This window comes from Prionailurus bengalensis, chromosome C2, assembly GCF_016509475.1.
Source record: "Prionailurus bengalensis isolate Pbe53 chromosome C2, Fcat_Pben_1.1_paternal_pri, whole genome shotgun sequence".
Taxonomy (NCBI): Eukaryota; Metazoa; Chordata; class Mammalia; order Carnivora; family Felidae; genus Prionailurus; species Prionailurus bengalensis.
This window is the reverse complement of record NC_057350.1, coordinates 114,625,557-114,697,645: the sequence shown is the minus strand read 5'-3', so window position 1 is coordinate 114,697,645 and position 72,089 is coordinate 114,625,557. Positions and strand designations below refer to the sequence as shown.

Genomic DNA, 72,089 nt, shown 5'->3' with positions numbered 1-72,089 from the left:
CTTCATCAAATTATCCTGGAGGGAAAAGCAAGTACAAAAAATGTGAACTACAGGCAGCTGGAAAGCACAATTCTGCACAATGAATGACACATCAAATCCTGCAGGGAAATATGCACCACAATACATTATTTCCTGTGGCTTCCTGCCTGAGGAACACTGAAGAACAGTAAAAATTCTTCTAGAAATTATTTCCTCAGCTGTCTTATTGATGTATTTAGCATAGATATTTGGTCAGAATATTAAGTCGTAGTCAAATCGAAACATGTATATTGACAAATGTTAACATAGCTAATCACAAGTGCCACTCGGTTTCTTAAAATGAAGGTCAAGAGAAATTTGAACTGGATTCCATTTTGTCACAAGCCTGGAATGCTAAAATGCTGTGGCAAAGCCATCAATTCATTCATCTAAGTCAAAAAGCCTATAAAATCACAGTCATCTTTGCCCACATCCTTAAATTTCACTATTCTACCAATTCCACAAAAGTTATATTGACATTATCGCTTGTGCTAGAAGCAAAGTTAATTGTCTTCTGCAGGGTACTTACAGAAAATGAAACGAGCGATCTAAGTTTATTTTATGATGTTTAAAGAGACTAAAATGAGCTTGTTCCACAAATAGCCTTCATAATAAATTCTGGGAAGTCACAAGGAGACTGTGATGGCAGCACATATCTATTATAGATGGCATTGCACATTAGACCGGTCACAGGAAATAGTTAAACTGGAGATGGGTTGTCACAACACATTCCAAGTCAGGACAGATAGTGATACCAATAATTAATATCTTTTTATGATTTTACATAGTACTTGACATTTTTCAATGACTTCTGATGACTTATCATTCCCTGCTTGACATACTTATTGCCATAGTTCTGGAACTCCATATCTCTCACCAGAATGACTCCTAACTAGTCTCTCACCCACTCCAGTTCAACCTCCCAGTCACCAGCGTTCTCTTGACAGTACATCTTAGCCTGTCACTCCTGTTACCTACTTTCTGTTTCTCACTTCCCAACTTCCCGTATTTATTCCTTACCCTAGCCACATGGAGCCTCATGCCATTCCCCAAATACATTCTTTGGTTCTAGATTCTATTCCTTGACTACACACCATTCCTTTCCTTTTTTTTTTCACAAACGTCCTCAATTTCCCTTTGCCTGACTGGCAAATTCTTGACTTGGCTTCTGACCAAGCCAAAACTTTACCTCATCTGTGGAAGCCTTTCTGGAAAACCCCAGGGCTGGTCTTATTGGCTTTTATGCCATCCTAACCTGTGTACACACTCTTATTGTCATCTTAGCGTCACCGTCTATTTCCAAATCTAGGTTCTTCTCCCTCCACCATCATCCCTAAATAGAAAATGAGCTCCTCCCTTGGGGCACCTGGGTAGCTCGGTCAGTTAAACATCTGACTTGATTTGGGCTCAGGTCATGATCTCACAGCTTGTGAGTTCGAGCCCCATGTTTGGGCTCTGCACTGACTGTGTAGAGCCCACTTGGGATTCTCTCTCTCCCCCTCTCTCTGTCCCTCCCCTGCTTGTTCTCTCTCTCTCTTTCTCTCAAATAAATAAATACTTTAAAAAAAGAAAAGAAAAGGAGCTCCTCCCAACCAGTCACTCTGTCACAGTCATTTAGTATCCCCAGAGTCCAGCAGCTGCTCAATTCAAGGAACTGTTTCAATTGCTGAATGATTGAAAGGATTTTTGTTCCTATTCCAGGTAGATAAAATGGAATAATACAAAGTAGGAACTCAGTGCTCTTTCATCTAGATCAACAGTGATAAATCTGCCTAATTGTGAGCGAATTCTGGAAAAAGAAAAATGGCTACTGGTTGTGTTTTTTAAAAATATACAAGATGAAGGGGCGCCTGGGTAGCGCAGTCGGTTAAGCGTCCAACTCCAGCCAGGTCACGATCTCGCGGTCCGTGAGTAGGGGCGCCTGGGTGGCGCAGTCGGTTAAGCGTCCGACTCCAGCCAGGTCACGATCTCGCGGTCCGTGAGTTGGAGCCCCGCGTCAGGCTCTGGGCTGATGGCTCAGAGCCTGGAGCCTGTTTCCGATTCTGTGTCTCCCTCTCTCTCTGCCCCTCCCCCGTTCATGCTCTGTCTCTCTCTGTCCCAAAAATAAATAAAAAAACGTTGAAAAAAAATTAAAAAAACAAAGGCACTTTTTTTTTTTTTTTTTTGGTCATCCTCTCCCTGCAAGGAGTCTCTTTGGCTCTTCTTAAATGGATTCTTCTCTACCTTCCCATCCTTTTGCCTTTGTGAGCCAGGCACTAGAGTTAATACTTAGCAAGCCCCCCCCCCCACCATGCCCCCCCAAAATTGCTCTTTAGCAGCCCCACATAAATAATACCCTAGGGGAAATACCTGGATCCATGAATAGTTGTTTATAAACTATGATTCACAGGGTCTCAAGGGGTTATGCAGCAATTTGGGAGACTGGTTGGATGGGCATGTTTTCACTATTTCATCATCTATAGGCCTTGAGCATTTTTGGAGTCCTCTCATGTAGTAGCATGAGAGCAAGACCACATGTAACACCTAAACACTCAAAGTGTATCTACAAGACATCAAAATAGCTATCTAATTTGAGCAAATCAATTATCTTTAAAGCATATCCATCCAGGATGAGAGAACTGGTTGTTTTGCCTCGTGTAAAAGGTAAAAACAAGCATATATTTAAATATATATTTAAATTTTTCTACCTGATTGTTTTAGGTTAAATAGACACCGTCATAATGGGATTCAAATGATTACTTCCCTGCACCCGTGAGATTACTATCTCAGAGGTAAGGAAATTGACATTTTTCGAGCACCTGCCAAGGGCTTTATAATTTCATCTTAATACTTCAACACGGCAATGAGGTAGGTTATCACATAGCCCCATTTTACAGGTGAGGAAATTATGGTGCAGAAAGGTTAGGTAACTTTTCTGAGGTCATAAGAATAGCATATGATTAAGCTGGAGTTTGACCTCAGGTCTGTGTATCTACAAAGCCAGCGCTCTGTCCCTCACACCCCACTGCCGCCAGAGGCCTACAGAGTTATAAGGAACCCAGAAGATCAGCCAGGGAAATGCACTCAGGCCTTACTCCATAACTGCATATAAACAAGACATGCCAGACTGTTGAGTGTGGACTGTTAGTGCCACACAAATCCGGGAAAGGAAATGCCTCATCGGTTTAGAAACTCCTATAGAACCTTCACCAGACATAGCATCAAGCAGTATCTTGACTTCACAAATACCGCAAGCAGTTAGCTATCACTCTGAGAAAAGATCAATTTCTGCATGTTCGGATATTATTAGGTGTCCTCTTATATATATTTTTAGGTAGCTAAATAATTTGATTTTTTATTGTTTTAATCAAAGCCATACATGCGCATAGTTTAAACGATGGAATTTATATGGTCTATCGTGAAAAATAACCGTCCTCATGCCTCACTTTTCTCCCCACTCCAAAGGCAAGTATAGCCAACATTTTTAGCTATTTTGTTTTGTTTGTCTCATTAATTGGTTGGTTGATGTTTTTGGTGTTAACTTCCACAATTGTATGTGTATTTGTTTACATTGTTAATTTAATTTTATTTTTTAATGTTTATGTACTTATTTTAAGAGAGAAACAGTGCAGGCTAGGAGTGGCAGAGGAGAGAGAGAGAGAGAGAGAGAGAGAGAGAGAGAGAATCCCAAGCAGGCTCTGTGCTGTCAGTGCAGAGTCTGACATGGGGCTTGATCTCACAAACTGCAAGATCGTGACCTGAGGGGAAACCAAGAGTCAGAAGCTTAACCGACGGAGCCACCCAAGTGCCCCTGATTTTTAAAGTATAGGCCTTCCCCACAACTCCTCACTATGGAAGATAAGGACATAGCCTTCCTTCATTGCCCTCTGCCTCCCCATCACACACATCTCCCCTTCTCACCTCTTCATGCACTCAATATCATTAGATCACAATTTTGGTTGTTAAAATTTTTCCTTTAATGTATATTCATTTTTGAGAGAGAGAGAGAGAGAGAGAGAGAGAGAAACAGAGTGTGAGCGGGGGAGGGGCAGAGATAGAGGGAGACACAGAATCCCAAGCAGGTTCCAAGCTCTGAGCTGTTAGCACAGAGCCCAACATGAGGCTCAAACCCATGAGCAGTGAGATCATGACCTGAGCCAAAGTCGGTCACTCAACCGACTGAGCCACCCAGGTGCCCCTTGGTTCTATTAATAGTTAGTGTTTAGGGGCGCCTGGGTGGCTTGGTCGGTTAATCGTCTGACTTGGGCTCGGGTCATATGATCTCACGGTCCGTGAGTTCGAGCCCCACGTCGGGCTCTGTGCTGACAGCTCAGAGCCTGGAGCCTGTTTCAGATTCTGTGTCTCCCTCTCTCTCTGCTCCTCCCCTGTTCATGCTCTGTCTCTCTCTGTCTCAAAAATAAATAAACGTTAAACAAAAAAAAATTTTTTTAATAGTTAGTGTTTATATTATAGTAGGCATATCAATGTTACTTATACCTAAGCTCTGTCATATAAATACTATATTTCTCCTATTCTTTTTGGCTCATACTTTTGTTTGCCTGGGGTTTTTTTGTTTGTTTTATCAAGTATTCTATGTATTACCACTAATTGAATTCTCCATCCATTATTTGACCTTTTTTAAAAAATGCTCAAACACATCAGGATTCTTTTAATTTCATCTTCTTAAAGAAGTCCCTCCTTGAGCCTTGTAATGAGCCTTGTATTGACCACCAGATGGATGGTCCTGGACACCAGAGGCACACTTGTCACCCAGGCTTTCCCCTCCCTATCTCCTGGAACCTCCTTGGCCTGTATCCTGTCTCCATTGTCTTCCTCTGTCTTGCCTCATTCCCTCATTTTGGTGGAGCACATCCTTAAGTAGCTTCTGAGAATGGGCATATGACACGTAAAAGTTTTTGAGGCCTTACACGACTGAAATTCAACTTATTTTCTATGGTTTCACGTTCCCAAATCTCCAACCCTCAATCGTTTTCTAGATCCTCTGAATGTCATACAGTTTGTTACAAATCTCTTAAACGGGTAGGCCCACAACTCGCCAGAGTATTCTAGTAACAGTCTGAAGAATGCAATACAAGAAGTACTTTGTGATAACTGAATTTGGTACTCTAAATTCAATTCTGCCACAGTCACATGTTGCAGTTATCGTACCTTTGCCTCTCCTGCCTACACATGTTCCTATTTAGGATTAACAACTCTCGGTTTTGCCAAGGTCATTTCAAATTCCATCCTTGTATTCGAAAGTGTTAATAACTCTGTATCTTAGCATCCACCATAAACTGGGCTTCATAAAATATCAAATTACTAATACAGCACACACGTTCTTCTAGACTCTGAAACTTGCTGCCATGTCTCTTAATGGCCAATGCGAAATTATTTCAAACCATTAAACAATCGGAAACCTTGAAACATATGCCATAATTGTTTAACTTTATTAGGAAAACAGTACTCTGACAGTCGAGTTTCAAGGTCCCAGTTCTGGGGGATTTATCCTGGTGCTTTGCAAAGGTGTTCAGCTTCTGCCTTTCAAAGGCCATCTCCTTCCTTATTTAAAAAATTAGGTAGTACATAATTCTTTTTCCAGACCTCAAGCTTCCATTCTGTTAATACTAAACAGATACATAATTAAAGAGGCAGCACGGCATAGTGAAAGAACACTTGCTTGAAGAGTGAGAAGATTAATGTTACTAATGCTAATATTTCAGCTACTATTACTCGGATGTACTACTAATCCAATATTTAGTAATCGATCAAATACGTATTGAACACCTACTGGGTTCCGGGTATCACACTAGGTACTGAGGCTACGGAGTGAAAAAGACAGACATGGTCCCAGGGCTTGTTAAATAGGACAACAGACACTGAGCAAGTAATAACAAGTTGACCATGACAATAACCTAACCCTTATGAGACTCAGTTTCCTTGTGAGTATACTAAAATAATAATATCACTCCATGTGTTGCAATGAGGTCATATAGCAGAGAAACTTTATAAACTCTCTCTGTCTCTCTCTCTCTCTTTTTCTTTTCCATACAAACTACAAGCACCTTCTACTAGCTTTGGTTGTTCCAGAAGCAGGGAGCATACCTTTCTCCCATGTGTAACTTCAGCAAGTAATCAGTGCTTGTCAAGTACATGGAAAGTCAACACGTGTATGCTAAACAAGCAACAACTCCAAAAGGAGTCTGTATTTTCATACATGTAAAAGTCTTCTCATTTTCCCACCAAGATTATCCACCCATTCATGAACAAATGAACCTTATGCAATTAAAAAGCACAAAGTCATACTTTACTAAGACACTTCCTTTTAGCAGGCATTCGTCATTAAGGTGTGTATGTTTGAATAAGTGAAATATAACATTTAAGCTTTCATCTATCCCGTTTTACATAACAAGCAATTGTCCCTAAAACAATTTCAGAGGACAGAGTGTAACTTTTGAAGTGTTTGACAAAATTATTTGAGATATGGAAAGCACCTAAATAGGACACCCAAAACAAGTCAATTGCTTTGAATTTCAAAATGAGATGTTAAAAAAAAATTGAATTAACTCTCAACAAAGTTTCAGCCTACAGAAAAGTTTTCTAACAATGCTAAAACACCGTCAAATAAGTGTATGAAAATGTCAACTGACCTGCTTCCCAGCAAGTCTATCGGATAAATGGACTTTAAATCTTCGGACACTAAAATTTGTACAGCAGACAGAGTTTTACCATGGAAGGTAATTGTTTTGGTTTTATTCCCCCCCAGAGGGCCTAAGGAATAGCTGTGATTTCTGTTCTCATAAAACCAGAGACCGGAAGGGCTGGAAGGGAGTCTAGGAATTGTCCATTTTAGCCTCCTTATTTTTCAGAGGGGGAAAAAACAGAGGCCTAGAGAGGTGAGACGATTTGCCAGTTGCAGAGCTGGGATGAGAACCAACGTCTCCTCTTCTCTGGGACAGGAAGCAGCAGCAGCCTGCTGAAAACATTGCCTGGTATCCCGGGAATTTGCTTGTCTGCTGTGTGGAGATAGTCTGACCTTGGAGAGTCTAATTCCAAGACAGTTACACATACATTCCAGCTAAAGACACAACTTCATTTTAATTGAAATAGAATGGCAGACCAACACCTCCAGTTGGTTTTTTGTTTTTAGGAATAGAAAAATGAAATGTTTTATCTCCTATTATAAAAGCTCTACTCCTTAACAGAAGTAAACAGAAAGCCCTCTAGAGAGCCTGACCCAACCACAGTAGTGGTTCCCAACACACCAGCCTGATTAGCTGCTATACCCCAAAGCCTGCGCTGGCCCATTGCTTCTTTCTCATGGCAAGTAACAACCTCCTGCCCACTTCCTTCCCCAATCAAGGACCTCATTATCAGCTCTATCCCTCAAATTCATCCAGAACAGGTTCAATCCCTTTCTTTTGGCCTTTCCTTCCAACATGATGAGTTCACAAAACAAAACAAAAAGTCAGAAAGTAGTTTCTCTTCACAAGTTTGGGAAAATCTAATCTGCTAGTTCATAAATTATAATTGTAAAATGCAGTAATGGAGAGAACATGGGACAAAGAGAGCAGGCAGACCAGTTCAAATATGGTTCTGATTCTAAACTCTTGAGGAAGTCCTCAATCTCTCTGAGGTTCAATCTCTTCATCTCTAAACTAGAGATGCTAATGTTTATCCCATAGAGTTGCTGTAAAGATTAAATAAAGGGGCACCTGGGTGACTCAGTTGGTTGAGCATCTGACTTCAATTCAGGTCATGATCTCATGGTTTGTGAGTTCAAGCCCCGCGTTGGGCTCGCTGCTGCCAGTGCAGAACCCGCATCAGATCCTCTGTCCCCCTCTCGCTCTGCCCCTCTCCTCCTCTCAAAAATAAGTAAACATTAAAAAAAAAAGATTAAATGAAGACACATTTTAAGTGTCTACCACACTGCCTGGCACACACTAAGCACTTATTCTTTTCTGTTCTCTCTCTGCTGCTCACTTTTTCTCCATTTTCTAGGAACCCTGTTGAATATGCAAGTATTGTCATTTGTTGTATGATTCTACTTTTCTATATATTTGGAATTTTTCATTATAAAAAATTTCAAGATAAAATAATTTATTTTTTTTTATTTAAAAAAATTTTTTTTTCAATGTTTATTTATTTTGGGACAGAGAGAGACAGAGCGTGAACGGGGGAGGGGCAGAGAGAGAGGGAGACACAGAATCGGAAACAGGCTCCAGGCTCTGAGCCGTCAGCCCAGAGCCCGACGCGGGGCTCGAACTCGAACTCACAGACCGCGAGATCGTGACCTGGCTGAAGTCGGACGCTTAACCAACTGCGCCACCCAGGCGCCCCAAGATAAAATAATTTAAAATGATCATTTTCAGATGCTAGCAATGTTTAATAAATACAAATAATCTTTCAATCATGCAGATTTGGATGATAATATATTTCTAAAAAACAATAATTTAGAAGCTAGAGATTGTCATTTTATGCACATTGAGACATCGTATATAATAGCCAGTGTTCTTAAGGAGGTTTTATTCTGATAAATAAGCTATACAACAATACTTGAACAGCAGCTGACCACCTTAACTGTTGCTTATGAAGTACCATTTTGACTGTATATCTATTTGGAAAACACTACTTTTATCAAAAATATTTCCTATTTCTGCTTTCAGTTCATGTAATTCATAGTCATTATGGGATTAACTACCAAACTGGGTATCTTTTACAAAAAATTTGTTTTATCGGTTTGTCATATGTAGCCTGAATGCTGATCAACAACTGATGAAATCGTATTCAGTTTGATGCATTTAAGTAAAATTAGTGAGCTCATAGTTCAGAATGAATATTTGTTTATATTTTTTAGAAAGTGCTATTTTCCACTTGAGACAATATTTTGCCCTTTATGATAAAAATCTCTTGCCATTTTTAATCTAGCTATAAAATATAAACATTTTAACCCATGGTTCTATATGTTTCTTTGAACTAACATGGTTAAATACTTAGGGCCAGCTCACTCGACCTCTCTAAATTTCAATTTCCCAAGTTAGATGGTTAAAAATACCTTATATTTACAACGCTACCTTTCTTTTACCTACACACTTTGTAATGTGTTCAACTACTTTGTTATTAATTCCGAAACGTTCCTTGGGCTTAGTAGAAGGTATCTATTAAATGCAGCTTACCTAGGGGCGCCTGGGTGGCGCAGTCGGTTAAGCGTCCGATTTCAGCCAGGTCACGATCTCGCGGTCCGTGAGTTCGAGCCCTGCGTCGGGCTCTGGGCTGATGGCTCAGAGCCTGGAGCCTGTTTCCGATTCTGTGTCTCCCTCTCTCTCTGCCCCTCCCCCATTCATGCTCTGTCTCTCTCTGTCCCAAAAATAAATAAACGTTGAAAAAAAAAAATTTAAAAAAAAATAAAAAAATAAATGCAGCTTACCTAAAGGGAACCACAGTCATGGCTGAATGACTTGCCCAAGGTCACAAACACATAGCATCATAACAATCAAATGACATGACACGTGACAACCATAAAGTACTACACAAATTCAAGGTATGACCAGAAATATGAATAGATCTGTGATGAATTCCCAGTTACTGACTACTGTTCTTAACGCTCTTTTCCCTTGACTTTCTGGCCAACACTAAAATAAAACTTACCACCAAAACATCTCATAGACCCTAGCAAAGAGTAAGAAGAAGCTGGGAAATATACAGAACTCCTTGAAAATATGGTGCCATGTTATTTTTATGGATGGTAATAGTGACCCTGCTGTGGAAATAGCCTCCAAGACTCATTTATTTATTTTTTAAAGAATAAAATAATTAAGTTTAGAATTCTGACCAAACTCTAACTTGGGGATTGACTTTCAATACTTCAGATCTCTTGCTACATCTACTCAATTTCCTACTTGGCTGGAGAATTATTGGGAAATCTCATAATGCATCCTAAGTACTTGCTACATGATGCCCTCTACACAGCTACGGAATATCAGCAAAATGTGTGTATTATTTTTCCTTATTCTCAGAACTATTTCAGAGTATAATGAGCTGCTTCAAAAGGGTCTGAAGGCCCCTAATGAAAGGTGTTTAGGACGTGCCAGATACCACGGTTGCTATGAAAATTATCAACCAACTAGAAACATTAGCTATTTTATGGCAAAAAACCAGTGTTTTAACAATGATTCATTTTTGGTCGTTAGCTGATTATTCTAAGTTCTCATTATCTTGAAACTATATTAGCACCAAAAAAATATATGTTTTCAAATTTGGCCTCTTTTGTGTGATGGTTCCATCTCTTATGTACCAACCATAAATTCTTTGCCTCTGGGACTGCAAATACTTCAGGATGTAATGGAAAGTTAGTATCACATGGCAAGACATTTGTTCCCATTGCAGAGTGAGGCCAGCTCTGAAATTCAAACCCTAATGAGAACAAGTATGTAAATGAGAGCAGCCAAACTAAACAGATGAAGAAAACAAAGCCCAAGGAGTCTATAAAAGACATTTTTTTAGCCTAGGTATTCATTAACCCATAGCATTTAGATTCTCTGAATTAAAAATAGAGCCTTCTTTCCAAGTTTGTTACTGTAGTGACATATCTATAGAACTACATTTAAAAAACTATATGGGAAGAACTTTTTACCCATAGAGTAGATCTATTTATTAAATCTTCCTATGAAAGGAAATGGGAGACTATTATACCAAATATTAAATGCATTTTAATATGCCTTAAATGAATATGATTAAAAATGGTGGTATCAAAGGAATGTGTATTCGTGATCAAAATTTCAATCTGTGCTTTCTACGGAATACTAAAGATGCTGTATTCTCGAGGGCTTCTGCATATGATCCAATGTATAGCTCGCATATTTTCTTAAGTTTCTGCAAAGATTAAAATTGATTCAATAACAAGTTTAAAAAAATGTCTAATAATTAAAATGATTTCTTTTTTAATTCCTCTCCTTTTAGGTTTATTTATTTTCAGAGAGACAGTTGGGGGGGGGGTGTTGCAGAGAGAAAAGGAGAGGGAGAGAATCCCAAGCAGGCTCAGCTCTCCCAGTGCAGAGCCTGACATAGGGCCCGAACTCACAAATTGTGAGATTATGACCTGAGCCAAAATCAAGCGTCGAATGATCAACCTACAGTACCACCCAGGCGCCCCTCTTTTTTATTTCCTCTTAAAGATACGAAGTACCTATTTTTTGCAGGGAATTTCCCGTGCCAATCTTCCATGATTTTAGACGTATTTATTGCTTTACTTTCATAATGGTGAATGAAAATGTTGTAGGGTACTATAAACATGGAAAGTTCATTTATACAGTATTTATTAAAAAATCTAATATGTGTCTGGCTCTACCACCTTCAGAATGCAAGAATTGGGGCTCCTGAGTGGCTCAGTGGGTTGAGCATTGTACTTTTGATTTTGACTCATGTCATGATCCCAGGGTGGTTGGATTGAGCCCTGTGTCAGGTTCCATGCTGAGTGTGGAGCCTGCTTAAGATTCCCTCTCTCTCTCTCCCTCTCTCTCCCTCTCCCACCCTCTGCCCCTCTCCCTGGATCTCTCTCTCTGTGTCTAGAATAAAAATATATACATACTAAAAACAAAAAAAAAATGCAAGAATGAACAAGACTGATGAAAGCCCTTGCTCTCCTAGGCAATCCATTTTAGCATGGGAAGATAGACAACAAACAAAATAAGGAAATGAAATAATGTATTAAAAGGTATTAAGTGCGGGGCCCCCTGTGGCTCAGTCAGTTTAGCATCCGACTTTGGCTCAGTTCATGATCTCATGGATGGTGGGTTTGAGCCCCACATCAGGCTCTGTGCTGACAGTTTAAGAGCCTGGAGCCTGCTTCAGATTCTGTGTCTCCCTCTATCTCTGCCCTTCCCGGGCTCTCTCTCTCTCTCTCTCTCTCTCTCCCCCCAAATAAATAAAACATTTTTTTTAAAAAAAGGTACCAAGTGCAACAGCAAAAAACTAAAGCAGGAAAGAGGATAGGAGCTGGGAGCAGAAGAGGCTTGCAGTTTTAAATAGTGTAGTCAGGGTAGGCCTCACTGAAAAGGTGACATTTGAGCAAAGACTTGAAGGAGGTGAAGGAATTAGACATGCAAATATTTCAGGCAATAAGCAGAAAGTACAGGAAATGCAAAGGTCCTGAGGCAGGCGGGTACCTTGGGGAATCAGGCAATAATTAGTATATTTGAGTATTACCAAAGCTAAAGCAAAAATGTTTTGTGGACCTATTTATATGTTGGCTGTCACATGCAAAACCAAGACTCCAAATTTGTCCTTTGGGACCCTAGATTCATAAAATATTAGAACCAAAAATAGTAATGCTCTCAGTCAACCTCCTTATTTTACAGATAAAGAATATGACACCCAGAGAGGTCAAAGACACACAGCTACATAGAATTCTGCAGAGCCTACAATAGAACAAAGGTTTCCTAACACCCCATTTTCATTCAACTTTATTTCTTATATTCCAATTACACTTCTGTCCTTTATGTCTTTTTAATTTCTTTTTAAATTCCTTTTTAATTTCATAAATTAACTCTTTAAAGCATTTTTGCATTAATTTGATTCAACTGAAAAAGCACTATTCATTCCTAATGTTACCTTTTGATGGAATTCAACAAAACTGAGGGGCAGTTTATCTTTTGATAGAAAGTACAAAGTGTTATTTATCACATGACTAAAATTGTCATTTCATCTGTTGTTACACCTTTACAAAGCTACTTTTAATTTAGGTGGTATGGAAACGTACATTTTTTAATATAAAAGTAACACACTCAGATAAAAATTGTGATTGTTGTAGAAAATTTGGAAAATATGTTTTAAAATGAAACAAAAAAGGCCAATAACCTCATCACCCAGAGATAACTACTATTTAAATTTTGATGTATTTTCCCCTCAGTTTTTTTCCTATGCATACATGTAACCTTCTTTCAAAGGTGAGATACAATTTTGTTTAATGTTTTTTAACTCAGTATTCTACCACATTCATCATTTTTTAAAAATCATCAGATGATAACAAATGTTCATCTTTAAAATGGTTTGATTTTTTTGAAAATAGAAGCCAACTACATGTAAAGTTCATTAATCAGGTGGACTATACAGTTTGTTTAAAGTAATATTTTCCTACCCACAACAAGATACAATTATAAAGCAATATGATCAATATGTGTAAGCTTCATAATTAAGCTGTAAAATAATTTAAGAGTTTTGGAATGGTAGTTAACAAAAATGCAACATGGGAACACGTGTACCCTTTTTAAAGAGGATAAAGTCTTAATGCTTTATAATCATACAAACACCAAATTTCATCAAATAATAAACAATCTATTTCAAAAGTATTAGATAAGGTAAGCAAGCCTTCTTTCTTTGTTTGGAACTTATAGCAGCCCATTTACATTTACACTGGGGTCTATAGCACAAAATATGTAGGTGCTTCTTCTTCCATGGTCCACTGGGAAAATAACTTTGTGTGCTTCAGAGAAAAGGATGGCTTACCCATCTATCTCTGCTGAAGCTCCCAGACATGTTGGCCCTGCTTTGGAGTTTACGATGGCAAGAATAAATTTAACATTCATACACATAAACCTAGAATTGGGAGAAGACAAAGGAAGGAGTGAGGAAAGTGGCGAGACCAGCTGTCGCCACCAGAACACGAATGTAGCTTCATTAAAAACAAGATGCTACTCTAGCATTCTCTTGCTAAGAGAGAGCCCATGAATCAGAGTAAAAATTATCCACTGTTCAATTGTACCTGGACAAGAAAGAAAAGGCAATCCACCGATACTGAACTGTATGGCCTTGCCTTCTACCTTTTCCATGATGGTCCCTTCTTTGTGGCTCTTTATGACTAACTGAATCTCTCCCATCCTCCCTAGATTTATCTATGTATATTTTTATCTCATGGGAAAGATGAGGCTCAGCACCGAGCCTCCCTAAAATTAGCTCTACTTGTTAGAAGTTCTCCTTGTCAGGTGGTTCTATCACACTTATCTAATAATTGCCTTTAAACAAAATGCCTTCTTTTTCTCTGTAGTTCAGAGTTGGGTTGTTTGTTTTTTGTTTTTTGGGTTTTTTTAGGTGGGGCATTTCAAGTTCTTGAGTAATCAAAATCACTGACATTAAATTAGTTAGGGTTTCACTGAGAAAAAGACTTGTCTCTCACAGGTATTTAATCAGTTGTGCTATAAAGTTATGAAATCTCTGTATAAAAAATGTCATAGAGATTGTTAAATATTTCTACCATTTTGGTATGATACAAATATTATAACCGTATGAAAAGAAATGTATCGTTGACTTTTAACAGATCTTTCTGAATATAATACACCACATACTCTAAACTATGAGAAGTTAGGAAAACAGAGAGGTTTCTTTTTAAATGTAAATCATAGCGTGTTAATCATGTGCCTGTAACCCTCCTGTGGCTTCTCATTACATTTAAAGTAAAATACAAATTCTTTCACTGGGCCAACGAGATCCCTAAGATCTAGGGCCTGCCTACTTCTCAGATGCCCCTGCGACACACTGATTTCCACCACAGTGCCATTGTGCCGTGTCTGCCTCTTTCTTAAATGCTGGCTTTTGACAAAAAGCCCACCAGCCAGACACCTAAGATGCCTTTGCCGCCACCTTCCACTGTTGTTTGTTTCTTCTTCACACTTATGAATCTTTGAAATTACCGCATTATTCATTGATTTCTTTGGCATCGGCTCCTGTTCTAAAATACAAGACCTATTAGAACAAAGACTTTCCTTTTCTTGTCTAGTTCACAGCTGTTCCCCAAGTCTAGCAAAGAGACCAGCACCTAGTAGTCTTCTAAATATATATTAGATGAGTAAAGAAGGAGATATTCAGAGCTCTTTGTTCAAAATATAAGCTTGATTTTTTTCCATCAACAAAATATTTCAAATAAAATATTAATAAGCAAAATTATTTTAAATGCAGTAGTTAAGCTTAAAGCAATTCAGTAGTTGCTTAAAGCAATACTTGGGGAGAATACATGGAAAATGAATGAACCATTATCACATAATTTATCTTTCTTTAAAATATGCATTTTTGTGAAAGGGTTGATCTTTTTTTCCTGAAAGGGTAGAACCATTGTATTGATGGAGAACCTATCAAACAAATATAAATGAAATAGTTATAAGCTGAAAATCTAGAAGTAAATCAGCTATTGAACAAACATATGCAATATGCAAAAAACGATTAGTACCACAATCCAGAAGAAATAGGGTGAAGATGGAGAAACTATTCTAAATCTTTGAACATTAAAATATATTTGTATCTAGTCAATTTAGTTAAAAAAAATAGGTGAATATCACAAAATGAGGGTCACAGTAATAGTCATAGTTATTCATTAGATATTTGATGGCCAAAACTGCAACAACCCTATGGTTAGCATTTCACCTTGATTTTGCATTTTCCTATTTCCTTATTTCTTGCTAGCCTCCTTCTTCTCCAAAGATATCAGGTGAAAGATGGGGGAGAGGAGTGAAAATTAATTTATAGAGGAGCAGCTCATTACGTAACCATTTTAAGTAACACCCAAATCCTTGTGCAAACATGGGTCATGGGTTGAGCTTTTAATGAGTATGAATGCTGTCAAAGTAGGATTTCAAGTATTCTAAAGTTAAATGTTAAAAGTGTTTTGTTTCCAATGACTAAAGAGATAGTTATTTTGGAATTAAAACACAACTGCTAATACAAAGTAGTCAAGATTCTATTTGTGCCTTTCAACTGCTGTTCACTATGAATTGAAAGTAGTCCAATCAGCCAAGTTAGAATGACCTTCAGATTATCAGTCAACACTTAGACCATCCCTCATGTCTCGATCCAATTTATACAAGTTTCTACACTAAAACATATTTTTTTGAACTTCATAAGCTGATAATAGTAACATACAGAAGAACTATAACCTAGAAGTCTAGAATTGGCAATGTCTTTCAGTGTTCTTTTGTGAGTATTAACGTTATAACTTAAAATTACAGGTATACTACCACTTGAAGTAATAACATAATTACACATGCATACACCAAATTCACATACACAAGAAAGACAGAATAGATGGTGATGATTCACCTTACCAAAAGATTTTCCATTAAATGTCTTTAAATAACTAGCTCATTTATGACAGAATATGGCTTCTTCATAAAATCATGTAATCTAGTAACCTTTTTTAAAGGTTTTTATTTATTTATTTCTAAGTAATATCTGCATTCGTTGTGGGGCTCGAACTCACAACTCTGAGATCAAGAGTTGTATGTTCTACCCACTGAGCCAGCCAGGTGGCCCAAGTAACTTTCTTTTTTAATTGACAAATTGCATTGAAAATGTGACTGTCAATAATATCACAGTGAGTTGCCATCTTTTCTTCCAAAGACACCAAAACACTGCCACGTGTGTTATCTTTTTCCATCTATTCTTTCAGTGGGAATGGTGGTTTTAATGCCTCTTCACCACAATGTTGCTTCTTTTTAGTAATGGGAGACTGAGGGATTAATAGATTTGTCAACAGTTGCAAGACAAGTTTAAAATAAACCTGAAGCTTACTCTTGATCTCAAGTTTTCTCAAATTAGGCAATGTAGATTTCTTTAATTGTATCCCAAGTGGTCATAAGTAGCGTGTGTATGTGTGTGTGTGTGTGTGTGTATTTAAAGGTAATATAGTCACTAATAGATTTTCTATTGAAGTTGCCCTACATTGCAGCATTAAGATAGATTTCAGAACTACATAATTAATATTTTAGATTCTAAATTAAGTGCCATAATAGAAGAAAACATGCTTTAATAGGACACTATTATTCAAAATGCAACATTTCCTCCCACCAAATTGCTATATTTTGCAATATATATTGCCTGAACTTCAAATATCACTGGGACTCAAGGGAATCTTCCCTATTAAAAAAGACACTACTGTTTCATAGTATATCAAACTTTAGAAGACTATCTAATAGAACTTTTCTTAAATTTGAAATTTTTACACACTTCATTTGCTGTCAAGTGATGAAAAGATTGTGTATCTCAATCAGATTATGTTTTCTTTTATAAAAGTATTTATGGAATTTCACTATGCTTAGACTTCTTTCATTGCAGCGTTGTTTTGTTGTTGTTGTTGTTGTTTGATTTTCAGACAATATTATACAATGGCCTCAGTCCAAGTGGTTATTAGTAAGATATCGTCCTAGAAATAGAACCCCAGGAAAACCATAGTAATAAATAAGGACTACTTGTTTAGACAACTGATATTTATTTCTAGCAAATGCTTTTTGAAACCTGAAAAGTAGTCCTCCATTTTGTATTTTCCAGCATGGTGGTAATAAAAATTTAGAAAGTAAACACAAGCTATTTCTAAATCCCAGAAAAAGTTGTTGGCGAGGACACAGGCTGTCCAATTCTTAATGCACACAGGGAGTGCTCAATAAATGTCACTGACTGATAGCATTAATTCCGAATGTTACTTCTCTTAGTCTAGGCAGTTGCTTAATTTCTCCTGAAAGTATGAGTCTTTTTCTCTATCCCAGAGTATTTAATATACTATTACTATTTTAAATGTAATATGTATTTGTTGAAAAAAATAAGGTTTTCTTGAGTATCTGTAGTGCACATTCCAGGATCTTGTGACTATGAAACAATTTACCATCTGGTACTGATATGGTTAGATAATAACCTAGCAGAATTTGGAGTATGATACTCTCAAACAAAGGAATCTTGCTATTGTGGTTGTAGTGTTTGGTTCAGTTTGGTTTTGTTTTTTCTGACCATCAGTGGAAACAGTCCTTAGTTTCTAAGTTGTTGGCAATTGTTTTGTTTTTTTTTTTCTTTCCCCCCTGCATTGTTCTTCCTAAACCTACCTCCCATACGTGGCTTTAAAGTAAGTCTTTGAGGGAAGTATAAGATGTAGGACACTTAAATTGGGTGCTCTGGAGCAGTCATCAAGGACTCCCACAGTTTCCACATGTAGTTTTTGGTGTAAGCATGGAGCCAGCATAGTTGTATGAAAACCCTTAGTCTTGAGGTTTGGGACTCTAGAGGTCTCCCCAGTTTCAGTGACTTAGGCTACCATTTTACTTATTATCAGCTCTCCTCACACAGAGTGTATAACCTGGCTGGTACATCTGGCTTCCTATCACTTTAATTAGTTATGTGGAGGATTTTAATCCTTTGTGGGTGAACCATGAATTACATAGTTGTGCATTGTTTGATGACAATTATGATTTTTTTTCCTCTGTAAAATGCTTTCAAATCTATTTTTAACAACCAGAATTTTTACCATTTCTTCATAGCAGTTTTATGCAATAAATTCTCTACATCTCTAAAGAGCGAATGTATAAAAGAAGCTAGGGCCTTTAAGACTTTTGGAAAACTTACTTTCAAGAGAACTATTTTATTGTCTTAAACACACAAAAATCTTTAAGCATATAAATAAAACATTTTAACTTTATACATCTTATTTTTTGCTAAGATGTCTTTTAACATCCTTAACCCCATTCTTATCAAAAATATAGCCCACTTGCAGATCTCTTCTAAATTATCTTTATCATCATTGTCATTTCATAATCCTTTACATGTTCTTTAAGGAGAAATGATCTTACAGATTACTTAAGACTTTTCCTTTAAGTGTGTGATTTAAGAGTATCATAACAAGTAATCAGGAAGTTTATGTAATAAGATAATGTAATGGGATAAGCAGGCATCTGGTACTTATTTTTCCAAAATTGATCACCATTTTTTTATTTAAATTTTTTTTTTTTTTACATTTATTCATTTGTGAGAGACAGAGCACAAGCAGGGGAGGGGCAGAGTGAGAGGGAGACACAGAATCTGAAGCAGGCTCCAGGCTCCCAGCTGTCAGCCCAGAGCCCAAGGCAGGGCTGGAACTCACAAACTGAGAGATCATGACCTGAGCCAAAGTCGGACGTTTAACCAACTGAGCCACCCAGGCGCCCCAATTGGTCACCATTTTTAACAATACGGCAAGTAAATACAAAATTAAATTAAGCTTTTGTAAGTTTATATTGCATTTAACCAGTTGATCTAACTTATTAATGGAAAAATCTCTAACAATTACTGAAATTAGAGATTTAGAAATGAAATATTCCATTAGCTATCTCTGCCACAATAGCAGCATAACGTTAACACTTTGTTCCTTTACTCTCTCCCATCTTCTTAACAAACAGGGATGTTATTATCTGGTCTTATTTCACATCCTGACCTCATGCACTTGGGTTTGGAGGACATGGTTTCTACTAAGGTTAAAAGACATATGTCTGTATATTATATTTACAACTAAGGACCTAAAAATTATTAGTAAATTGTCATTATTGAAACATCTTTGGGGATAAAAAGTATTTCTACTCTTCAAAGATTAGAGAACTGAACATAATGGTTAACTGATTTATGTAAGTCATCATGATATGACTGCTAAAACTGTGATATGAAATCTTGATTTCCAGATTTCTTGGATTTTACCTAAGTGATATATTAGTGTGTCAAAGTTCAAGAGCCACGTTCCCCATTTTGTTTAACTGTTTAAGAGAATGGCCTTACCATTTGCTTTTGCCAGGAAGTAGCTAAAAGATAATCAATTCTCCAGTACTTTGGTAACTGCTCTCTGTACTGGAGAGGAAAGGGTGCTTTCTGACTTGTTCTGGTTGTTCATGGCCCAATTCAAACCATGTTAACACTCTGGCTCCAACTAAGAGTTTCAGAATAAACAAAAGAAAGAACCATAACTATTTAACGCAGTAGGTTCTACATTTATGGAGCCCATAAGCTGATTTCGTGCTGAAAGTAAAAACAGTCTCAAGAGTTTAAATGAACTCTTCGACCCTGGAATTACAGCAAATTCAGGAAAATCAGGAATATGTTGGTAACCTCTAATCTTTTTTTAAACTGACCTCACCCTGGGCAAGTAACCATCTCCTGATGCCATTGTTGGAGACAGAATTTCTGGCCGAAAGATCAGTTTTCTGACTCAATCTGGCTTGCTATTCTTGGTTAATCATCCCCATTTCTCTCGACATTTCACTCTTCTGACTACAGTGGTGAACATTTATTTTCAGAAAAGACTTTTTCAAGTGATTCGGTTCCTCCAGCGGTTTCCCTCTTTATCCTGGCTAAATCTCCCTAACTCTCATTTCTATCGCCCTTGTTTCTGTAAGATTCTGCTAAACATTAGACACAGCACATGACCTCCATCCAGTCTTCCAGTGCCTCGGAACAAAACTGGCGCGGTTGTAAGCTCCTCCAGGCTTGGCATTCAAGAGTCTTTAGCTCTTCAACTCTTAAAGACCTACGGCCTAAATTTTAAATTTAAAAAATTTTAAATTAAAGAAAAAAACCGCTCCCTTTTTTTAACCTTTAGTCCCGCCCAGCGCCTCCCCCCCTCCAGCCTCCACGCGAAACTGCAGGAAACCGGAGGGGGCGGGGCGGTGACGTCACGACGCCGGTGCGTCACGGAACGGCGGCGGCTGCGGCGCTGGCGGTGGCTGCGGCAGCGGCGGCATTTTAGTCGACAGCGGCGGCGGCAGCCGGGCTGCTGCTCCTCCCAGCATCCCTGGCGCGGCCATTTCAGCCCCATCTTGGCGGAGGGGAGGGAGCTGCAGCCGCCGCTTCAGCAGTTTGAATTTCAGTTTCTCCGGGGTTTGCGAGCCGGGCGCATCGAGGAGGAGCCGAAGAAGCTACCACCGCTACCTCACACAGCCGGAGCGCCTCCGCTCGCCGGCCAGCGGGCCGCCGCCGCCACCACCACCACCACCAGCACCACCACCACCACCGCCGCCCCTCACTCTCTCAGGAGCCGCGAGGGGAGGCCGAGACCGCCGCCGCCCGCCCGCGGGGGTGGCTCCCCTGTAAGGGGAGGACCGAGCTTGCTTTCCCCTCCCCCGGAGCGGGTTTCCGCCAGAGACAGTCGACATGTCCCTGGGGCTGAGCTCCGGCTAAAGCCGGGGAGGGGGCCGCCCGCCCGCGCCGAAGCTCCGCCGCCCGCCCGCGGACCTTCAGCCAGCCCCGGCCCGCCGCTCCTGGCTGAATTAGGAATCCCCGGCTCCAGACTCGCCACTCCTTCCCCTTCCCTCAGCGTCCGAGAGAGCCCAGAGCTGACGCCGGCACTGGCCTGAGGAGCCCGAGCGGGGCAGCACCGCCCCTCACGCCGCCGCCTCCTCCTCCCCTTCGCCCTCCCACTCCCACCCCCAGCCCGGCCTGCTGACCGCGCCGAGCGTCGAGCTGGACTGACCACGGCGGCCGCGGAGACGGGAGGAGGAAGCAGCCGGCCCGCCCCTGGGATCGCGCTCGCGCCGCCGCTGAGGGGATTGAATCGAGGCGCCGCGACTGCGGGAGGCGAAAAGGAAGGAGGAGCTGCCGCGCGAGTGCGACGGGGGCAGAGCCGTAGAGACCGACACTGAAGGAAACGGGGAGGAGGATGTCTCGCAGGGCGGCCAGCGTCCGGATCAGCCAGTGACTTTTCACAGCGGCGGGCCTCAGACCCCAGCGCGGACGCGGACTTTGTCTTTGGGGGCCCCTGCTCTGCCCTTCCTGGTTTCCGGCAAGATCGCAGAGGAGCCGGCGTGCCTCTCTGCCCTCCAGCCTTCCTCACCATGTCCAAGATGCCGGCCAAGAAGAAGAGCTGCTTCCAGATCACTAGTGTCACCACGGCCCAGGTGGCCACTAGCATCACCGAGGACACCGAGAGCCTGGACGACCCGGACGAGTCACGTACGGAGGACGTCTCCTCCGAGATATTCGACGTCTCTCGGGCCACGGATTATGGCCCTGAGGAGGTCTGTGAGCGCAGCTCCTCGGAAGAGACGCTCAACAATGTTGGGGATGCGGAGACTCCCGGGACCGTCTCCCCAAACCTCCTCCTGGACGGGCAGCTGGCGGCCGCGGCGGCTGCTCCCGCCAACGGAGGAGGAGCCGTTTCGGCCCGGAGCGTGGCTGGGGCGCTGGCCAGTACCGCGGCGGCGGCGGCTGCCACCTCGGCCCCCTCCGCGGGAGCACCCGGCGGTCCCCCGGTCGCGGGCTCGTCTGCCGGGCCAGGGACTGCGGCCCCATCGCAGCCCCCCACCACTTGTAGTTCCCGATTTCGCGTGATCAAGCTGGACCACGGGAGCGGGGAGCCCTACCGACGCGGCCGATGGACGTGTATGGAATACTATGAGCGGGATTCGGACAGCAGCGTCCTGACCAGGTCCGGGGATTGCATTAGACACAGCAGTACTTTTGACCAGACTGCGGAGCGGGACAGCGGCCTGGGCGCCACCGGAGGGTCGGTGGTGGTGGTGGTGGCCTCCATGCCGGGGGCGCACGGGCCCGACTCGGGAACTGACAGTTCCTTGACTGCTGTGTCACAGCTACCCCCGTCGGAGAAAATGAGCCAGCCCGCCCCGGCCCAGCCGCAGAGTTTTGGCGTTGGGCAGCCACAGCCACCGCCGCCCGTAGGTGGGGCTGTGGTTCAAAGCGCGGCTCCAGTGCCGCCGTTCCCGGGAGCCGCGGCCGGGCCGCAGCAGATGATGGCAGCCCCGCAGCCCAGCCAGCCCCAGGGAGCCGGCCCCGGCGTCCTCCCGCCGGGGCCCAACGGACAGGGTCTGCCGCTGACGAATGTAACCCTGACGCAGCCTGGCGTGCCCTTGCCGCCGCAGCCCGGCCCGACCCTCGGAGCGCCAGCGACGCAGCAGCCTCCGCAGTTCGCGTACCCCCAGCCTCCGCTCCCGCCCGGGCATTTGCTGCCCGTCCAGCCCACGGGGCAGAGTGAGTACCTACAGCCGCACGTGGCCGGCCTGCAGCCGCCAAGCCCTGCTCAGCCCTCGTCCACCGGCGCCGGAGCGAGCCTCGCCACGCCTGCCAGCCTGCCGGTGGGCACTGGCCAGAATGCCTCCACGGTGGGTGCGCAGATAATAGGCGCGTCTTCCCTGCCCGGTGAAGCCGTGGCTCCGGGGCCGGGACCCGCGCAGGGCGGGCAGGCCGCGCCTGGTCAACCGGCTGGAGTGCCCCTGGCCGCTGTAGGATGCGCGGTGCAGCCGGGCCTGGTTCCCCCTGGGACCGGGCAGCCCCAGTCCGTGCCTCCGCCGCAGATGGGCGGCAGTGGTGCGCCGTCGGCCGTGCCTGGCGGCCCCCACGCCGTGCTGCCCGGAGTTCCAAACGTGCCTGCAGCCGTGCCCGCTCCAAGCGTGCCTAGTGTGTCTACCACCTCTGTTACTATGCCAAATGTACCCGCGCCTCTGGTCCAGTCGCAGCAGCTGAGCAGCCATACGCCAGTCAGCAGGAGCGGCAGCGTAATCCAGCATGTTGGGCTGCCCTTAGCGCAAGGCACACCCAGTGTACCAACAAGTCTACCACAGTCTGACTTAAGCCAGTTTCAGACTCAGACCCAACCTTTAGTCGGGCAAGTTGACGATACTAGAAGAAAATCAGAACCCCTACCTCAACCACCACTTTCTCTCATTGCTGAAAATAAGCCTGTTGTGAAGCCTCCTGTTGCAGATGCCCTGGCAAACCCCCTTCAGTTAACACCTATGAACAGTTTGGCCACCTCTGTATTCAGCATAGCTATTCCTGTTGATGGTGATGAAGACAGGTATGGAAATCTTATTTAAAATATTTGTTAGAAATGCTTGACCAAACATTGCAGTTTAGAATGCAGCTCGAGTTCTTTTTTTCAACTTGAGGCCCTTAGCATTTTTAAATACAAAAATTTCTTTGCGTTTATTAAGATTTGCCAGTTCTTGAAAGGGCATTGGTTTTAGATTGCTAATGTAACGGTGTGTAATGAGAAAATTGGTCTTGTCGTTTAAAAGCACTGACGTGGATAAGGCACAACATTTGTTTATTCAGAAAGGTGGATTTAAGCTTAATTCTATACATTTACAGGTGGTAACTAGACTATGCCCTATTGGATTGTTCTTTTCTTAGACAACAGTCACACTTGAACACTTATGGCAAGAGAGTTCTGTCAGTGTGAGTTTTGATACCAAGACAGGAAATTTGAATTTTTCCATTCTGGAAAACCAGAGGTCCTCTAATGGGGAAAGATCCATGTAAGATATCTCTTCCAGTGTATCCGGAGAGGCTGGAGAGAGAATGGTGAAATGTCAAGCCCTGCTTTGAAGATCATATTGTCCTCCAGCCTTTTTAATAAAAGGAGATAGAAATAAGGTCAGGAGGCTTCCCAGTGACTTCATTAAGGTCCTTTTTTTGTTTTGTTTTTTAAAGCAAATGTGTTTGAAAGATATTCTCTTCCGTTAGTTTTTCTTTTTCTTTTAGCTACAGGAAAGGGAGGTATGAAATAAGATTCTTTGACAGTAGTAAAAGCTACAGTTCTTGAAATTAGAGTAATATGATTAGTAAAAGTATTCGTGTCAACAATTGGCTCCCTCTATTTAAGGGATGCTTTTTTAATGGTTTAACTGAAAGTTGGTGTATTGCCATACCAATTCTATAATAGTTGATGTTTGGTTATGGTTCATTGAGGATTTTAAGTGGTTTTGAGGAAATGTCAGAGGGAAATTTGACATATTGCAAATTTTTAAAAACCGACTTGTTACAAAGCTTTAAAATTACATTTTAAAATTACAGAGAAAGTTCCAGGTACTTTACGGTTAGGCATTTATTTGCTGGGATTTTTGTTTTGAGAGAGGTTAATTTTAAAAGATTAAAAGATATCTTTATGGATTTCTAGAATAATTGGTATCTAGAACAATGAGATCTGTTAAAGCTTTTTCTTCCTCTGTCTTCTGAGTTCCTTCACATTCTTTTCTTAACTTTTCATTTCCAATTAGCCTTGTATTTTTGTTATATACTTTTGTTGGTTTGAAAATTGCTCACTGAAATTCATCTTCTCTGCTTTTTGTAATTCCAAGTTCATCTTTTTTTGTAGGTGACTTGCTTGTTGGGAGTCTTTCTTCCATTTGAGAACTCTTAGAGAATACCACGTGTCCATAAGTGAGCTCAGCTAGCTAGTCATTGAGAAATTTTATATGGATGGGACTACCAAGTAAAGAAACCGATTCCACAAGCCATTCAGAAAAATCTCTTTACATCTGCTCCCATATTTCACTTTCACACATAGGGGTACACTTGAAGTGCAGATTGAGTTTGTTTGTTTACCTTTGGTAAGAGGCAACAGGTATCTTCCCTTTTCTAGCTACCAGAAGCCATTTTTTTTTTGATGGGTTGGTAAATAACCATTTGCTTGCCTCTCTGTTCCTGTTGTACATTGTCCCCATATCTCCTCAAGAAATGACTGGTTTCCCAAACCACACCCTCTCCTTGCAAAGCACATGCACATCTATGAATGAAGAATGTATTTTCTCTCCTCCTCACACCTTTCTCAGTTTACAGCATATGTAATTACATTCCCCAGGACTTGAATATGATGATATGGCATGAAGCAGAGAGATCTGTTGACAAATGGAAACTCTGGGATGTATTCTTTAGGGTATGACCTCAGAGATGAAATTATTTATCCTCTTATTTTATTAAAAAAGTTGATAATTTTAAGAATCTTATTTCCCAGTGTGAATGTTTGAACCACAGATACTACCGTATCTGTTTTTACTGCAACAGTTAATCCAGTGCAGGGGTTTTGATATGTGTGCAGTCCTGTATTAAATGTGGTATACTTCCCTTCCCCTCCCAGTCTTTTAAAATCTGCATTGTTTATCAAATGTGCATTTCTTACTTTTGTTGTAGTTTTTCATTGGTTTTTAATTTAACATGCTAGTTTTCAAGATGTAATCTTACACATTTGACTATTTTGTCACTGGACCAACACACCTGGTGAAGGAATAAATCCATTAAGTAGAAATAGTTTTTTTGTTTTGCTTTTGTTTTTAATGGAAAGGCTTTGTAAAAGAGAGGGCATTTTAAAGTTGTATGCTTGAAATTAAATGACACAGTTTTTCTAGGTGTATGTTTAAATTACTGAGATGACTATTTTTGAGGAAACTGTACTAACAATTATAATTTTAATATGGTGATTTGGGGTTGCCTTCTTAAGTTAAAATCTGCATACAATTTTAGTTGCAGTCATTTGAATGCAAAATAAAACATATTAGAGTGAGAGATATTGAGTAATTACGACTTTAACTTTGTGAATAGGTTGACAAATTTCAGATCCTAAAAATTTATAAATATTTGCTTTTTTTTTTTTTAAAGAAGATATCAGTAAACATAGCCTAGTCCTTTGAGAAAAGGAAGGAAAATGGAAGATTAACAAAAATGACTGACCAAACCAATGATTCTTTTGGTTTGATATATTGAAAACTTTATGTTGTTATTTTGGTTCCATTACCTAAAGGAAGGCTTCATTTTGTGACCATTTATTTTGAAGAAGAGGACCTTCTAATAATACATTTTAATAATATACCTTTAAGAGGGCTGATGGTTGTATATAGAAAGCAAGAAGATGTTTTAAAGTTCTTAGTTAACATTGTCTTTTGACTCTCTATTATCAGTTACCATAAAGTTTACATATTATTCTAGCCTTTCTCATTGAAAAGGCTTATGTCAGTTGTTGATTCTTCAAACTGATTTTGTGTAAACTGGAGGATATAATTAATAATGGTTGAAAATATAGTTCATAAAAAAAACAGCCACTTTTACAGTGGAAGTTACATTTGTTTAAATTACCTGTACCCGTAACAGACTCCTTTTCTGTAAATGGGGAGGAGTGCAAAATATTCCCTTTTGGAAAGGGAGCACAGTGCAGATCGTTTTCCACAGACAGCTGACCAATGTGAACTCTGTAGGCCACATTCCAGGAACTCTTATGAATGGATGCAATTGTGAACTGTCAACTACAACCAAAAGATTGTTGAAAACCTGATTGTAAGGATCCCTTAGTGGCCAATATCTTTATATCTTGTTAATGGTTTTATTTGTGTAGTTTGCTAATGACTGATTAAGTATTATAAATTGTGAATGTTAAGTGGTGTATCCTGACATGTGCTATATATACAAATTTTGTTGCTACAGTTATACATATATCTCATATACGCACACACTTTTAACAGAGCTTTTTAACTTGCTGTTTAAGTGAGAAGATTATGCAAATGTATATCAAGAGATTGTAACTCTTAACCTTTATCATAAAATCTATAGATACTTCTTAGAGCTCAAAAAGTCTCACTACATTTAGTCTTTACAAATGAAAGCTCCTTAGCTGAATCTGTATTTCTTGGGAGCTTTTGTTTCTTTATCTATATTGAGTTGTAGAGATAATTTTGCCCTACTAGATTTACAGTTGATGTTTAAGTTACACACACTAGATGTTATCTTACGTACCCTTACCAAGGATTTTGTAAACAGTGTAAAATCCTGTGTGTGAGTGACATTATTTAGTATAAAAACTGATAAATGGTGGATCCATCAGAGTGCCACACTGATTACTAAAATATACTTTGGTTATAAACATGGCTTTAAGTAAAGGAAATTATCATAGATTTCCGGAAAGATTGATGGTCCAAAAGTACCCAAAATTCCCAAAACTGAGTTTTATCAGTAGGAGTATGACTTTTTTTTTTTAACAGAGACATATATATTTAAATTTTTATATGAACTAAGTTCTGTAGGCTAAACATTGGATAACCATTAGAAAACATAATGGCTTATATGTGTGTGGGTAAGACACACTCTAAGTAACTATTTTAGTAACACTATTTTTTCCCTGTGGAGGAAGTAGGGTATGTTAAACTAAATTGCTTCTATTGGAAGTCTTTTTTTTTTTTTTTTTTTTTTTAAAGTACTGGTAGTGTGGTGTAAATGTTTTCCACTTCCTGAGAATAAATATAATATTAATCTGTTGAGAATTCTGATAGCACTAATTTGGAAATCGTAAAACATGATACTGGATTTATGGATCTGGTACTTGGTCATTTGGAATAGAGTTTAGTCTTTCTGTGCACCAGATGAGATTGGAAGCAGTCCTGCTCTCTAGTGTCCTAGTAACAAAGAGCACCCCAACAATCAGATGGTAAAGAAACCAAAATGAGTCTCTTTACTGAGGAATGGTTGATAGGGGAATATAAAAAGGTCTTGACTTTTCTTTCCTAAAATAGCAGAAGTTGGGGCAGGGGGAGTTAGAGAGTGATGGCACATAACCAAGATAGAAGAAAATAGAGCGAAATGACATGAAATACGGTCTCAGAAGGAACAGCAACACTTGTTACTAGTGAGAAAAAGCCATCTAATTTCTTTTCTTAATAATTGTTTTAGACCAATATGTATTTCCTTTTCTGAACAGATGTTGTTTATTTCTTAATTGCATTGCAATTTAAATACTCTTTAAGTATGAGGAAGAAAGGGTTTATAAAAACAGGTCTGTCTGGGTAAATGTAGCCTGAATGACGATGTTTCTTATTAATTTCTTATTAATGGGAAGAGCAGGTTTTTAAGAAGAAATCTTATTAACTGACAGTATTTAAGGGGTATGTATAGCAAAATTCCTGAATTGAAATAAATCCCTTAGTTTTTTCTTTATACTAAACCAAGTGGACTTGTGATTTGAAGCTGCTGTTTTAGATGGTATAAAACAAATTACTACATCCACAAAGAATGTGCATACCTGAGTCATTGGTATAATTTGGGTCTTTCCCACAGCATTTCTTGAACATACCAAATTACTCAATATTTGTTACATTCTTAAGCTAGTATTGTTCAGGGCAAAAACTTCTCCATAAAGATTTAGGAACAATAACCAATTCATATCATTCCCATACATCATTATGTGACTTTCATAATATATTTTAATATATACACTTCAAATTTGACTGGTATTTAAGGTATTATCTGCTTTTATCTTTAAAAATTATGTTTATAAGTTCTGCTTTTAAACCAGGTGAATTAAATTTCATCCATTCTTTTCTGGATTGCTTCTCAAATTTAAAGCCCCAAATTAGATTTAAGTATTTAGTTTTATTTCTTTGTACCCAAGCTTACATTTGTTAAAAAGAATGAAGTCTTATTAAGTCATACATTATATGTGATAGTTATGTGAAATTTCTGCAGATCACTGAGTTAATAATTTTAATAGTGTGTTCACCTAGGACATAGACTATTAATAAGTGCCTTGCTAATTAGAGTAGGCAAGACAAACAAGTGAAGTCTGAATGTTAAATTATTTAAAGCCTCTTTTCCCATAAGCTTTCACTAAAATTTGGTGAAACAGGGGCACCTGGGTGGCTCAGTCAGTTGAGCGTCCGACTTCAGCTCAGGTCATAATCTTATATTCTTGAGTTTGAGCCCTGCATCAGGCTCTGTGCTAACAGCTCAGAGGAATGGCTTCAGATTTTGTGTCTCCCTCTCTCTCTCTCTTCCTGCCCCTCCCCCAAATAAATAAATGTTAAAAATTAAAAAAAATAAAATCTGATGAAAGAATATTAATATATAGAAACTGATTAATATGTCAATTATTATAAATAATGCAGGTGTATTTTAAATGTTACTTTTAATGTTTTAGGGTATCCCTCTTCATTATTACACAAGTAGATTGTTTAATCTGTGAATGAAGGATACCCAAAGCAAAGTTTAAAACCAACTAGTTTCTAAAGTAGAATTAGAATTAAGTAGAGTACTAAATAGTTTTATAAGTTAAACCAAAACCCATCCTTGCTTGACTTGTATTCGGTCTCCCTTGCCTTTGAAAACAAAGCAAAAACAAGGAGAGGAAGGCTCTTGGTCAAGTAAAATCAGTAGTATGTTTAATTATGTATTAGCATGTCATATGAATGGCCATTTACAGATAGTGGAGTCAGACATGCCTGGGCTGAAAACCCAGCTGTGCTACATACCTGAGGCATTTTGACCTTGAGCTGGTTATTTAGCTTTCTAAGCCTCCTGTTTCCCCATATGAAAAATGAGGGTAATATCTGTGTTGAAGAGTTTGACAGGATTAAATGAGGTATCCAAATAATTTGTAAATGATCCATACATAATACAGTATGTATGGCAAGCATACATCACAGAAATGTTAGTATTTCATTGTCCAAACTGCTCTCTTGATCACCTCTTGGTGAGTCATACCAAGAGTCTTCTGTTCTGATCTGAAAGTGTAATTCCATGGTATAGATGTTAATAAGAGAAAGGGAGACATTGTTTTAAGCCAGAAAAGTCATGATGTTATAAGATGTATAATAGTTATGTTCTGGTCATGACTTTTCTACCACTTAGCCAGTTTCTTTGGTTAAGTTTTTTAACTTCTCTCAGTTTTCCTCTTTGGTAAAGAAGGAGTTTGAGACTTGGTTAGATTTTAAAGTTTCTTGTATGTGACTCTGTATATCTAGACATATATATATGTCTGCCAACTTAAGCCTTCTTGCCACCAGACTATCATGTGACCAAAAAAAGAAAGAAAAAAAAATTAAACTCACAGATACTCAAGAAGTAGGTTGGAACCCCAAGAAAACATTTAAAGTAACAATGTCAGTCATTTAAACTTTCTTTGTGTTCCCTGAAGAGTAAGTACTGGTATACAGAAATAAGACTATCCTGCCCTCTCAAGATCTCAGGCTATATGAAAATGTAAGCTTTCATATACATTATAGGCTGTGATGGAATAAATATAAGGTACTAATGGGAATAGTTTAGGGCCTAACGCCAGATTTGGTAGACCTCTGTTTAAAATAATTTATTATCTGCATAGGTAATACCTCTTGTACAGTTCAAAATATACAAGAGTATAAATTGAAAGCCTCTCTGATACCTCTATCCTCCAACCACCCAGTTTCTGTCCTCAGAATCAACCCATTGTTACTTGTGCATTCTTCAACTCTCGAAATGAATCTTAAAAGGGCCGTATAGGTTAGGTCAGTTGATAAGCAAAGCGGATGATTTTCCAAGTAGAGAGAGATGGCAGTTTGTGTGACAATGGAAGAGTGAGATGTCAGATTTGAGAAATGTAGTTAATTTGACAGGAACTAGAGTGAAGGATTTAAATGTTACAGTGAGAAATTGAATTTTTTTTTTTTATCAGAAGTTTATGGTTGCTGTTAAAGGTGTTTCTTGCAGCTTTTATTGTTAAAATAGTATGTATCTTGGAACCATTTCAGTACCCTTTTTGGTGATTATTGTACTTTTAATTAAAATCTTGCAATAAAGTTGTGTATAAGGAAATCCTGGGGGAGCTCTCAGTCCCAGAAGTCAGGATTCTTATCCAATGGAATGTACAAAATAGCTTGGTATACGTAGCTCTAAGTTTAAGTATTTTGTTTGCCTCAATATTACCTTAGTAATGATGAAATATTTGGTATATGTTAAGATTCTCTACCAAAACTTGATTTTTATATAGCATGATTTGGAAACTGTAATCCTGTTTTAAACACAAATCAAGCTTAATTATATCTGTGGCCCTATTTATGCATAATATCATTTGAACTTTTCAGCAACTATGGGGAAGTGTTCCTCCCCTTTTTATGGATTAAGAAAACAGACTTATAGGATTTAAATACATAGTTATTAAGTGACAAAGCATGGATTCAGACTTAGGCCTTCTGACTCCAAAGCCAGTGCTCTTGGATTTTTCCAGAGTTAGTTTTGTTCTATTACTTTGCTGACTATAGTATAGAGGAAGGAAAAGCTACTCTAGCCACTAATCTGTTGTGTTGTAACCCTTTACCTAAAGAATAGTTTTAATTATTTTAAATCCTTAGATAATGTTGGAGGTGGCCCTTGTTCCTCTGCTTATTGTATTTCCCTGGTTTCTATTTAGAGATCTCTGAAGTTGAGTTTTGACATAAGGGAAGAAGGTATTTGCTAAGTTTAGGGCTCATGTACCTGATACTTTAAGCTTCAACAATTTTGGTAGCTTAATTTTGAGGTGTAGTATATATCTATATTTTCCTCTCTGTTACAGTTACCCTACAAAGATAGTGTCTTAGCAAAGCAGGTAGGTATATGTCATGTTTGAGTCACATTGTGATATACTACTATCATGTACTTAGATATTAACAGGACAGGCTATTTAGTGTATAAAGTCAGAGAAAAAGATATATTCGTTCATTGGTTTTGAACAATGTCTACAAATGGGGAAACAGCATTTTAATTTAGGTGGCTGAAATAAATTCAGAATAAACCACACCTCAGTCTCCCTAAGAAGTGCTTTGTTGGCTTTATATTTAGACTAATAGTTAGCATTGACATCAAATATGTTATTAGAAAACTGGTTTCAAATTTTATTTCTTGGGCAGAAGAGAATTTATGACCAAAATTGCGTAAAATTCAGTATTTCTTTCCAATAAGTTTTTAATAACGTCAGTTGCCTCGTGGTGCCTTCAGATTACATAGACTATAACCTTGAAATGATCCCCATTAACAGCATTTTCCTTGGGCTCTTAATTTCCTCAATTTTATGCCATTCCAAAACAGAAGTCTTTGATGATCAAGCCCTTCAGTATTTACAAATGGCTCTTTTGAAGTTCTGATCAGCTAGGTTTAACAGACTTGACTCCTTTAATCTATGCCTGTTAATCAATGTTTTGAGACTAATTGTTGCTATTTGCAAAAAATTCCTCTGTTTATGGAAAACACCCTGCTGAAGTATTCCAGAAACCAAATGTTTATCCTTGCAATCTAGACTATTTGAATTTTTCTAGAGTACATAGATTGTATAACTCCATATGGCTTCTTCATTTTGAATGTATGTAAAAAGTGATTCACTGCCAGCTTTTGCAACCTGAGTATTTGTTCTGACATGTTCTGAAGACTTTAGGCCCATTTATAGTATTTTATTTCATTGGTTCCTTTTTTGCCCCAAGATCCACGACTAACTGCAGATACATTCTTTTTTCACTTCTACATTTAACTTATGAGAAACATTTCATTATTAGAGTCTATGCTGTAAAAATGCTGGAATCTCATAACTCAAGTCATATGACTTCATTTAAAACCAATTTATTTGGCATATGAATTTGATTCAAGTTAAATATATGTGTATGTATGTTTCCAAGGTCAGGAGATCTGAAGTTTTTTTAAAGAATGTCATCCTTATAAATATATTGTAAATACTCTTTAATGAATTTTAAATTCCAGCCTTGCAGAATAGCCTCCACGTTTACTCTTTGTTATCCTCTCATATTTACTGCTTTCCTCTTTGAGTCACTCTGTTTTAAATCCAGGGTCTCCAAACAGACCTATGTGAATAGCAAACTTGTCCCCATATGGTCCTGAGTAAGCCTGGTAAAAGCCAATTGAGTTTTCAGTTGGTTCAGTTCACTTTCGTTTAATTTGGTAGACCGATTTCCAGTTACAGTAAAAAAAAAAAAAAAAAAAATGGCCTGACAGGTCTATCTTGAGAGGGTACAAGCTATTAAATAAACGGTAGTTAGCAGACTCTGAATCCTTGATATTAGGTCTAATCAGTTTGATTATCTGAGGCCTGGTCTAGAGAAAAACAGAGAAAGGGTTAAAAGAATAGGAAACAGTTAAAGTAAGTAGAGCAGGCAAAGAGAAGTAGATATGCTGAAAATGCCAATTAATCAAACAGTTGCTTTGGTGACACTCTGGCATCTAGTGTCTGTCTGCCTTTCCTAGTTTTAGATCATCTAAGAGGTATCCTAGTGGTTACAATAAAAAAATAGCCTTTAAAAAATATTTTTTCTTAAAAATTTAATAGATAACACAATGAGTCTTATTCAGAATTTTGAAATCCTGGAATTCTGTTGAGTATTTGTTTGATTGTTGATCATCGGTAATTCATGGCTCTTCCAGTAGAATTTGGAAATAGCTTTCTTATTGTACTACTAATAAAGACCCAGACCTAGAGAGGTTAAAATTTAACTCTATGTTTAGCATAGTAGTTTAAGAGCATAAACTGTAGGACCAGATTGCTACCTACTAGCTCTGTGATGTTAGGTGTTTTCCTTTTGGTGAGGTAGAAATAATAATAATACCTACTTTTGGGGCTGTTGTAGAGTTCAGTTAATATACATAAATAAACAGACAAACCCAGAATAGTGTCTGGTATTTAATAAGCACTTATGTTCTTAACTTGCTGTTAAGACCCTTGCCACAGCAGGAGTCAAGGATTTTAGAAGTAATGTGACAAGTTTTTGTTAGCTCCCTAACATACAGATTGAAGTTGGGAAAACTATGGAAATATGCTTAGGTACAGGGCGAACTATTAGAGAGGAGGTTTAGTAGTCAAATTTTAGTAGTCTCTTAAGAAATCCAGGGATGTGAGATGAATCATGCAGGCTGGGAGCTTGCCTTGATGAACCCATCAGGTAAGATAATGTGGTTATAGCCCTAGCGAATGTGTCTCCAGGGAATGGTAGAAATGGATGGTGATTAGAAAGCTGCCATACAATTGCTGCACCGTTTTTTGCCCTAATCCAGAGAAAACACAAATAAATGGGTTCTGAAGGTAGAAGAAATCATGTCAAGTCCAACCCAGAAAAGGACTCGTTGGTCGTCATCAAACCCTATTAAATAGATCCTGTTAAGATTTTTTATATTATGAAGGTGTAGCCTAATTTATTGTATATGAAAACTGTACCTGAGAATAGCTTTGCTGAACTGCTAAGTGTTTAGAGCTTTATAAAGGCATCTGATACAGACTAATGTTGATTAGGCTGTGAACTGATTCATGTTTGTGTAGACATACACACATACACATAATTGGGTGTTATTTTATCTGTATTACTCCTTTCTTTTATAACTGTGATCCTGAATTGTCAGGGTCTGCTGGATTTCATCCAGTTTTTTAATTTCTTTCAAAATGTTTTTAAGCAAGCTTATGTAGTGGTTTTTTTTTTCTTTTAAAGCTTTATACTATATTAGAAATCTAAGATCTTCCATCTTTTTTTGAAAAATAGTGATTTGACTGTACTTTCTCAACCTCATTTCCATTTGATTCTTGGATCTCGCAGGAATCCTTCAACTGCTTTCTACCAAGCGTTCCATTTGAACACGTTTCAGGAATCAAAGAACCTCTGGGATAGGTATGAATACTTACATATGGAATGCATACATGCAAAAGTGTATGCATGAATTGCTTTGCACTGTACTGGTATCACATCATTAAAACTAAACTTTATATGTCATTTTAGGGGGGGAATCATGTGGTATCTAGCATGGGACAAAGCAGCAAAATAAACCAAAAGGACAATCTATATTTTAAATAGAATATAAGCATACTTTTGTTTTTACTTATTTTTTAAGTATATTTACTTTTTTGAAGGATTACATAGTCTATTGAATTTTGCTATATGAAATATCCACTTACCCTTTATATTTCAATGTAAAAATATATTCTGTAAAATAAACTACGGTTGTTTTACTTTTTCCTATTTTATATTTCTCTGTAAACGCCTTAGTGACTCAAAGCGAAATGTTACTTATTAAGAAATTGGAGAAGGGACGAGACCAAGGTATTAAAGTATTAGTCACTGTTTAATTCTTGCTGCGAAACTTTAACATCAAGCTTGTTTGCTCGAATTCCCTAGACCTGCATTACTGTTTTATAAACTCCTAAAACAGCTTTTCTCATAGAAATGTTATATAAATTTCATTTTTAACTTTTAAAAATATAGAGTCAAGTCTTAAGAGTTCATTTATGGCAAAAGGTAATTTGGTTTATCTTTCTGCTTATTACATAGTTTTAGTATATGCTCTGTTCAGTTATTTGGCTGAATATTTATTAGCGCTCCATTCTGTGTTTAATTAATAGAATGAGCACAAATGCTGTTTTAAAAATTCACACAAAGCTTTGCTAGATTCTTTTAACTCTGCCTGGCAACGCATTTGTGTCCTCTGGCATAGTTTGGATAACACTCATGGACTTAACTTCATCTCTTTCATTAGAAAAGAGTATTGCTAAGTGCATGTACATGTCATGCTAAGACATGGTTTACATTGCCTACAAATGGTAACAGTCTTTTAATTCTTAGACTTGATTTGCTGTGTGTCACTCTGAAGAAATTGTCTAACAAAGTATCTTTTTGGTGATCTGTTCCTTAACTGAAAATGTTTTAAAATAGTTACTTGTAGAATAAGAAGTTTTAAAATTTATAGTACAATGTTTATAATTCCAATTTTGAAATTATACAGCTATATCAATATAAAGTAAGACATAAGTGTAAATTGTGGCATAAAACAAGCATGGATGCTCAATCATTCAAATGGCTTATCAGATGTAGCCAGGATGAGTACCTTGGGTTGTACTTTATACTTTTGTATTAGAAAAAGGAAAAATGGCACTCTATTTAGAAATGTATAATAAGAGAAGTTTTAGTTGAATGGTAATTTATTTCAAATAGCTAGATTTTGTAAGCTACCATGATATCAATATGATTAAGAGCTGTTCATCAAAACAATATAGAAAGGTTTGAGCTTTATTTTTTGTAATTTTGACCTAATATCAAAAGTTTTCTTTTGTTCCATTATAAAACAACCACGGAAGTTGCCTGCTCATCATTTGTTGTTATAGCTAAATACTCCTAATCTGTTTTCCTTTTTTAGATACAGAAATATTTAAGGTATCAGAAATGAGGCAAGTTGCTGTATCTGTAGTTTCTCATGGTTTGAAAGTATTTTCTCTTCTCCCTGAAGCCTGTTGTCCAGAGCCAAAGATGTTAATAGATACTTGTCTGTAGTGTGTTGACACCAAACTTATATTATAGATCAGCCATTCTTCCCTTTGGTACTAAAGTGACAAGTCCAACTCCATAGAAACGAACTAGTGGCTTCCTTTGAACCTTTCAACTAACTTACTAGATTTTCAGTTGAGAGCAATAGTGGCTAGCTTTATTAGTTCTAACTATACGAGTTCAGTTGGTAAATAGCTACAGACTTTTTAATAGGTATATTAGCAAATAAAGTATTGTGGGACTATTCGTTTTTTTTTCATTGCAGACAAGGGGTTGAAGATTTGTGTGTGTTAAGCTTTAAAATATATTAAATACTCTTATCCTAACCATGGTTGTAATCTCACCAAATTGCCATATTCATTTTCTTACCATTATAAATTAAGGATTTTTTTTTTAATTACACTAATTTGACAAATAAGTATTTTGCAGGGGATGATTCTATTGAATAGAACCATTCAGGAGTTGAAGGGACTATAAATCCTTTACAGTATCTAAGTTTGAGGTATAAATTTGCTTATCAGTGTTGATAAGTACATTTCAGGCTCTTATTTATGAAATCTTGGAACTCCTATTCTGTAGAGGCAGCTTTTAAACCCTGTGCCAATTTTCATTAAACCTGCCCGGAATAGCTGAAGATCCTTGGTTTGCCTTATTTGAAAGACTGAAATCTTACCTCCTCCCTCCTCCCCCCCCCCCCCCCGTATTCTTTTAGCAGAGTATCTTTTAATCAAAACATAAGTAATTAATATACATTTCCTCACATTGACTCAGAGTTCCCTAATGGCCCCTTTGTTTCCTTCTCTCTTTAAATTAGAATTAGCAAATTGAGAAGATTTTCACCCATCTGCCTCTACCTGTATTTAGAGATTGTATTTCTACTGATAACCAGCACTTTATTCAGTTATTATACTAAAGTTTAAGCACCTACCTGTAGGTGCCATCATTGTTTTCTATCTTCCTGTCATTTACAGAGTACTCAGGGAATCAATCAGCTGAAACCATTGCCAAATTTAAGGACAATTGATACTGATACTTTAAAAATAATACATCCCTTTCTTAGGAAGCCCAGAGTGTTTGCATTGACTATTTATTAAGCTTCCATAATTAGCTTTCTGGAGATTATTTTACTATAGTTATACTTAGTGATATCCTAGCTTATTGGCATTTTAGAATAGTAACTTTAAAATTTGACTTTCTATTTCTCTGTAAAGAACAGCTTTCCAGACTTAATTATTGGCATTGCTTTGTTAGCAGTGCAATGGTAGGTAACAAATTAGTTTAGAAACCTATTTTAACGATCACTGGGGAACAGGCTGTTGTTGAGTCCTTTGCAAAAAAGCTGAGGGTAAGGATTTATAGCAAACAAATTTGCCCTCTTGTATATATCGGGTCAGTAAGGTAAAAGAGTAGGGAGGAAGAAACTTTTGCTCAGGTAGACTAAAGGAAGAAATTAGGTAGCTTGTAAGGATTTAGACTTCATTGATAAACGCTTGCAGTATTTCTGCCTTAATGAAGAAAATGCATAAATGTAGTTAACAAATGAGAGTAACAGTTGCCAGGTGCACTATCCCCTTGAGTTGGCTTGTCCTTCCTTATGATAGCACCAGTATTTAAAGAGAAATAAATAAGGAAAATAGCGCACATGAGTTAAGTTAAAGAGTGTCTAAATTTTTGATCTTTATGCTAGATACCTAATTTCATTTAAATTGCTTTGTTTTGTTCCTATGAGATTTCATTTTTGAAGTTAGGAGTAAATCAGAAATAAGCTTCTTGTATAAGATAATTTGTTTTGTTTTACTCATCCTCCAAGAAGCTTGGGTACATCATTAACACCCCCTAGTACTTACCCAGATGGTAAACCTCAGGTTTTAGAACTTGGCTAATCTAGTTTTTGTGAATGCTTTAGTGATAGGACTTTAAAAAAATCTTCTTATTGAAGTATAATTTTTATCAGAAAAGTACACCATTCATAAATGTACAGTTCAACTGAACATACTTTTGTAACCAGCACCCAGATTAAGACACAAAATTGTAGTTCTTATTTTGTGTCTGTCTTCTTTCACCCCATGTTTGAGATTTATCTATGTGGTTCTGCACAGTTGTAGATCTGAACTACAGTTGACCCTTAAATAATGCAGCAATTAAGGACACTGGCCCTTTTCTCTCCCTCTCCTGGACACAGTTGAAAATCCAAGTGTAACTTACTGATAATATAAACAATCGATTAATACATATTTTGTACGTTATGTGTATTAAATATGGTATTCTTGCAAATTAAGCTACAGAAAAGAAAATGTTATTAAGAAAATCATAAGAGAAAATACATTTATAGTACTAAAAAAATTAAGGTATGTTGAATTACTATGCTATACGCATGAAACTAATGCAACATGTCAACTATAAATAAAATCCACATATAAGTAGGACGTGTGCAGTTCAAACCCATGTTGTTAAGGGGTCAGCAGTACATAATTTTCAAGAATCACCATAATGAGTTGTTGGAAATTGTTACTAGTTAAATATTCTTTCCTTATTAGGAGATGTTCTGTACTTACTAGAAGTACCTTGAGGATATGAACCTGAATTGTTTTGTAAGCACCCCAGATATATTTTCTAATAATTTCTATATAGTACTTATGTAATTTATTATGTGATTACATTTTGACATATTCCAGTTAAGGATATCCAGTAGAGGATAATCAAAGACACAAAATTAGAGGACAAAGTTTTAGTAACCTGTCACCTTTTAGGACTGGATCTCAGATTTAGAAAATAACCTAAAGACATGTTTATAAAATGTTTAGACAATAAAGTAGGAAGTTACAGGTATTATCAGATGATAGCATTTATAAGTTTAACAGTCTGAAGCATGTGTAGAAAATTAGAAATTGAAAGAACTTGTGTGTAAATTTAGGAAAGTTGAAACTTAGGTTAAATAGGTGGAGTAAAAAATCCCTAGATGTATTTAGTTGCCTGCATTTTATGGTATTGATCAGCAAGTGACAGTCCTGTCACAAAAGCCAATGTAATTTTAGACAATCTTTTTAGATCTCAAAGAAACAGGAAAAGATGGTGACAGACTTAGTATACTCCATTTCTATAGGATAGTTACTTTAAATACAAAGGTAGCTAAAAACTACTTTCTTTGTACTCTACCCAGACAATCAGGTGGGTGTTTTGAACAGAGAGGCTTGAGCTTGCTTTCTTAAAGTAGACACATGCTCTGTAAAAAAAAGTCTTTCCATCACTACAAATTAATATTAATACAGTTAACAGCTGTCTTCCTGCTTATGTCAGGAATGTTGACTTTGAGGTTTAAAGCCAATTACTTCTAAAATCCCTGTTCTGTGGAGTTTTATTCCCCGCACTTAGTTCTAAATGGAAAAGAAGAGATGAGAAAGGCGTTGGAATTGTGCTACTTCTGTTTTATCATTGTTGGCCATGATTATCACAAAACCTCACAGAACTGTGTATTTGCTTAAGGAATGGAAGACTAGCAAACTCTTAGAAAAGAATCCTGTACCAGAGGCATTTAACTGTTGGTCACAATAGGAAAACCAGTGAGCTGGGTCTTAACATGGAAAAAGATAAGTGAGAAAATCATCACATGATTGAAAGTGATAACTGTCATTTAAAATTCAAGCATTTGAATGTCTCAAGTACAGCTGGAGGCACTGGGCAAGGCTTCTCTAGGAAGAGGCTTTTTGAGTTGGAACCTGAAAGGTGAATAGAATTTGCTCATACAGAGTTAAAGAACTGAGGGAAAGGGAGAATTCCAGTTAGAGTAATACAGTGAGCAACTGTGTAAGTATAGAGCATATGTGGTAAGGATGGTTAAATTTGTTGCACAAAACATTTGAAGACACCAGAGAAGAGATGTTGGGTTAGACAGAGACCAAAGAGAATAGAAAGGTGATGAAGGCCTGAATTAGGCAATGGAGATGAGAAAAGAATAGTTATCAGAAGGTAGGAATTACACGATGTTATAACTTACTGGATATTGACTCCAGAGTCTAGAACCTAATTGACTGAGAGAATGGTGGTACCAATAGGAAGAATTAGTAAAAGAATTGGTTTGAGAAGGAGAAAATAGTAATGAGATTCTGGTTTTAGCTACTTTGGGATGTGTGGAGCTGCTGGAAAGTCAAGGTGGAAATACTCAGGGTACAACTGGAGCTGCAGACTTGCAGCTTGGTAGAGAAGCCAAGGCTAGATGAGATTTAAGAACCATTTGTGTGTTTTATTTATGTATATATGCATATAGAGTTCAAGCTTTAGGGAAAGCTGAGTTTGCCAAGGAGTGAGCAGAGTAGGGTAAAAGGGTCAAGCCATAACCTTGGGAAACATTATCTACTTTTAGAGAATAGGAAAAGCTCTGAAGAGGGTAAGTGATCTTGGAAAGTAGAAGATAGATTCTGGGAATATCATTTACTAACTAAAAAAGGGAACATGTTTGAATTTTGAAAAAATTTCAAATTTACAGAAAAATTACAAGAATAATAAAAAGCTCCAATAATCTTACCAAGATTTAGCATTCATTAACATTTTGTCATACTTGCTTTATGACCCTGACATGTTATTTAGGAACCATTTAAGTTGCAGACATCCTGTGCATTTGACCCAAAAATACTTTTAGCATAAGAAGATTCTATTATCTAACAACAGTATAATTAGCAAATTCAAGTTTAATATACTGTAATCTGATACACAGTTTATATTCAGATTTTGCAGTTGTCCCAGTAATGTCTTTCATTACCATTTTTTACCTGATCCAAGAGCCAATACAAGATCATAGATCACATTTAATTATCAAACACCTGTCTTTTTTCCTCCTTCTTATGTAATTAAATACTTCTGTTGTATTAGTCTTCTCTGGGATTGTTAAAAGTTTAAATATTCACCACAAAAAAAGGAGTGCTAGTATTCTGGATAAAATGATAAGGTAAAACACATCTGCCTAGTTAGTCTGTATTGTCAGGGTTGGAGAGAGGAGATAGGCAAGATGTCTAAAATCCAGCTGAAACAACTGTTGGGGCTGGAAAAATGTTACAAGGGGATGTCTTTTATTTCTCAGACTTGCGGGGTGGGTAATGGCAAGAGAAGAACCTGTGGATATTAATGTGGGTGTGTCCCTTAGAACAGAAATGCAAGTGTATTCATGTACCAATTTTTTCTGTTAGGTGATTTTTATGCATACATATTAAGTTGGGATTCTAATCTGGAATTGGAAAAAGTAGTGTAATTTGAAGACCTTTTTACTCACCTGTTGGGGTTACAAATAATGTAATTGCTATCCTTTATATTCTGTTGTATCCTCCTAATTTTATTCTGATAGTTGTGTAAGGTGAATTATCTGCCACCAGATTTTTAACCATAGATCTGCGTCTCATTGTTTGATGTGATGTTTGGTGGATTCTAAGCATTTCTTTTCCTCTGTTAGCTTTTCTATGGCTGGCTGAAATGGGACACCTGACTTGCTGACATTATTTTCATCACATGACCAGACTTCAAAATTGATGATGATAAATTATTAACAGCTTATCCATTATTATATGCTTCTGCTCATGTGTTTACCACCTTCTTCTTTAGTTAGTAAATTTTCTTAACATAAGTCACCAAGGCCTACTCTGAGAGGTCATGGTAATTACTTTCAGGGTAAAATTTGAGAAACAGTTGAAATAAGTGGAGATAGTTGGTAAGGTCTTATTATTGTTAATTTATTTTTACTTTTCACCAGAATAGTTTTAAGTAAACCAAACCTTTGAATAGAACAGAAACTTGTATGTGTGTATTAGTGTGTAAACTAATTTGCTAAACCCAATTTATTTTTTCTATGGAATCTAGAACTCTAACAAAGCTTTTTAAGAAAAACTTTTACTGAACTTGTTCGGATGAGGATATTTAAATATAGCCTGAAGTTGTTGAGCCAGAACAAATATATATAGCATCTGTTTTGTTTTCTTTCTAGTCTTAAACAATTTAAAATTTTAAGCTCACACTTCACTCAGTGTATTTAAACTTCCAGATAGTTTGGCAGCCTTTTAGGAAGAGACAGATACCAAGTGGAGTTACTTTATATTTTTGTTTCCTTAATTTGGGTTGGTACGTAGTTAGATGAAATGACTGACTATATTCTAGTTGGCATTTTCTTTATTATTTATGTGTGCACACGCATACTCGTACTAATATTCTAAATTACTCAAACTGAGGGTTGATGGGGGGTGGGAGGGAGGGGAGGGTGGGTGATGGGTATTGAGGAGGGCACCTTTTGGGATGAGCACTTGGTTTTGTATGGAAACCAATTTGGCAATAAATTTCATATATTGAAAAAAATAAATAAATTACTCAAATCAGGAAATATATTAGATTTTTGTGATGGATATAAAGCACTTAAATGTGTTAGTGTACCAAAAATTATCTTCTGTGTTTAGGTTTCCGTTGAATACTTTTAAAACATTTTTCATATTTGACAGAAATAAATTTAAATAGGTGGTAATAATTGAGAATATGTTTTGATATATATCCTTAATAAATAGCATTTTTATGCAATTTTGTTTCCTGGTTGTTTTCAAGGTTTAAAGATCCTTGATTATAAATACCAAAAGATTTGGAAGGTGCTGATTGTTATTTTTTTTTTCAGTTTTTAATTTGATATTTGACCCAGAAACAGTGGTATATATAACCAGTGTCTTGGAAGCCAAAAGTGTGTCTTACTGTATATCTCCCTGTGGGTAATGTCAGGGTAAAGAAAGTATTCTTGCCCTGGGGTCTACCCACTATTTGAAGGTAACAAGGAGTTGCGGAAGAGTTGTATTGTCTGATTAATCCCACTCCTTCTGTTCAGAGTGACTATTAACCATTGAGCTTCAGAAAATTTATTTGCAGCACCTGTTTCTGTTTTAGGTATTACTAACTTAGTTCGGAAAATGTTGCTGAATGTATGTTTGGGATGGCTATATTATGTTTCAAGAAGGAGATATTAACTCTTAAAAACGTAATATGTGATGCTCTCTTAAATTTTAAGAGCAGTTATATTTCCTTATGTTAGCTGTTATTAATAAAAGCTGAGTCAGATATCCTGCCTTCTGTTAACAAAGCCTGCCATTCCTTATCACATATGTATTTAAATAACATATAATTGGCTTCTACCTACTCTGTTTTCCATTTTTATTTTCTGTTCCAACTCCCAATTAATTTATTTTAATCCTCTATAAGCTGTTTCTTCTCCTTTTGAAAGAATGAGGAGTGTAAATCACTTATGAATGAACATGATCTATTAAAAACATCAATAACCTATTTTGTTAGAGGTATTTTTCAGAGCTGTATGAATGAAATTTTTAAGCCATATATTTTGTGTTTCTTTCACCAAAAGGTGGATTGGATATAGTGCACAGCATGCTAAACACCTTCTTTAATATTTTTAACATAGCTAATCATCTTAAATTTTACCTTGACTCATCCACAGATACAGGTTTCCTTTACTGTGTATGTCTTTTTATATGTGAGTTTCTTAGAACACACTGTCTTTCCAGTGTTCTTATTCTGTTAGGTACGTTTGGACTAAAACTTTTCCGTAAGTTTATCTTTGATATTCTTAGCTTCCTTTCCCCAATATGTAATCTGTGGAAAGACTATATTTAATTTATTGGGAGCATACAGAGTTGTCCCATTTCCCCCTTTTTTCCATTTAAAAAACAAGCATTTCTGATCTTTAGAAAAGCAAGCATTGATTTATCATGTCTAGGATTTCTCCAAACAGTGTAGTGAAGTTTTTAAGGATGTGGTTTACACGTGAAAGTGAAATTTTATATCAGACCAAACCTAAGCACATTTATTCACATAGCAAGTTCCTTTAGGAACTCTTGCAGATTTGTTTGATTTTGCATATCGGTTTTCAGATGACTTGGAAATTGTAGATCATCCACTTTCTTGCCCCTGTGCTCTCTACATTGTTCTATCAATATAAATTTGCCATAAAATTAGCTAAATCATGGTAAACCTAAGCCTAGTTCTTCCTGGACTATACCATAAGAACTTTCAATAGCACATACTTGGTTAAATGGGATTTTTCCTTCTCACAAATTGAAAAAGAAGGAAATGATAAATATAGGAAATGTTCAGAATTTGTTTTTGATAGCAATCTTGCCAGAGATTCAAGATTATGATTGATCTATTAGAACAACTTTCTAAATAAATATTCATTTTGGGGAGAATTCTAATTTTAAAAAGAATATCTAATTAGTCTTAACTATCTTCATCTACAAGCGACTCAGTTACCCAATTTTATTTCACATTTTTAATAAGGATTTCCTACATTTTGGAATTTACTCATTGAAACCCTTCAAATGTGACCCCTGTACTTGGTAGCAGCTAATTTTGAAAATACATGCTGGGAGAAAAATCTGATAAGGAAAATTTTGTATTTTTGAATATAATATAGCTCTTAAGTCCTAAATTTACCATACATTCGTATAATGCACACACTTCTTAAATTTTTTTTTTCTATAAGCTTCATAATAAAACAACTAAGTTTGCTTTATATGACTGGTGTGATTCTTTATTCCAGAATCTTTCCAGGCATTTATCGTTAACAGTGCTTATTGTTGGCAGGCCCTTTAACAGAGGGTCAGGTAGTGTGGCTTTTAAATGGCCAGTCCATCAGAGCCTTTACAGACAAGCAAATTACCAGCATTACAGGTACATATATTTCAGGAAGCATTTACTCTGCTACATATGTCTGGGTATTGTGTCTTCTCATGGGACTTGTCCCATAAAAGAGTACATCATCAAAAAGGACTTTTTAAAATCATGGTAGTATTGTGGTTGATAGGAGACAAGAGTTGCTTAAAATGTTTTGATAATTTGTTAATGAAATGACCACGACTTTAAACTACTACTTACCTCATCGTTATGGGTTTTTGCCTTCACCAGGTGATTACATTATAAGGCTGTACTTTGACAAAAGATAGTAAAGTTGTATGATTTTATTGAAGTCAAATGTGTTGTGAGATTACATTTGGAAAGATATTTATAAATTGGAAAAATTCTAATAGTTCTTCAGATTGTGTAGGAGACTTTTAAAGACTGTGTGTGATAGAAAAAAATCCATTAAAAGTTAAAATCTGTAACAGCATAACTCCAACCCTCTACATTTGGGTCAAATATTTCTGGAGATTGCTGCAGAGTTTCCTTTACAATGCTGTCTTTGAGTTTTCTGTGGCTTTGCATATATTGATCTTCCTCAGTAATGGCTTCCTTTCCCCCCTTTCCCTTGCCCTGTTATGTCTTTTTATTTAGAGGGATAATTTAAATTGGCAAAAATGTGCCCATGAATGTGTGGGCTGCCTTTTCTGTGGATTACTGGCAACTAAAAACAGAAATGAGTATTCACACTAGATAGAAAATGTTACAAATATTACCCTTCAACAATTAAAATAGATGCCCAATTGAAAGCTTTCTTGTAAAATTTAATAAATTCAAGATTATTAAGTAATTTTTTATCATTTATTAAATATTCCTACCCCTAATTTCATTCTGTGCCCACACACAGATGAGCTGTAGGACCACTTCTGAACAGGATACATTGTTATGTCTGTTATATAAAATGCATAATAAAATTTTATTCTATCATGTTGTCTAATTTTTAAGTTGGAGATGGTAGAGACAGATTAGGATTTAGGTATAAAAATTGAATGCTGTCTTGAGCATTTAAATGATCGGTATGGATTATTACTGATCCAGCCACGTGTGCTATATGTAAGTCTAGAAAATCATGTGGATGTGAACCAGATAATAGATTCAAGTGCCATTCTACAGGACTACAAAACTGTCTGTAGCAAGTTAATGGTGTTACATCATAATTTCTGGATCATGATCTTAAACCTTTAATTGGTTTCCATTTCTCCTTGACTCTTTACTAACAAGTATTCCTGATGGCCTGAAGTCCATGTTGAAATTTAAAGTTTGAAGTATCCAGATTAAATATGAAATTATTTTACATTAAAAAAATTTTAAGTACAAAATATCAGTTGTGTAATCATGGTAAAACATAAAACTTTGCTATAAAAGATTTTTAAAGGCTATTTGATTAAAACACTTATTTACTTAAACTCTTTGCTAGAATTTTTTTTAGAATTCAGCATCGGAGGAGGAATGTGACATAATAATGATCGAAAGCCGAAAGTTTAAAAGTTGTGATGCCCTCACATGGTTGGAGGGTTATTCTAGCTTCTAAGGACTGAATGTTGTCCACAAGAGTGTCTCATCAGGTCATAAATTGGTAAGACTTAATGGATTAGATTTTATGTATTATACCTGATGTTATTGTATTGAGATGAATATTTATGAACAAAATGAGCACATTGTATAACTAAGAGTATAGTACTAAATATAAGTTCAAACTTGGAATTTTAAATACTTGGGGGTATGTAATCCTTTCAAAATTTCATGAGGCTGAAGGCCGTATCTTTGCAGTGGTGTTTAATAAATAATCAGTTTAAAAAATAAGTGACATCCTGTGCTATAGTAACATTATTTAAATATTGCTATTACATCTGCTGTAGATGTTCACAGTGTAGTTAAGAGCCCCCAAATACTTTCTAGTTATTATCCCAGGAGAGATTTGAGAACTAATATATTAATCTTTTATTAGAAAAAAAAAAACCACCTTACATCCATTTTTTCATACAATATAGTTTAAATTTTATTGCTTCTGGGATTTTATTTTTTGTTAATAAAAGGCATTTTTCTGCTAGATGTCTGTAAAAGTAAAGCCAGGAAATTTTTCTCAGTTCCTGTCTTAAGAACCAATATTAAATGAAAATGATAAACTTATAAGTCAATATACTTTTTTGTATGTCCTGAAAATAAAACATTTCCTTTCAGCATTGTATTCTGCTTGGAAAACAAAAATCTTTAAACTTGTTTTATAGGTCTTCTTATTTCACTTTGTTTTACACAGCTGTATTTTGTAGGAGACTCTTAGGAAAATACAGTTTAGGATAAGATCTTAATCTTCAGTCTTCAAAAGATCATCATCATATTTTGCATATTTGGGTTAAGTTTTTTATGTCCAAGGTCATAAAGTTGTAGAAAAAGTATGTTCATTAAAGTATGGTGTACATATCCTGTAAGTGTATCAAAGATTTTTTGAAATTATATAAATAGGCTACCATATCTATGTCTAACTTTATTCCCAACCAGAGATATGTTAGTCTCTCCCTTACATACATTCTATCTTTTGAATAATATTCTAAATTGTTTCTGATTGTATTACATGACTTTGATCATATTATATAAACTTAAGTTTCTTAAAGCAGTAATTACGATCAATAGTAGTCTGGAAGGAAATATCACAAACTAATAATTGTCCCATATTCTATAAGATTTTTAGTTTTTATTTTTTCCTTTACTACAATAATTCTATATACCTTGGGTAATTAGGAAAACAATTTCTAATTTCTTTAGTGTAGGATATCCATCTTTGGTAGTCAGTGGGTGAGTGGGCCTCAAGGGATCATGAACCCTGTGAAATTTTGGATGAAACTTTATGTTCAGTTTTTGGTGAAAGGTTCAGAGCATTTGTCAGATTTTCAAAGACAGTTGAATAACATTTGTTAGTGAATGTATTTAAGAGACACAGCCTTGTAATATACCTAACTACATGGTGTAGAAAAGAAATTTTTAATGAGTACACTGATTCTGTAACTCTTACTGAATTTTATCCAAGGCTGATTTGTCATAAGTGATCATTAGACTGATGGAACAAATCAGAGCCTACCCACTTTTAGTTTAGGAATTTCATACTGTCAGTCTCTGTGCTCAAATGTTGATTGGATTTCTCCACAGGATAATTTAGTTTTGCTACTGAGTGGTTACTATGTATCAGGCACTACCGCTACCTATTTTTGGCATGTTATTTAATTTTCACAACTGTTGTATTATGTAGGTAGTATCCTCAGTTTACAGAGAAGGAAATTGAAAGCTTAGATTGGGTAACTTGCTCATGTCACATAGCCATTAAGTAGTGGGGCTGGGATTCAAATCTAGCTTTCTAACTGGAACTATGACTCTCAATTGTATGTCGGTATGCAGAGAGTAACCCTGGGGAACTTAAAGGATAAGGGAGAATTTTATATTGAGTGAAGACATGAATATATAAATTTGATTTCCTTTGAACCTAAGTAGCAATGGGTCATCCTTTATTATAAAACCATCTTTTAAAGCACTTGTCCAAAAAACTAATTTGATAAGTTGCTATTTAAATATGTATTGCATTCGAAAATAACTTCTATTCGAATTTAATGCTTGTGATTTTAAGCAACTATATATGTGTTAGAAGTATTTAGTATTTAGTATTGTACCAAGTGTAACCATTAAGGAACTCGCCCTTTGATATTTAGGATTAATAAATAGCAAACAATGGGAAGCAGTTTAAAAATCTACTTTGAACTGCAAATGTTTCTTTGGGTAGGGGAATGAATCTCATGTAAAACCTTCTACTAAGTGCTATATCAGTTTCCCGTTTGCCCTTAGTTGTGAAAAATTCTATTAAGATACCTCGTCAGTGTTTATTTTTAAAACATGTATGCAGCAAAATTTATTTTTTAGACACATGGTTTTTATTTTGAGTCCCTACTTTGTGTAAATCCTTTTCTATTGGTTTAATTTTATTTTCAGATGAGCTTCAAACGTTACAACCTTTTCCTATTTTTAAGTGTTTATAATAAAGTTCTAAGTAGGACTTTAAGTTAAATCCACAATAATAGTACTGCTTAAAACAAAAACCAGTAAAACTGTAAGAATTTGTTTACTCTTCAGTTAAGTTGAACTAGTCTGCATATCAAGTATAAACTTAATTTCTTCAAGACCATGGATTAAGGTGTATGACAATTTGATAGGTCATCAGAACATGAGAATATTTAGAAGTCTTTTTTTCAGTAATATATTTGAACCCCAGCTTCTTTAGTAGTAACATATTCACCTTTTCAAAATTAAAACACAGAATGTTTGGGAAACAGAATAAGAGCCATCACACCTAATCCAAGTGTTTAACACAATTACTGTCTCGGTGTTTGCATATTCCCTTCCAGACTTTGAGTACATATGCAAGCATATCAACAATTGCGATCACAGTTATGTAGCTTTTAAATAGTTTTTAGTGTTCCACAAATTTCTCCAATTTGTACAAAGCTGATACTGGCATGTCATAGGTTTTAAATTTGTGACTGATAATTTTGATATCTCTGATACCATCTCTTCTAGTTTTTCGTTCTACCTCACTGGTTTCTTCTCAGTCCCCTTGGCAGCCTTTGCCTTTCTGTTTGTCCTTTTAAGTATTATTAGTGTCCTCAGGATGCTGTCAATACCCTCTTCTCACATTCTTCACCATGCTAAGAACATGTAGATGGTTCTGAGTGTCATCTGTATATTATAGGAATCCATCTATATGCTCTAGGCACTAAACTTGTGGCATTTCTAAACTTGTACCTAGGCATTTCTCCTTAACATTCAAATTTCTGTGTTCTCCCATAGCCAGTTAATTGCAAAGTACTGCCACGTCTACCTCCTGAGTATTTTTTCAGCCTATCCGTCTCTCTCATCCCCATTTGGGACACAGTCCTTTCTTACGTGGAAATGCAGAAATCTTCTAACTGGTCTTCATTATTTGAGTTTTCTAGCATGGCTAACTGTACCTACTGTTGTCTTTTTACTTGTCTGTGTGTCCTTTTCTCCACCCAACTGTGGCACTTCCATTACTAAACATTCTTTCCTGACCCTAGATCTTGATTATGTTTCCCCAAACACCCTCTAAAATCTTACCCTGTCATAGCATTTATCATACCTCTAACTTGTCTATCTCCCACACTTACATTCATAAATTCTGGGGTAATGTTTACTCTGTAATGTGTCTCCATAATCAGCATCTGATAAATGTTTAAATACATTAAAATCCCCCTGAAATGTAGCATCATAAAAGTTAGTAACTGGGAAGAATGTTAGAAATTATACATTACAGGCAGGAGTCAGATGTAGAAACCACATCATCTCACTCCTAAGTTAGTGTTCCCTGTGTATTTTATGATATTTAGATTTTGACCGCTCTACCTTACTCATACAAATTATATAGTTAATATGTTAAGCGTTTAATATGTGCCAGACACTAATGCATTATCTCACCGAATACTGTTGCCTGATCCTATCATTATTCTTTGGAGAGGCCAAATAACTTGTGTGAAGTCATATTATAAAAGTGATAGAGTTAAGATTCAAACCTGGGTATGACTCCAGAGCCAAAGCCTTTTTATTCACTACCATCTCTCAGTTTATCTTCTGAGTCTAGAATTATAAATCTGACTTGGAAGGGAATTTAGTGGTCATTTATGCCAACCACTTGTCTCATACTTGTCTCCTGTGTATAACATACCTTCTTAGTTGTTCTCTAGCCTTTGAACACCCCCAGTGATGTTGATCATGGTGTCCTGGTCTTTTTACAGTTCATATTTAAACCTTGTAAAAATTCTTCCTGTATATCAGAAAATCTAAAATATGAAGCAGAAAAATCAGATGATTGCCATCACTGAAAGCATTGAGTAAAGAGATTAGGTTTATGTAAAAATAAAAGCTGTATTGCGTATTCTGTGGAAACCTTCAAGTGAGAACATTCTCTAATTTAGTGTTTTCATAGCTGAAATAATTAAGAATATGGATTGCAGTTCGTAGCCATAAATCATCGGTGTTAATATAGATGCATTTCTAAAGTTTTTTTTCCAAAAATGGGTAAGGAGACATTGCTTAACATCTTAGAGATCACAAGAATGCTCTCCTACTTCATAATTATTGATTCTAGTAAAGATGCAAAGGTTTCACAGGACTCCTTTATACTGCTTTGATCCACCAGTGTGTAAAAAGAGCAAAGTACTGTACATATGAATTTCTTCAGACTCCTGGATCTAGTTCACTTAGAACTTCCACTTGTTTGTGAGACATCCTTAAAGGCATGCCAATTTGAATTGTCTTCTTTATCTGATCTAACCAAACTAGCAAGCCTGTGGTCTCTTTCCACCTTCAAGATAGCTTTTGGGGTTTTTTTGTTTTTTTTTTTTTTTCATTTCTTCTCCTTAGATTCTATTTTAATCATTTGTATAGAATGATATTGGGCAATTGAGAGAACTCACACGTGGATATTTATGATATATGTTTATACAATTAAGCCTTTCATTAGGTTCACAAAATTATTTTCCCTAAGTCCATGATTCTAATGTAAAAGATCTTTGTCGAGGTTTTTATCCAAAAGATCTTTAGGAGTTTTAAAGTCCACTTTATTTTCCACAAAGTCTTCTATGAGTTTTGTCATTACCATGATCACTTCTATGGAACTGCTGCGATTCACTGGCATAATTTTGTCAGAAGTAACCTGAAAGTACATAGAACTCTAGCTATTCTATTCCTCAGACTTAAACCATTTTTCTGTTTACTTCAATTGCCAGTTATATAGAAACTAGTACCCTTTCTTCCTCCTCAGTGAGTAGCAACCAGAGGCAAGGAACATCACAAAAAAAAAGGTTTATTGACCTTTTATTTAAGATGTTTTAGTCAATGAGAAAAGATTTCTCAGGAGACATGCCCGTTTTTACTATGTTCTAGGGATATCCTTCTCATTAGTTTCTAATATTTAAATGGGTAATTTCATGGGGCACCTGGGTGGCTCAGTCAGTTAAGCGGCCGACTTTGGCTCAGGTCATGATCTCGTGGTTTGTCAGTTCAAGCCCTGTGTCAGGCTCTGTGCTGACAGCTTGGAGCCTGGAGCCTGCTTCAGATTCTGTCTCCCCTCTGTCTGCCCCTCCCCCACTCCTGCTCTGTCTCTCTCTCTCTCTCTGTCTCTCTCTCTGAAAAATAAGTAAACATTAAAGAAAAAAAAAAATTTTTAATGGGTAATTTATTAGTTCTTTTTCCTGGCACGATTAGCCCACATAACATAAGTTCATGCTAACTTACAAAATACAGTTAGATAACATATTAATACTATTTTATTCCATCTTTTTTTTCAATTAAATGTTTAATATCAATTTTATGCAAAGTGTTATAATTAGTAGACCCTCCAGATGAACACACTTCCTCCCTTTACAGTTTAATTCAAGGATGAACATTCAATAGAGACAACAAAAACAATTATTTATGGAAGAATGAAAAGGGTGGGGTCTGTTGGCAAGAAAGGAAGCGAGCAAAGAGAATGTAGGTGAAACATTTCCATTTCAGATGACTGTGTCTTAGCGCTAGAATCTAAATTGATTTAACAAATTTTGGGTCATGATGTAATTCTTAGAATTCATCATAAATGATTTTACCCAATTTGAAGTATACAAATGATTGTAAAATTCTATCATTTACCATGTCTATATCACAGTATTATATTTACCGAGAAAAATTCAAGGACATAACAACCCTTTAGATTTTATAGTAATGCTGCTTTATCCTTTTCTTCATTGTCCTGTCAGAATCTCTTTTTGAGTTAAGTAATTCTAAAGCAGTGATTCTCAACTGGAGTGATGTATAGAAGCAAAGCAGTACTTGCCCCACTCTTCTGATTTGTTTTCAGTAATATTTAATTGTTGAAATATCATATAACACTAAAAGAAGGCACAGGAGAGTTTTAGTTAAGCACTTTTTTTTTTTTGAAATTTTTATGTTGAAATAATTCAGTTATATATCAGTGGCCTTTGGAAATATCTCCCACAGTAAGTTAAGATTATTTTTATGCTAAACAGTCGTTATTGTTCAATCCACAGGAGTGCTGTGCTTAATAAATATTGATGTAAGTTTAAATCTCCAGCAATTTTTATTATAGCATATATTTTGTGACTGCCTTAAATCTTTAACATTTGACTCATTGACTACAAAGGAATCAAGTAAATTTAAGGCATAACTAGCATTATTTTGTTCTTTGGGTGAGGTGTAATACTAATCATAATTGATTTTTATTTGTACCTCACTGCTTCATTCGCGATCTAAGATACACTGGAATAGTAACCTTTTATACTGTCAGTCCAAATTTTATCCAAACAGTAGAAGGAACTAATTATTTTTTTAGTGTTTATTTTTTTAGTGTTGACAAATGCCATAATCATCACACAATCCTTTAGGGCAGGTACAACTATAACCCCATTTTACAGACAAGGAAACTGGTTTTAGTATGTTAACTTGCTATGATCACCCCACTAGAAGGTGGTGGAATTGGGATTTAAAACAAGCTTGTCTAATTTCTGAATCCTGTGCTCTTAAAACCACTTTATTATTCTTTGAGAATTTAGTCTTTTGCTTAGGCAGCTGCTAAGAAGGAAGGTGTCTTGCCCCCAGAATGAAGTAGAGAACAAAAGACAAGTAAGCAAGTGGTAAACTGATAACCTAGACAACTTTCGCTCTTCTGGGCATATATTCACAATACTTTATATTTGTTGAAAGTGAGCAATTTAATTTTTTGCTTACACCCAAGCCAATCCAAAATTTTTAAATATCCCAATTGGAAAATATTTATTGATTTATTAAAAGTAAAATAGACCAGAGTTTTTCCCTGATAAGATATTCTCTTCATTTTGTTAAGAGCTGATGACTGTTCCTTTAGTCTAAACCAGAATAAAGCATCTGTCTCTTTAAAAACTTTGTGATACTTTTATTCTTCTGGGTTTATCCCTAATTTGAAACAGTGCATTGGTAACCTTCATTTTATTTATTACTATCCCTGGACTTTGGGACAGATTAGGAAGAGACATAAGGTGGCGAAGAAAGACTAGTTAATAACCTAAAAACACAAGCTAGTTTTGATCAGAAAATCCTCAGGGCTAGCGTGATAGAATTTTACTTTGTCAAGTATGTTGTCCATACAATTATGTATGCTTTTTCTAAAAAGCTTTTATAAATAACATCTCTGTATCTTTAAGATTGGGCATAAGTAAAAAGATTAGCTTTGGATAAACAAAATTATCTCTGTTGCTCTTCACTGGTATTTGGCGTTTCGTATTCAGGGGGATTGTCTCATTTTCACTCACTTGGTTAGGCCTCATTGAGAAAATGAGATTGAGAGGATTTTTTCAAGAAGATCTGTTATTTTTTGAGAGAGAGAGCACGCATATGCGTGTGCATGTGTTTGTTGCACAAGCAGGGGAGGGACAGATGGAGAGGGAGAGAGAGAATTTCAAGCAGGCTTCACGCCCATTGTGGAGCCCAACTTAGGGCTGGATCTCACAACAGTGAGATCATGATCTAAGCCAAAATCAAAAGTCAGACACTTAACCAACTGGGCCACCCAGGTGCTTCAGGAAGAATTGTTTACTTTTTAAAAAATAATAGTATATAGAATGCTGGAGATGGAAAAAAGGCAACTGTGAGGCCTTTCAATTCAATGAAAGAAATAGTTAGCTTTCCGAAGAAGGGTAGTTTCTTCCCAAGCTCATCTTCCATTAACTCTTCATCTTAGTGTTCTCCATTGTTTTGGCCCCATTTGTCTTTTCAGTGTTTAATAAGCAAGCTCACCTCTCACGGTTTTGTGCCACCTACCACATTCCAAAAACTCTCAAATCTAGACTTCTAGGCCAGAGATTACTCTACAGTTCTAGATACCTATTTCCAGCAACGTTCTTTCTATATTTCTCCACCAGAATCTATATCCCAGAGGTCTCAAAATTCAACAGTCCCAAGTGAAACTTAAATTTCTCTTTTTCTCACCTTTATTCTCAGGTTCCTCTTTTACTCACTCCCTGGCCCCTGCCCTCTAAAATCTAACCATCTTCCTATGACACATTAACCATCTCCCTACTCCTAGTTGCTTCCAAGCTAAAGAAACTGCAGCCATCCGTGGCATTTTCTTTGTTATATAGGTGAATCTCTTTCTTTTATCATCCCTCTGATCTTTCATAGATCCTCTGTGCTTCAATTGTAAAAACTGTTTCACTTTTTCCTTGCTTAATACCTATGACCAAGCATTTTGCAGTATCCTGATATTTCTTCTCCCCCCTCCTTACTGGCTTAGTTCTTTTATTTTTTTTTTTTAAGATCCATGTTACCCCCACCTCACACACATACCAAAAAACCCCAGATGTGAAGGTTACACTAAGTTCCAAAAAACCTTTGAAACTAAATGACAGAGAAAGCCCAGTGGGAGTAACTAGCCTCAGGACACAGCAAATCCGAGGTGAGGCCAAGATGCAGCATGTGTGTGCTAATTCCATATCTAGTGATCTTCCCACTGGTGGACATCATCTAACTTCATAATCTTCCAACTAGTGTTCATTGAGCATTGGGCAGTGTGCAGAGGAGACATGAGAATTTATCATTTTTTATAAAAGTGTCATCTAGAAAGATAAATGTTACTGAGATTTGGCTACATAGGAAATTAGAGGCAAAGTTTGTTCAAGATTATGCTCTGTTGGCTCTAAAGGAATTTGGATTACCTAGATGTATGAATTAGATATTAGCCAGCAAGAAGATACGGCAAGTTTCGTTTCAGACTGAAAATGAGGAACGAGATTAAGGAATGTTTCCCAAATTGTTTGTTTTGAGTTTAGCTAAAATGAAGCATTAACCATGTCCATTAGATGGCAAGGACTACTTTTGGGAAAAGTCAATTTTGCCGTTAAACATGGGAAATAGCTTTGGAGGTGGTCTAGTACAGCTATCTTATGTTAGAACTGAAGAAAGAGGCCCCAGAGGTAAAGTAGTAAATGATATGTTTAGGACTCAAATTCCAACTATACAATTTGTGAGTTCAGGCTTCTACAGCATTCTTTAGTAGATGGCTGACAGCCCGTGGTAGGTTTTGTGTAGAGCACATAGAGTTTTGTCTGGTGGGAGCTATTAGAACACAGTCTATGGTAGATACATGGTTAGAGCCATAAGGATAGTGTGGGACATGACTGACTATACTACTTCTAGAAAGGTTAGAAAACTAGCCTTTACAGAAAAGAAAATATTTGAGCTGACAGCCATAAAAGAATGGTAGAATTTCCACAGAAGTATTTAGAGAATGAGAAACAGTATGAGCAAAGTGTGAGAATAAACCACGGAGAGTCTCCAGGAGTTTTCGATATCCGCTTTAAAAGTTGAGCAGGGGGCGCCTGGGTGGCGCAGTCGGTTGAGCGTCCGACTTCAGCCAGGTCACAATCTCGCGGTCTGTGAGTTCGAGCCCCGCGTCGGGCTCTGGGCTGATGGCTCAGAGCCTGGAGCCTGTTTCCGATTCTGTGTCTCCCTCTCTCTCTGCCCCTCCCTCGTTCATGCTCTGTCTCTCTCTGTCCCAAAAATAAATAAACGTTGAAAAAACAAAAAATTAAAAAAAAAGTTGAGCAGGCATTTGGAATGGGAGGGAATAATGTAAATGTTAGCATTAGAAATAGTAAGCTGGTTCTGATTTTTTGTTTGTTTGACCCATTTTTATGTCCTTGCTGAAGAATTCTGAATTACTTTTAGAAACGTTAGGTGTATTTAGCTATATAAAAAGATTGTTTTTATAATAGGTCCACTGCATGTTTGTTGGTCTCTGAAATGAAACACAAATATTGAGTGTTTTGGTTGGTTTTTTGTTGTTGTTGTTACTGCTTTTATTTCCCTTGACATTCTTTTCTATCATGTTCTTTCTCCAGTTTTGTTCATTTTCATGCACTTGCACCATGAAAATTTCCTTAGGTATTGAAAGTGCTATTATTTGTTCATACTCAAAGGGAAGGAATGCTATTGTTAACCTTTTAAAGGAGAATTGATTTTTACTACAAAATGGTTGCTAAACATATCCTTTTCCTAACACAGCTGAAGTAATTTGCACTCTTAGGTGTTTTTAATGTCCTCGTTCACATAACGAATTTTTTGGTTTTTCAGTCTTTTTCTGTTTAAATTTTCTATCTTTCTAGGAAGGATCATCCTTCAGATCACTGAAAAACAGATCTTTTGTTAAATTAAGGTTTACTTTAATCACCAATTCTGATGTTTTTAGAAGTTGGTCAAATATCAGCTTCTATCTTAGCAACTAAAAGAATGGCTTTAGAATATCTAGAATGAATATACAGGACTACATCTACTTTACTCCCTTTCAGTATAATCACATTATTTTTGTAAGGTATTCTGGGCTAGACATCAGTTGGCAACATTTGAAATCCTTTCTAATCTCTTTCCTTTTTTACTCCTACATGCCAATGTATATCTCAGTCTAGATAATTGTCAGTCATATACTGGCTTCCCAGTCTTCAGGAAGTAAATTAAAGTAACCAGGACTGTAGTGTCAGATTTTTAATTTGGGTTTAAGCCACTTCGCACTAATGGATTATGCTGTCGTCAGATAACCTATTGCTGCTGTGTAAATGGTCCAATGAAATCTCTTTCAAGAGAACCTGCTGTAAATGTAAGCACTCCAACATTAGAGAAAATGCCACCCTCCTCCTACCCCTTTCTCACACCCTTTCTTATTTCAGTCTGACTCAAAGGAAGAAAATAACTTTTTCATCCTGTCAAACCTTGCCTAATGTTAGTCTGATAAAAAATAACTAGCTAGTGCATAAGCTCATTTATCTTAAGTAGATATGATTTTACATTTAAGTATTTAACTTGAAATAATAGAATATTAAACTTTCTTAGTTTATTTGGAATATTTGGATTATAGTGGTAAAATTGCTGTGCATGTTTTACTTTTGTATTACTCTCCAGTTTTTCCAGACTAAATTTTTACATCTTCTATTTTAAGTGTTTTAAGAGAAAGAATTTTAGTTTGGTTAGTTTTTAAATTGTTTTGTTGGAGTGGCTTTACAAGAAAACGTTATCAGAATTTTTATGCTTAATACTAAAATAATTCCCCCAAGATATCCTTAGTTGGAAGTATAAAGAGATCTGGAAAAAGAAGGTAAAGTTCACATTATTCTTATCTATGCCTTCTCTGGAATGTACTTTTAAAGTAACATTTTTATTATATAAAGTTATGTAGCCTATTATATCAAAAAAATGTTTATCACAGACTTATTTTTTTCTTACCAGAATCACTTTGAACAGAAATAACTATACTAGGAATTATAAACATTATTTACATGATATTTTTAAGTGACTATAATTCATTGTAAGCCAAAGAAGTAAATTTTACAAATCACAAATATGACTTATGTTGATTGTTATTTTGAATGTTGAACATAGTACCTATCTTCTGGAATGAAGTGGTTCATAAGGAAAGTAGAGTTGTTGGCTCTCTTTCCGTCCTTTCTCCCTTTTCTGTTTCCTGTCTGCCATTTGTTCATGTCTTGAGTTCACGTTGTACAGGGTAATAACTCTTCTGTGAGTCACTTTCATTTTGGAATGTGTTGTTGTTTTGCTTTGTTTTGTTTTTGAGTACTCTCCAAAGTGCAATGAAAGTATCTTCTATCTCTGTCCCCCATCTGCCTGCCTTCCCAGACAGATAACCACTTTCTTTGTGTGTATGCACAAACTTCCAGTTTCTTTATGCACATACAAGCAAATACTACATCTATATCTATATCCCCCTCACACAACTGATCATATACATACATCTGCACCTTTACTTTTAAAGATCTCCAGGGTACGTTGTTCCCATCTGAGTACACGGAAAAGCACCTTTATGGGGTCTTTTTTATAGATCAGTAGTATTCAGTTGAATACTATACCATGATGGCTATACCATGATCTTAATTCCCTGTTGTTAATTAGAAATCTTGCTGTTACAAACAGTGCAATAATGAGTAGCCTTGTAAATATATTATTTCCTATGTATGTAAAAATATCTATAGGATAAATTCCCACATGTAGGATGGGTGACTCAAAGAATAAATAGAGTGAGAATGTGTGTGGTGTGTGTGTGTGTGTGTGTGTGTGTGTAAAATTGTGATATAAGCAAATTGCTCTCTATAAGGGCCAGTATATGACTTACATCACTATACGGGAAGACCCATTTCCTACCGCCTCACTCACAGTGTATTAAATTTTAATATGTTTGCCAGTCTGTTTAGGGAAATGGTATTATGTTATAGTTTTAATTTGTATTTTTATTATGAATGACATCTTGAGTTTTTTTCATGTCTTTTAAACTGTGCCTGTAAAATCTACCCAGTTTTTCTAATTGGGATTCTATTCTAATCTTACAGGTTTGTAGAAGTACTTTATATTTTAGTGAAAGTATTGAAAGAGTTCTTTATTTTTCTATATTTTGAGGCATCTAGTTAGGCCTCTCCCACTCCAAAGTATTACAGAAGTTCTTCCTAAATAGGCTTTTTTAAAGACCATATACAGATGGTATGGTTGACTGGACAAAGGGGGTCTGAGGTAGGAGAGAGACTTTGTTAATTGCATACCTTTTTGAATTTTATGAATTTATTTTTTAGCATGTGCATGTATCTTTTATTTTGAAATAAATATAGATTCCTAAGAGGCTGCCAAAAAACAAAAAAAAGGGCAGAGAGGTCTCATGTACTCTTTCACCCAGTGGTATGTGTCCTGTCTCCTTGCCCCCCTCCTGCAATGGTAACATCTTGCATGAGTATAGCATCCAAAGCCCAGAAATTGACATTGGTACAATCCACAGCATGTATTCTTTTTTACTCTTTAAATATTCATTTCTGGCCAGGAGTTTGACCTAAGTTAATTAGATGAATGTAAAATATGCTAAGGACATAATTGGTTTCCGTAGATGCTAAAAACAAATACCTTTATATAAATATTTAACTGAGTTTTTAACTGTTCTTTGATAAAAATTTTTGCACCATTGTAAGACTGGTTACTTGAGAAAATAATAACATTTAGTTTTGTGAGTAGTCATTTTACCTGCTTGTTTAGCATGAATAATAAATAGCTTTTATCATGCACAAAAATCACTTATTTTGTGTTATTAATAAAAATCTTCATCGGGCCTTTTGTGAACTTAATAATGAAATTAAATAGATTTTTGTTTTTATATTGATAGAGAACTTACGGTCAGTTAATTAGAATACATAAAATTTTTTAGTTCTTAGCTTAATTTACTGTTAACTTTGTCTGATAGTTTTATTCCTGACTGCAGAAGTTTGCATTTGGCCATAGAGTAAGTTTACATGAATTTTACTTATTTTGGCTTTTTCAGAAGGAGAATTGTTATTTGCTCTTAAGTGTTAAGCTGTAAATATTTTTAAATTCCTCCTATAGAAGAGTGATGAATTTTTTTTAACTTTCATAGTATACATTCATTAGATACATTTTTTGCAATCAACAATTTGATAATTTTCTTTCTAAAAAATACAGATACCTGTTTCTTAGAAAAGAGGTCAGATGTTACCCAGGTTAGAATTAATCCATTTTAGTAGTAATGATGATATTTTAGAGCTTATTGGCAGGGGAGGGGGGTGAAGGTTGTAGATTATTTACTGGAAACAGTACATGATTCTTGAGGACTAGCCTCTAAGAAAGACTGTAGCTTCTACTTGGGAGTTTATGAAGAATCATTACTTTATTTGGGTAAGGGGGCTTGAACATGAGTATATCAGATTTGCCAACTCAATCAAAGAAGTTCTTATAAAAGATTTGATTTTACAGTTTGGGGAATTCCTATAGTGGAGTTTTAATTGGGATTGTGACTCAACACAGAAAGTTAGAAGGGTCTTTTAGCAAAAGGTAATTTTTAAAATAATTTTCTGCATATAGATACATATGAGCTTAAGATCTCTTCAGCTTTCTAACAGAGGAAAAGAGCATTTTAGTTCTTGGTAAATAGGTAAGCTATACTGGCTGTCTAAAGATCACTGAGTCTTTTCCAAGAAGTTACCTCCCTTGTTCTCAGAGCTCATCTTCTTTTAGGAATGTGCTAGATAAGATAAATATAGTATTATGCACATAGTTTAATCTTTGGATCCATGCTTATGCTTTCACAAATGACATTTGGTACATAGTTAAAGCATTTATAATATACATAAGTCTGTTATTTCTTTTAGGTTAATAGATAGTTGCTTATTCCTTTCACACCGTTGTACTGTCAAGGTAGAAAAAGCATGTGTTTTGACATTGTCTAGTTTCAGTTCTGTCTGTAGCATTGTATCTTTGAGTAAATTGCTTGGCCTCAGTTTCCTGAACTGTAAAATGAGATTGTTTCTCAAGCTTGGCAGTAAGGACTCACTAAAGTTAATGTGTGCCTGCAAAAGTGGGCAGTCATTTAAGTGTTCTTTGTCTCTAGCTTGTTGCTCTGTTATTTAGCATTTGTGCTGAAGGGAGAACAGAAAAAGAGCAAAGAAGTCAAGATGTAAGAGAAGAAATTTGCTCTGTTTTTATTTTAAACAAGTAGCCATGATGTCTCTGTCCACATTAGTAAAGACAAAGAAAAAAGTTGATTTCTCATAAAGAGTTTTTTAAAAAGTGAGATCCAGTTAGCCTAACCTTGCCTTCATGGATTTTAATTTTTAGAGAGGAGAGACTGGAGATGATTTGTACAGTCACTGAGCTGAGAGCGTGAGTGAGGCAGTTAGCCTTTTAATAAAGATGAAAATGTAGGGAACTTGCAAAGCCAGAGGTTCACATCTGGCCTCTTCTCAGTAAGGTTGCCAAGTAATCTGTGATAAGAGTAAGGAGGCCCGGGAAGAAAAGCTGTGGTGTGGGGAGCCAATTGGGATGAATTTAAAAATGAGCAGCTTTGAACCGGGCTGTCTTGCTGTACCTTTGATACACTGAGTTTTATTTTTCCTGTGAATATAATTGTAATTTACTTAACCATTGAATTTAGGGGCTCCTGGCTGGCTCAGTCGGTAGTGCTTGTGACTCTTGATCTCAGGGTTGTGAGTTTGAGCCCCACGTTGGGTGTGGGGATTACTTAAAACTGTATGAAATCTTAAAAAAAAAAAAAAAAAAAACCTAAATTCAAGCTCATTTGATTCTTTGGGGGGGGGGTGCTGTAGTTTTAGGGGAAAATCATCCTATAAAAGATATTTTTATTATTTATATATATGTCCATTTCCTCAATACCCACAAATTTTAATTCTTCTAGTAAATACTAATCATGATATGTTTTTATTCTAAAAGAGTGACCCATAGCAAACAGAAAGTTTCTTTTTAAAAATTATCCCTTTCTATAGCACTTATAGTTTACCAGAATAGTTACAAAGTCTTGGTAACTTAAGTTCAGAAACTGGTTAACCATCAAGTTATAGTGTGGTGAATGCAATTATAAAAAAGAAAACAAGACATAATGCTTTAACATTAGGTCAAGGAAGCAAATAAAGGAAAATTTTTCATTCTCCTTTTGTTGATCAGTTTCATTTTTTAAGAATGTGAAGCCCAAACCACTATGTTGACTTTGAATATGGTAGAAAACAACTTGTGACCCTCATTGAAAACCCTTGTTGAAATAATAGTCTTAAACCATGTTCAGGGATTTTTAAATAGAATACCCTCCTATTTGATTAAGACTGCCATGTTGATATCCTTATTATAAATCAGTTTCTCAAATCTTTAGTTTCTATCAGTCATCTGGAGGAGTTGTTAAAATAGATTTCCTGGGTCCCACCTCAAGAGTATATAATTCAGTAGGTCTGGGGTAGACCCAAGTGTTTACATTTCTAACAAGTTCCCAGATGATGCTGATATTGCTGGTCCAGTGACCATACTTTGAGAATTACTGATTTATTCAAACTCAAAATATTTTAATGGCTTTCTGACATAAACCGGTAATTGTTTCAAATCTAATTGCTATCCTATTTACTCTTTCAGTATGCACTTGAGTTCCTATGTGCCAAGCACTGAGTTTACTTCTTCATACAGGTGAAAGATAAAGAACCTCTCTGAAGGAACTCAGTCTGATAGGAGCTAACAATGGCAGTATTACTTAACTCATTTAATCCTCACAGGAGTTTTATGAATTGAGGTATATAATTCTTATTTTAGATAAAAAACCTGAGTTCTAGAAAGGTTAAATAATTTCCCAGAATTCACACACTGAGTGTGTGGAGGAGCTGGAGTTCACTATTTTGCTTTCCTGGTTATGCAGTACAAAAAGTTTGTGAAGATTGGTGAACCGTAAGAGAGATGGAGTAATTGGTTCTGCCTTAGGAAATCAGAAGGCATTACAGAAGAAGTGGCACTGGAGCATCTTAAGGAACAAGTACAAGGTAGCCAGATGAATTGGAGGCATGAGCATTTGCAGCTCGGGGAGCAGTTCTGCAAAGCCATGGAAACCTGAGAGAACATATGTTTCACAGACTGTAAATAGTTATGTAAGACATAACACAATTGGCCAGCCAGATGGAGTGTGAGAAGAAAGGAGACCATAGAAGGCAGGGGTCAAAGTCATGAAGGGTAAGAAGTTTTGTATTCAGGTTAAGAAGTTTTAAAAATAGAATTAGGTTTTTTTTATTTTCTCTTATGACTTCCATCTTTGCAAACCATTGGTTCTCAAAGTATGGTTCTCAAAGTATGTTCTGTCAGGTAGCAGAATCAGCATTGCCTGGAAACTTGTTAGAAGTGCAGATTCCTGGGGGCGCCTGTGTGGCGCAGTCGGTTAAGCGTCCGACTTCAGCCAGGTCACGATCTCGCGGTCCGTGAGTTTGAGCCCCGCGTCGGGCTCAGAGCCTGGAGCCTATTTCCGATTCTGTGTCTCCCTCTCTCTCTGCCCCTCCCCCGTTCATGCTCTGTCTCTCTCTGTCCCAAAAATGAATAAACGTTGAAAAAAAAATTAAAAAAAAAAAAAAAAGAAATGCAGATTCCTGGGCTCCACCCTACACCTTCTGAATCAGTAACTGAGGTGAAGCCCAGCAGTCTGTTTTAAGAAGTCCTCTGGATGACTGGTGTGTGCTAAAGTTTAAGAACCACTGCCATAGGTTATAGAATTCTTTAAAAACAGCCTTCAAACTAGATTGCTGTAGTGATAGTAATTGTGTCTGTGACTGATTTAATTCTGGTTTAAGTACAATGCTTAACAAAATTGGGATATTAATACCTTTTAAGGGACACATATCTTCATATCCATTTATACTTTGCAGACTTATTCCTCCATTGCTGTAAAAGAGGTCTGAGTCAGGATTAGAGTTTATTATATCAGCAAAGAATAGGATGATAATTATTCCTTAGCCTAAGGGAATGGTTTGGAAACTTACTAATATTATTTTAATCATTAAAAAAAAGTAATAAACCCTTTTTAGGGGTTAGGGTTTATTTTTTGTTTTGTTTTGCTTGCTTGTTAATATGTAAAACTGGTGTTAAAGTTAGCATTGAAGGTGTTCTGTTTAAAACAGATGTGTTAAAAGGCTTGCATGTATTCACATCAAGAATTGACTGAAGCTAATATAGTTTTTCCTTGACATAGAAATAAAAAATATAGAAAGTACAATCTAGGATGGTCAGACAGACTCTAATCTAAATGCCTAGAAGTAATGCTAATGTCTTCTTTGCAAATTGTAGGCAATATTTGGTGACCATATCCAAGTGGTCTCTGAACTGAACTTTACACCGAAGCCTTATGGTTTATATAGTTGTTCTATCGTTTATAGTTACATATAGCCATACTTTGTTTTGCATAGCTCTACAAGCATTTAAAGCCTAACATGTATAATTATTTATTAACAATCTATATATATCGTTTCTAGTTATTAGGTCTACAAAAGCCTGTTTCATCTTAGAAATAGCAGCAGCAAGAAGTGAAAGAGTTTGCTATAATTAATGTGGTTAATGCTCAGATAAACAAGTTTAATGTTTTCATGTACTGATTCAGTTTCAAGGATTTAGAAGTAGGAAGTCCACTGAGGCATTGACAAGCACCCCTTCGTTTTACAGATGAGGAAGGAGGTCCAGGGAAGTTAAATACTTGATTTTGTTGATGGTCACATAGGTAGTGAGTAGCAGAACCAGAATTATAACCATATCTACTTGGATTGCAATATAAAAGGCACCACTACATAAGACGGGATATTTCTGCGCCTCAGTCTGATAGAACATTGAGGGTCTACATCATCTAAAATAAAAGTTTTCAAATATATTAGCATCTAAATTTTCTTAGGGTATACTTTATGAAGAGTAATTTTGCAAAGTTTTATATCAAAATTGTTTAAAGATCTCTTTTTGTATTGTTAAAGTAGATTAAAGTGTCAGATTTGTCTTTACATGAAAATCTAATGACTGTTCTTCAGAATTTACAAAAATACCAAGAAAAAGATATAGATCTTCACTGTTCTTACTAGTTAAGAGGACAGTTATCGAATCTTCTGTGTAATTATCATACAAATGCTAAGGTTGACCTTGGGATATATTTACCAGCTAGATTACTTCAAATTATTTCCAGGAAAAACTGGTCTAAACCACATACGTTCATAGGTGATTTTTACCAGCCAGTAACCTACAATCAAAGTATGTAGATTTGCCAGAATGTTGAGAACGCTGTTAACCAGCCCAAAGGCCCTTTAGAAGCCAGTTCTGAAAATTTTTAAGCCAGAATTAAAATCTCTAGAAGAAAAGTCATCATCTGAATTTTAATGCAGTAAGTGACTACTGGAATTTCCACATGAAAGTCAATTAGAATATATAGTTAGTAAATGAAGTTTAAAAGATGTGGAGAGTGTAGTGCTCATTCAAAATTTATCCTTTTAAAAGTTCACTGAGTTAACTCCTGAATAGGGAGTTACTTTAAAGTAGTGTATGTATGTCATAGGGAAATTAGAAATGTTGGAACTACAAAGGATTTCTAGAAGTTCTGTACTTACTGAGATCCTTCATTTTCAAAATGAGAGCTCTGAGTACTGAAATTTTGAGAATAGACTTTTAAGCTATTTTAAGTTATTTTTGGTTTTAAGTAAAACAAATGTTTTTAATTATTTTAAGAGTTGGAAAGGATGTTCCATTTTTTAGAATAATTTAATGAAATATTCTAATTTTTTCCAGTGCATCTGGGGGAGGTGGTGTAGCCATTGACAACAAAATAGAACAAGCAATGGTAAGTAAAAGTTAATAGTGCTCTCATTTTATAGGTTGTTTGTTGTAGGAGGCAGTTGGTTTTTATCAATTCTGAAAAACACCTAAATTCTTTACACCAAGATGACCAAAGTATATTTTTTTATATAATGACATTTAATTGAAACTGCTAAAAAAAACATTGAGAATTTTTAGCCTAGAAATACCAGTGGAGTTACTATTTCTCCCATTTGAACATCTCACATTTCATGCATTACCACTGATAAATCAGGGCCATTTTAAGGGGCATACATAATCAGAATGCATTATGTGCCTTCAAATATTCCAGCATCAAAAATAGTTTATTGACAAAAGAATATTAAAATGAAAATTTCAGCTAGAAACCTTTGTCATCCATTTATAGATGCTGTTTTACTCATCTCTAATGAATAGACCTGTTCATGTTGAATCTGTTTCTGATTTCTGCTATTAGTATCAATTTTTTTATTCCCTTAAAGATATTCTGCTCATATTGTATATAAAATATTTTGATTCAAGCTTATTAAAATTATAGACTATAAATAAGGACCATTAGTCTCAAACTATTTTTCTTTAAGATTTTAGAGTTGGAAATCGTAGGCACCTTATCTCTTAAAGAAGTGCTAGAACTAGTTAAATATCACTTGAATATCCTTTGTTCTCTTGGTCTAACATCTAAGCATGTGATTTTAAACTTTTTTTTTTTTTTTTTTAAATTCTAAGCTTATAATTGACAATTTAAGGAGCCTAGTATTTTTGGAAATCACTCCAAAATTTGAAAAGAAATCCTGGGCTAGCTGCCTAGTTGGAAACTGGATTTTTTCCACTCTTATCTCCCTTAGGGCCAGTCAAGATACAGTAGAAACATTAAAAGCAAGAGCAAAAGAACTAATATAAAAATGCCTCATGTTTATAAGGCACCAGGTAGGCCAGAACCAAATAGCAACACCTTTCCCTTATATTCTTTGTGACATTACTAATTTTGTTTTTCACAGGATCTGGTGAAAAGCCATTTGATGTATGCAGTAAGAGAAGAAGTGGAAGTTCTAAAGGAACAAATAAAAGAATTAGTTGAAAGAAACTCTTTACTTGAACGAGAAAATGCACTGTTAAAATCTCTTTCAAACAATGATCAATTATCCCAACTCCCAGCCCAACAGGCCAATCCTGGTAGCACTTCTCAACAACAAGCAGTGATAGCACAGCCTCCGCAGCCAACGCAACCTCCACAGCAGCCGAATGTCTCCTCAGCATAAAGCTTTCTTGCCTCATTAAGAAAAAAACTGAAAGCAATCTATCCTTGTGTGCCACTGGTATTCTTTCCACTTTATACGAAAGCAAGTAGCCATGCTTCGGTTGTGTGTTTGGCCTTTTCAGTATTAGACAATCATTCTACAGGAGCTTTTCCTCTCTTTGAGATGTCATGCAGCGCTGTTGATGTCCAGTTTTATGTCATCAGTACACAAGGAGAATAATAGGTGGGGTTTATTAAAGCAAGCCGAGTCTGCATTTTACCTGGTGCGCATGAGTGGGGTCTTTTCAGAGCTTTGGTGGCTCTCCCATGTTTCCTATTACCCGTGGATTTACCCTGAGCCTTCCTCGCACATTATAAATAACAGTTCATCTAAAGAGCCACTTTTCTTTCAATATCAGTAACATTTGCCTACGTAAGTTTTCATTTATTTGTGTTTTATTTATTACAGGGCTGCTATTTTCATAATGTACATGAACAATGTCACAGAACTTTTTTAATTTTTTTGAATAATTATAAGTATCAGTAAAGGATTTGAAAGACAGGATTGCATTTAATAGATAAAATGTTTAGGCAATAATTGAACAAAAGAATCCTGGCATATTTCTAACACTAATGGCAATTTACCTTCGGTATTTATTTTCAGTAGTAAAGACCCAGCTTGAATGTAAATTTTGTATAGTGTAAGTATGAAGAACATAGTGCAACTGTACAGGTAGTCACCAGTTATTGTGATATAATAAATAATTGGGCTATTTTGATGAAGAAAACTTTGTTCATTTGTTTCTACTTTCTAATAGAGAAATTGCCACGATTCCTCTGCTTTTTGACATTTCGTATGACTTTCTTTTTTCGGGTGGGAATAAAAAGCTGTGAAATTGTTCAACCTACTTTGTAACCAAAGAAGCAAAGCTGTGTAATGGAGTTTTTTTTTATAATGCACATTCTTTATGTATTTTTATTTAGTGTTTTCTCGGTCACAATTTTCTTTGCTGTCTAGCATGATCTGCATGACCTATAATCTTTGAACCACTTTCGTACCTCATGTTTTTATCCAGCACTCTTATTGTAATATGTACTAGTCTGTGAACAATGTCAAATAAAAGAACGAACAGGTAGTATGGTGGAGCTGAGCTAGTGTCCCATACACTAGTTGTGTAAAAAAAAAAAAAAAAAAAAAAAAAAAAAAAATGAAGTGAGCCATCTTTTGTTCATTTAAAATGGTGTTTTGAATTTCGTATGCAGAAAACGTTTTGTTACATTGCAGATTTTAATGTATTTAATAAATGCAACATGCAGATTAAGTGCAGTGTATACTGAGTATTTAAATTAAAATGTACATTTCATAAATACAGTTTCAAGAGAAAGCATCATTTTGTGTATACTAACACATTAAGTGTATGTCAGAAATTGATGTATAAATATATATTTTAACACATTTTCTGAAATTAAACTGCAGTTTTGTTGAAATATTTGGCTCTATATGTGTTCAAAATTTAATTTGATTAGATTTGTATTTTCACAGTTCAAGATATTCCTTAAATGAAAACCTGTGTTCTTAATGATTTAATGATAGTTCTTAAATTTTCAAAGTAAAATAATTTAAAGAATGCAAGAATGGTGAGCAATATTTGTACTCAAGATTCATATTATGTCAGTGACCTTTAAGTAAGAAATCCTTGTCTACCAAAACTTTTACTTGAATTCAGAAAGGTGCCTGTAGAAAACTTAACATGCTGTGTGTCTATAGCCAGCTAGCTAATCAGGAGTTAATGGGAACCAATAGTTAGCTCTCTGCGTTGTTAAAAGAGAATAAATAACTGTTCTTTGTCTATTTAAAATTAAAACTTCATCAGATTTAGCCACAAAGGAAATGCATAAAATTGGGGTGTATGTAGGATACCAAATATTTTATGTTCTAGTTGTGCTGGAGGATACATTGTTGAATATAAACAAAATTTTAATGTTAATGAATAATATGAGAAAAAACTAAGGAACTAAGGACATAAGCTTGAGAAGTAATCCTGTAGGTGTGGAACAAGATTCTAAGTAGAGTCACCACCAGTGCGTTAGGAAATGAAACTTCCGTGTTGGAATGTAAATCACAAGGCTCACCAGGTGTGCTCCTCAAGTCCAAAAAAGTGTGATATTTAAAACTGGCAGAGAAAAACTAGTATTAGAAAAGGTTGAGATTTTTGTGAAAATACAAATTTTGGTTCTTGGGATAGAAAAACACTTCATAAAGTAATAGTCACAAAGGAAATGATTGATAATGTTAATTTAAAATGGTAATTAAAAGCAATTACTATTTTTGCATTTAAAAAAAAACACAGTAGAAAATATGGGTAGTTCACAGAAGAAATAAATGGCAGTTTCTAAAGTTTCAGCCTCTAGTAACCTAAGAAATGCAAATTAATATTTAATGAATTGTTATTTGTCTTTTAAATAGCAGGACCTAATGTAGAAAGGCAAACTTTCCTGTGTACTTCTAGAAAGTAATTTGACAATATGTATCAAGAGCCTTAAATATTAATAAACTTTTCAGTTTAATGACATAAGATAACTCATGGTGCGGTGTTCAAAAGATGCAAAATTACAATAGTGCTCGTCCTTTGCTCTCCCATCCTTCTCCTTCCCATTGGGTCCCCCTTCCCCTTACATAACCCCCAAAACAGCTGTGAAAGGAAACCTTTACATCCAAACCTACTCTCTTGAGGCGTGCCCTCACCCCGAAGTCAGGGACAGACTTAAAGGTGGGAAAGCTTAACTGTTTTTTAGAATAAAATACACTGTATTTGAGAACAAAATCGAGACATTACCCCAAGTGATCAGTTTGTTTAGATCTTAAGTAAATTTCAGTTTGACCTCAGATTTAAGTTCTCTTAGTCCACATAATTGGAATATTTATTGGGATGCCAATTTGGGGGGCACAGTCTTACAGGAATGCCATCTGTAATTTTCTCTTGTAGACCAAAGTGCCACACAAGTTTTCTGTTGGTTTACCTTAACCAACCAGAAAATCCTAGGTGAAGAATTCGTTTCTGATAATGGCAATATGTCTGCAATACAAACCGAACTTTCCCCAAAGAGAACTTATTTTAAGTAGTTAACTGTGATTTTACAGCTTGCTACACCCCCTCCCCAAAAAAGGCTTATGAGGCGTTAAACATGCGGTTACTTTAACTCATAGTTGTATGTTCAAAATAGCTGGATATTTCAATTCTATTATAAATGTTCTGGGATAAGTAGAAGTATTAAGGTGGAATGCTTTGCCATCAAGTCCCCAGAGATAGGTAATCACAACTGTCTTTATCCACAAAGAATTATCACAGGTCAGAGATGATGTTCCTCCAAATTCAAACTGGTCACTCCTAGACCTTTTAAAAAATAGCTGGGGGAAGTCCTTAAGATTAGAGTAACTAAAATACCTGTTCTTAGATGGAAATTCACCTCTGTAGAACTAGAAATAAAATAACAGCTAATTTGGGGGGAAAATTTTTCAGATGATCTGAAGTCTAATTTTTTTAAAGGAGGCTCAGTGCAGGCACCTTGTGACTTGACTCAATTCTCTTCAATACTTTTAAAAGGACAAAGCCCAGGTCTAAAGATACACAGTTTGAGGACTTAGACAAACCAACATGTACAATGCAATAGTGAAAACATACAAAGATGGATTTGTCAGGGGAGGTTCCCTCACCGAGATGACACCTGATAAGGAAACAGTGCTCCAAAGTTTAAAGGAGAGCACAAACAAAACTCCTTGAATTGCCACAGAATTGTTTCCCAGGAGACAGACTCAGGCAAAGTCTGACTCACCATAGTAGGTTGGCAGCTAGAACAAAAATAACTTCCCAAATGATTTTAGGCAGTGGGATTGTGACCAGATAAGCAGTTTAGAAAAATTAATCATTCTAGTTACCAATGGGAGGTGAATTGGTGGGCTGAAACTGGAAGTGGAGAAGTAATTTCGGAGGTACAATAATCCAGAAATGAATAGGCAAAATTACAAAATGATAAATAGGCAGATTAGTGATGCTCATGAGGAAGTTTGTCTTGGGTCTTTCTATACCATTATCCCCTCTACAATGAACATTCCATTCCCAACATCCGGTGTCTGTTCTTTCTGCTTCCAAAGAAAGATCAGAGAACCCTATGTCTTAGAATGTTTTAGTCAAACTCTTCCTTCCAACAGCCATAATACTTCAGTGAAATGAAAGTCTTTGTTTAAAGGAATTTCAAGAATTTAGCAAAAGGGTAGGGGGAATGGAAGACCCCTGGCTTCACATTTATGCCTCTGTAAATTCAGCCCTCTAGGTAAACCAAATTTAGTTCCTTTATGGTGACTAGAA

General features: G+C 36.4%; 1 protein-coding gene across 3 annotated transcripts; it reads left to right on the top strand.

Annotated features, from left to right (window-relative positions):
* The first annotated feature begins 20,437 nt into the window (after positions 1-20,437).
* TSC22D2 (TSC22 domain family member 2) lies at positions 20,438-70,295 on the top strand. 3 transcript variants are annotated; one of them, XM_043595138.1, is made up of 4 exons: positions 20,497-23,575; positions 34,860-34,931; positions 66,441-66,492; positions 67,484-70,295. In XM_043595138.1, exons 1-4 carry the CDS (start codon positions 21,597-21,599, stop codon positions 67,742-67,744), a joined length of 2,364 nt encoding a protein of 787 aa, XP_043451073.1. In that variant the 5' UTR covers positions 20,497-21,596; the 3' UTR covers positions 67,745-70,295. The 3 variants fall into 3 exon arrangements, 2 of the variants coding, with proteins under 2 accessions (XP_043451074.1, XP_043451073.1); XM_043595139.1 differs by lacking the exon at positions 34,860-34,931 and having other exon boundaries at positions 20,438-23,575; XR_006299466.1 differs by lacking the exons at positions 34,860-34,931; positions 67,484-70,295 and adding an exon at positions 46,699-46,857 and having other exon boundaries at positions 21,597-23,575; positions 66,441-66,497.
* The last annotated feature ends 1,794 nt before the right edge of the window (positions 70,296-72,089 follow it).

Excerpts from the sequence above, each read along its gene's own strand:
- TSC22D2 (XM_043595138.1), top strand. The coding sequence starts at position 21,597 with ATGTCCAAGATGCCGGCCAAGAAGAAGAGCTGCTTCCAGATCACTAGT. Across the intron at positions 34,932-66,440 it reads TCAAAGAACCTCTGGGATAG|TGCATCTGGGGGAGGTGGTG; the intron begins GTATGAATACTT and ends AATTTTTTCCAG. Across the intron at positions 66,493-67,483 it reads ACAAAATAGAACAAGCAATG|GATCTGGTGAAAAGCCATTT; the intron begins GTAAGTAAAAGT and ends TGTTTTTCACAG.